At 32.1% G+C, this 67,877-nt stretch overlaps 4 protein-coding genes across 4 annotated transcripts; 3 read left to right on the forward strand and 1 right to left on the reverse strand.

Annotated features, from left to right (window-relative positions):
• The first annotated feature begins 27,048 nt into the window (after nt 1–27,048).
• CngA (Cyclic nucleotide-gated ion channel subunit A) lies at nt 27,049–37,554 on the forward strand. The gene is made up of 4 exons (XM_077446022.1): nt 27,049–27,205; nt 31,336–31,478; nt 31,546–31,668; nt 33,076–37,554. Exons 1-4 carry the CDS (start codon nt 27,115–27,117, stop codon nt 34,165–34,167), a joined length of 1,449 nt encoding a protein of 482 aa, XP_077302148.1. The 5' UTR covers nt 27,049–27,114; the 3' UTR covers nt 34,168–37,554.
• Nucleotides 37,555–38,757: 1,203 nt separating this feature from the next.
• On the reverse strand, nt 38,758–60,060 carry Plod (procollagen lysyl hydroxylase). The gene is made up of 13 exons (XM_077445743.1): nt 59,907–60,060; nt 52,254–52,488; nt 51,998–52,176; nt 51,756–51,923; nt 50,786–50,982; nt 50,446–50,696; nt 50,084–50,311; nt 40,509–40,650; nt 40,251–40,433; nt 40,057–40,161; nt 39,344–39,490; nt 39,142–39,256; nt 38,758–39,067 (listed from the first exon to the last, which is right to left on the reverse strand). The coding sequence occupies exons 1-13, from the start codon at nt 60,016–60,018 to the stop codon at nt 38,898–38,900; spliced, it is 2,232 nt and encodes a 743-aa protein (XP_077301869.1). The 5' UTR covers nt 60,019–60,060; the 3' UTR covers nt 38,758–38,897.
• LOC143922496 (immunoglobulin domain-containing protein oig-4) lies at nt 43,958–45,505 on the forward strand. Its single transcript, XM_077445746.1, has 5 exons — nt 43,958–44,056; nt 44,615–44,696; nt 45,140–45,207; nt 45,278–45,353; nt 45,423–45,505. Exons 1-5 carry the CDS (start codon nt 43,997–43,999, stop codon nt 45,503–45,505), a joined length of 369 nt encoding a protein of 122 aa, XP_077301872.1. The 5' UTR covers nt 43,958–43,996.
• Nucleotides 47,335–48,463, forward strand: nkt (noktochor). The gene is made up of 4 exons (XM_077445745.1): nt 47,335–47,439; nt 47,803–47,874; nt 48,079–48,228; nt 48,305–48,463. The coding sequence occupies exons 1-4, from the start codon at nt 47,335–47,337 to the stop codon at nt 48,461–48,463; spliced, it is 486 nt and encodes a 161-aa protein (XP_077301871.1).
• Nucleotides 60,061–67,877: the final 7,817 nt, after the last annotated feature.

Raw genomic sequence — 67,877 nt, forward strand, 5'->3', positions numbered from 1 at the left:
AATATCCCACTCATGCCATTTTAGTTTTTTTGGAAATGATAGAATTGGTAATGAAAGCATTAACAAAAATTTCATCATGGGAAGATCGAGATTCATCAATTAATGCGAATCATTTAATATGTGCCATGAAACAAATGGAATTCATTGTAGCACTTCATGTCTTAGCCAAAGTTTTTTCTATAAGTCTGCCACTGAGTAGAATTTTGAAAACGGTGCATATAGATTTATGCACTGCAATGGATGTGGCCATAAACGTCGAATCTATAATAAAAAACCTTAAACAAAATAATGAATGTGAATTTTCAATTATATTCCGTGACGTTAAGAGGGCTGTACACCCGAAACCTTAATTTTGTTGCCGTTCCTTTTTTCGATATATATATATATTGAGTGAATGCGACAATATATGTATATCAATATACATATATATTGAGTGAATGCGACAGTTGCGCTTCGACCAGATAATACGTATTTTAAATCGACAAAATCGAGGTTTCGTATTCTCCAATTTTCTCCTCCGAAACTGAACTAATTTTTAAAAAAATTTCATCATCGGTATAAGAAAGATATTTTCTATGCAACTGGGCACGTATTTTTTTTTAAATCGACCGAGAAATAAGCACTCTTTTCTTGGGTGTAAAAAAGAGGCGATTTCGTAGATGTTTGGCGGCTCCTAGCTCCTATAAAAAATAACTAATCAAAAAAATAAAAGCATGCCAATTAGGGTTTCTGACCCGGGTTGACCCGAGACAGACATTCCCGGGAATTCACGGAATTTTTGTTGTCCCGTGTCCCGGGAAGTTTTATCTCGAATCCCGGGAATTGGATTTAAAAAATTCTTTTAAACATACAACATTTTCACGACTGCACAAAGGGAAATAATAAATCAAATACACAAAGAATCGTAAAATATTCTCAAAAATTAAAATCGAAGAAAAAAGAAGACTAAAACTGATTTTTTTAACATAAAATTTAAATAATTCTAATTTTATACCGAACAAAACATTCTTTAAATGTATATATATTAAATGCGAATGTATATCCTACGGTGAAGTTTCACATAATAGTTATTATGGAGCGATTATATCCTTCTTGTATTGACGATTCCACAATGGAAGAAACTCTTTTAGATTTGGATGCAGACGAAGCAATTGTGTGTTTGACGATGAATGAATGAATGAGTTATCAAAGACGAATATACAAAATAACGTAAATAAAAATAACATCGAATTTAAAAAAGAAATTAAAATAAACATGCTGACAGGAGAAAAAACCGATAACTTAAAAAAATTGTTTTCATCCCTTTTAACAATAAAACCAACTTCGGCCGAAACTGAAAGGGTTTTTTCCATTGCTGGAAATTTTTGTACCAAATCTAGAATTATACTTTCGGATTCTCATTTAAATATTTTAGTATTCTTAAGAAGCTACTTTAAATAAGTTTACTTTCATAATTAAATTTTTTCGAGTTAATAGATATATTATGTATTGTTTTGTAAATAAATAAATATTTTTTTTTAATAAAAAATATATTAAATTGAAAAAAAAAGTTTTTTTGCGTGTGTCCCGGGATCCCGGGAATCCCGGGAACGACCCCGGGATCCGTCCCGTGTCCCGGGAATTGAAAAAGTCCGGAAAATCAGAAACCCTAATGCCAATGGTGGATATCCATATCATATTAAAAAATAATTTCTCTAGTGCCATAATTGAGGAAGGAAGAAGTGTAATACGTTTGTATGGACAAGGCGCTGGTGTCCAGCCCTCTTAAAGAAATATCGAAAAAGTTCAATATAGAAGAATCTAGTTTTGTTTCAAATCTGGAATCTAATCCATCGCACTATTTTCGTTTAAAAATTTTTGTACCATTTTTGGATAGTTTTTTATCACAAATCCATGACAGATTTTTAGGACATAAATATATATGTACTTGAAAATTTCCAACGTTTGCCTCCTGATGGAAATGGCTCTCAACCATCAAGTGATTTAAAAAATAATATAAAGGCTTTGGGGGAAATTTACAACCAAGATATATTTTGTGGGCCTTGCATTCTGACTGGAGAGTTGGAAATGTGGTGGCAATACATATATAAGTACTAGTGAAAATTCCACTAGACCAAAAAACGCACTAGCTGCAATTGCAATTTGCAATCCTTCAATATTCCCCAATATTTACATACTTCTAAAAATTCTAGCCACAATTGAACGGAGCTTTTCCACACTACGACGACTAAAAACATATTTAAGAAATACGATGTCGGAAAATCGACTAAATGGACTTGCTTTATTAAATATTCATAAGGATATAAATGTTAGTGCAGAAAAAAAAAAAGATATGTTTACAATAAAGACGCGAAGATTGTATCTGTGAATTTCGTACTTTTTTAAAGTTTTCATTATTTTTATTTTATTTGAATTTTTTTCATACCATATTTTTATTACGTATTTACTTTATTTTTATATGTTGTAATTTTATATTAATTAAATATAAATTATCTTGCCTTTCTTCCTGTCAAAATCCCCCCCTTGATAAAATCCTGGCTACGCCACTGGTTAGACCTATACAAGTAAATATATGTATGTACATAAATATATGCACATACATATGTTGTTTAAATCGATGCTCAGACTTATTTTTTTTACTTTTATTTGCGACTGAAGATTGCGACATATTTTTGTCTGCGTATATATGAGAGACACAACCCTGCGAGAAATTCGAATTGATCAAATACATTTTGTCGCCTCATATTGTGCAAAATTCTCGTTTCTCGAAAGTATTCTTTTAGAAATTAGCGTAGCTATAAAGTATTTAAATATATAAATTGGTGATGCTACCCGGCTTCGCTCGGTAAATGGAAATGTAGTCTAGTAGTGAGAATACCGTCGAACAATGAAAAAATCTTCATTTGATTTTTTATTAAATTTATTTGAATCGAAAAAAAAAAAAATTATTTAACATCCGACCAATCACAAACGTCTTTGACCAATCCAGCCAATCAGAAACGACTTTGATGATAGCCAATCAGAAACGAATGACAGACGTCGTTTTGGTTTTATATATAAGATACATATATCCTCTTTATACAAAAATGAGAAATTAATGAATTTTCTTTATATTTTTAGTTTCTCTAGAAATATTACTTACGAGCATCATAATTCGTCTATGCATTTTACGTACACATTTAATACACGAGAAAAAATACTCACTTACACCATGCGATGTACATATGTATGTATGTAGATACAAATCAGTCGAAATCTCGAGGTCAAATTTTCTCACCATCACACTTCATCTATTGATACTTCGTATACAGATATGTATGTAAATAAAGTATAAACACTATGTTTCAGGTCACGGATTACGGATACGTTCACAATATTTTACAATGACAATGTTGAATAATTGATGCGTAGGACAGCAATTCGGAAATTAAAAGTGCGATCGCGTGATTCGATCATTTTCGATCTTTTATTGTCGGTCGTTAAAGACGATGGACAAACTGTGGAGCACGGAACAGGCGAACCGCCTATAATTGGCCGTCTAGTTATCAGAACTCTAATGAAACCCCACACACAACATTTCTATCCAACGAATAATAATTCTGAAAAGTGAATACCTACACAATATCTTGCAATTAGTTTTTAATTTAATTTTAAAATAAATTATCTTATAGTGAAATTGAACTTATATATGTACATATGTAAGCATGTCCTTATATTATAGTTTATATAACCAGCAGCATGGACTAGTGGTTAGTATACCTTGCTATGGTCAGTATGGTTACAAGTTCGAGTCACAATGATTACTGCTCTAGCCAAACCTTGGTTTGTGACCAGGTCGGTCGTTTCCTATCAGAGTTTGCCAATTTTTATGATTTTCATTGAAACGATTCCTGCAAAATTGGCTTTCGCAAGGCAAAATTGGCAAGATTCGCCGGGTTTCTCTCCATAGATGTCTCTGTGGATGATTATTGTATAAAAATTCGTATGGTTGTATAAATATTTATTGATCGTATTGTATGCGATGTTTACAATCCACTTTGGGCGAAGGCTCCTGTATTTATAGGCGAAGGATATTGTATTTTTAAATTTCTTCAATAAGCCTCCTCCTTCTATAAATTAAATAAATAAATAAAAAATCCAGAATCATTGTTATTCCAAATCTTGGAGGGGCTTCACAAGTGGAATAAATAAGCTTTATTGATCTAAATCCGGCTCTGCCTTAATACTTTTATCAAAGATCGGCGTTGCATGGATGCTTTTCGCACAAAAAATGGTGCATTATTGTCAATTTAGAAAAACCATGCTTTTTTGCTCTCTTGCTTCAACCAACGCTGAACAATTAGAAAATAGATAAATTGGCCCATCTGTCAAAGAGGTTGTGCATCACCGATTTGTAGCCATTCGCCATCCACTACTAGACGAAAGCCTCTCCTCACCACTTCCGTTCACTTCTGTTGGACCAACTTTCATCCATCTCATCCGAAACATTTTTCTTATTTCTTCCACCCATCGCTATTGTGACCTTCCTTGAACCCTTTAACATTCATTTATCCTTCCATACATATTTCTAACTACATACATACATACATATATAACATTTCAATTTCTTCAATCTCTCCACTATATCAACTACCCTCGTCATACTTCTCACCCACCTATTCCGTTTCCTATTCCTCCTCGTGATGCCTAGCATACAGCTTTCCATCAAAGTATTTACATACATATGTATATAAAACGATGTCAAAATCTATTTTTAAGTTTTGTCATAACACCCACGCCGTACACATATACATACATATTGTTGATGACAACATATCTTAACCTTAATGTAAGAAGTGCCTATGTCATTTAATATAAAACAAATGAGATCTACATATGTTAAGTACATGTTAATGTCAATATGATACAAAATGCGACATATTTATATTTTATTAAATGCTTGGATATGATTCCCTTGAACTTCGGAGAAACTTCTCATTAAATCGTTTTGTTTTTCAGTTTCTACGTGGTAATACGTCATGCCCGTCTTTACTGGAACAGTTAGGACTTTATGCAGTGGCGGTCACCCTAATAGTTTCCATGGGTTCCTGGAAACCCGTTGTTAAAAATCAAAAGTTTCCGGAAACCCGTTATTCAATCTAAAAATTCATACAATTTTTGTCAAAAATTATACAAATCTTGAAAATTTAATGAACTTTCATGTAATAGTACCTTGGACGAAAAAAAATGTATAATACATATATGTATATGTATATATATTTTCAAAATAATTTTTTTGAAAAAAAATTTGGAAACCCGTTGTTGGGGTTTCACCCAAATTGGGGTGACACCACTGACTTTATGTCCTTAATAATCATATGCATGCTAGACATCATCATTTGATGGTTGTACCTACTGCCAGCTTTATCGGATGACTCATATTTCAAGAAATATCTGACTTATCAATTATATCGTTGCTGCTGTGTCCGATTGTGATATTTTCCACCTCAGTGAGCGTAGGTTGTCGGAGATTATTTTAACCTACAAAAATGTCTGGTAGCTTGCGCTCATCATTATTTTTATAATTGTATGTGATGTATGAGCGGAATTTTGATCTCCTCCCTTCCATTTGGGTCTCGCAGGGATGTTTTGTATTTACAGTTGGTTCTTACATGACATTCCTTACTATCTCTCCTTTTGTTAATGCCATTGTTTTTTTATTGACTTGACTTTGGCTTAGTGGTTGAGACTCGTTGAACACAGATATACCTATAAGAGGATATTTGTCACCACGGCAAAGTCTCGACGAATGAATTCATAGTTTCATTCGTCGAGTTATTCAAAGTTTAGGCTCTTTATCGATTTACTAGTGGTTTTACCCGGCTTCTCTCGGTATTTGTAATATAAACCGCTTAAACGTGACTAATCTAATAGTAAATATTTTATTGAATTTATTTGAATATTTTTATTTTATATAAATTTATTTGAACACTCGTTTGTTTTTTTATTAAATCGACTGTCACGAACAAACAAACGTATATACTAAGTCTTTTTCGAAATTATATGTATAGGAGAATCCGGCGACTGCGCCCCCGAGGACTTCGAATCCTTTGAATCAAAAAAAATCGAATCGGCGCCTATGAATCGAAAAAAAAAAAATCGAATGTGATGTCTACGAACCAACCAACCAAGGTTACATATATGCATAGTCTCTTTCGAAATTATATATTAGATTATGTTCGGCTAGCGTTATCCGACACACGTATAAATAAATAAATAGTGTCGTATAAATAAATAAATATTTTTCATTGACACTATGATATAGGCACTTCTGACATTGAGGTCGAGATACTTTTCAGGATTTGAGTTCATTTCCGAAGTTATTTACGAAGTCTTCCGACAGCGAAAGTTAATACGTTGGGTAAATATACATACATATGTAATATCTATGTATTTCATCATTTTAATCAAAAATTTCCCTTGCATTTAACAGTGCATGTGAATGTTTTCCAATAGTTGAGGGAACAAAAATGAAACTTTATATACATACATATGTACTAGTGGTTTTACCCGGCTTCGCTCGGTATTTGAAATATAAACCGCTTAAACATGACTAATCTAATAGAAAACATTTTATTAAATTTATTCGAATAGTTTTATTTTATATTAATTTATTTGAATACTCATTTGTTTTTTTTATTAAATGGACTTGAAATTGAGAAATGTTATAATAATAGAAGTGGCTTTAGGCGTTATATTGTTGTCAAGTGACGATTGTCCACAGACAATCCTAAATAATTTTAGCATCAGTCGTATATGATGCTTGGTGTTCGACGTATGTATGTCTGATAAAAACTTATCTGGGCAAGTGCATCGTTAAAAATTGCACGATGCATTCAAAAACACACAATAAACAAGATGGGATACATTTTTATAAGTAAATTGATCATTCAAGTAACATATTATTCAATTAAATGCCGAATGCCGACGTTTTCATGAAAACGTCGTCATTCTGCAATAGCATACGCATACGCGTACAATATTGCATAGTTACGGAAACGGTACGCGTGTTATTGAAACAAGAAATGTATTCGAAAGGGCGCTTATATTATTATAGTCTCTTTCGAAATTATATGTATATCAGAATCCAGCGCCCCCCCTCCCCGGCACCCTCCAGGGCCTCCGGGGACTTCGCCCCCTAGGCCTTCACCCCCGGGGCCTTCGAATCCTTTGAATCCATAAAAAAATAAATCGAATGTGTTGTTTACGAACCAACCAACCAATGTTACATACATATATACAAAGTCTCTTTCGAAATTATATATTAGATTATACACTAGTGGTTTTACCCGGCTTCGCTCGGTATTTGTAATATAAATAAACCGCTTAAATATGGCTTAAATATAATAGTAAACATTTGATTAAATTTATTTGTATAGTTTTATTTTATTTAAATTTATTTGAATACTAGCTGAACCCGGCATGCGTTGCAATGCCACAATAACGCACGCAATTCCCGCTCCCGTTCCCGTTCCCGTTCCCAGTCGCGTTCCCCTTCCCGTTCTCGTTCCCGTTCTCGTTCCCGTTTCCGTTCTCGTTCCCATTCCCATTTGTCGGAAAAACGCAGGCAGCGAACACATTTGAAATTATTCAATTATTTGTTTATTTTACCCTAAAAAACATTTGAAATTATTGCGTTGCAATGCCATTCATTCCAGTTTTTCCCGTTTCCGTTCCTGTTTTTACACGAATAAAGTAGATGGTTTTCCGATGCGTGAGCAGACCACATACTCCGGTTATTTTCATAAACTCCTTTGCAGTAAAAGAGTTTCCAGTCTTGCATCCCGTTGCTCGTCTGTTTCTTTCGTGCTTGAGGTGTATGTATATTGACCAGTCGCTTTTCGTTTGGGTGGCATAATTAATTGAATGTTTGAATTGATATTGTAAATATTCCTTTGTTTTTGTAAATGTAATTGTTCGTTGGTTTTCGTTGATCGTCTGTTTTTTCAGCGACTTTGGCGAATACGAATTTCTTTTCTTCAATTGGCAGGCGTCGCGTTTCAAATAATGGTTGTAGTTGGCGGACTTTTATATCGGGTTTCAAATAATGGTTGGAGAAAACAACGTCAAAAACGGTGTCTAATAATGTCCACATTCGCAGTCCGTGTTCAAAACGGTGTCCAATAACGCATGCATTCCCGTTCCCGTTTCTGTTTCTCGAAATGTTTCGATAAGTGAATGTTTCAGTTTCTAATTAATCTTCAAAATAAGGCTTCGCTCGGTATTTGTAATATAAACCGCTTAAACATGACTAATCTAATAGTAAAAAAAATAAAGAAATTTAAAAAATAAATAAATAATTTTTTATTTTTTAAAAACAATAATTTTATTTATTTTTTAAATTTTTTTTTTTTATTTATTGGTTGGTTGCCAACGTAAACATTTCCTTAACTACACTCTGGCGCTTCATACTTTCGCGTCGATAAAATGTAATTACGAATATTATTATTATTAAGAGGTTTTTTCCCTTTTTTACATACCTCCTTTTTCACATAAATCTTTCCGGACATGCATACAACAAATCCTGAAAGTTTCATCGTAATCGGCTATTCGGTTTAGGAGCCTATTCAAAACAGACAGACAGACAGACAGATATTGATTTTTATATGTATATAGATTTATTTGTTATTTTATTAAATTTAACATCACGCTTCTACGTACGAACCAAACAATATTTGTTTGTTTGATTCTACGAATCAAACAATTTATGTACATTTATACTAAAATTCTAGAATATTCCATGGTATTATACCGGAATATCAGTGGCGTGCGGTAAAAGTCTCTCTCCCCCCCGTCGTACATCCTCACTTATTTTACATATGTGTATAAGTACGGCGGAGTGGGTACTCAAAGGTAACGAGTGTTCCAAAACAACTTAATAATTTAATCATCTCCAATAGACTACTCACTCTTTGTTCTTATGTTTTGTATACGTCTCAAAATAATTCTGCTACTCTTCAAACCCACGCCTTAATTTGAAGCAATCTGAAATATAAATAAAAATTTTAAAAATTAATTACTAATAATGAAATAAAATTCAATGTAGGAAATATTTATTTACTTTTTTGTTTACATATGTATATACACACACATATATATATATATATATATATATATATATATATATATATATATATATATATATATATATACATATATATCTGTATGTGTATGTGTTGTATCCGTGTGCATTCGTCGCTTTGAACCGATCTGTAAAGGCGAGTGTTCATGTTCTATGAAATAAAATAAAATTAATAAACAAAACAATATATCAAGCAAATTTGTTAACTTGTTCTAGAATTTTTGAATGAACATTTTGAAACACGAAAATCATTTGCTTCCAATAGAAATATTCCCACGACATGTCATGTACATATATATATTTAAAGGATATTGACTAATATGTATCGTTATATGATGTATTCGAGTGGAGTGATTTGAAGGAAAAAGTAGGTATATGTATCAGTGGCGTGCGGTAAAACTATCTCTTTTCCCCCCGTCGTTCATCCTCACTCAATTTGCGCGAGCAGGATACAACAGTTGGTTGGTTTTATCTTTATTTATATATGTATGCTATTTTTTATTTATATATATATATGAGTAATTTATCTTTATTTATGTGTATTTATGTGTTTATGTGTATATGCATGTATAATGTTTGTATGTTTATGGATGTATGTAATGTATGTGTATGTGTATATGTATATGTATATGTGTATGTATGTATATGTATATATGAGTATTTTTATATTTATGAATGCATGTATGTGTATTTGTGTATACGTGTAAGAATTTGTGTATATATGGATGGTGTACATATATGTTTATATAATTGTCTTTGGCCAGGAAGGTGCATTGGGTTTACCTGTTAGGCCTTCTTGGTGTAAATTAAATAAAAAAATAAAAAATAAAATAAAATAAATAAATAACAGGAACAACGGTACAGGCTTTTCCTCCCGTATCCTGCGCGCGCACATTAAAACAAGGCTGTATGACAAAAAAAGAGGGATAATTTCACCGCATGCCACTGATATATATATTATATATACATAGTACCGTTTACCATGCACCCTTTTTTTTTTTTTTGATCTTTCGACCGATATTTGCTTTTTCGATGCCTTTTCACTTTCGGTGCCGTGAGGTAGACCCATTAGATGTACATATGTAAAATCGGGGAACAAAGTGAATCAGTCGCGAGGGTTTCCGAATGCAACCTCGTCCGTGGTCATTTTCTTTATATAATATAAGCATGTTATTCTATGCATATTTTTTTAATTGGCATTTCGTGTCTCGATGCAAAACGTGTTGGGGGTTGACGCGCGCGCAATTTCAATTGTGTTGCACAGCAGCCAGGGGAGAGGAGCGAAGGCCCCGGCAGTACGGCCGGAACCTTCGAGCGTGCTCTACACCTCACCTGTTGCTACTCCACAGTGCGCGCGACTTTTAAAATCCCTTTGTGACTTTTCCGGGGAAATCTGACCATCTCGTGCATTCTACGAAAGCATCGTTTATATTTCGACTCTTCAAAATTAAAAATATTCATTTTTCTGCGTAAAATTTGTGTAGAATTTCGTCTATCGTTGGTTCACTCTTTATCTATTTTACGGCGTATATTGTAAGTCTCATTTTTATTTCCCTAACAAAATAAAATAATTATGGAAGTATTTCAAATACAAATATTCAATAAGTATTAATTATTCGTTTATTGATTTCAATATGTTAATAATTGATATTTTTCCATACAATGTAATCTTCTTGTGAGTTATATAAGACATTATCAAAATAATTCAACACATATTTCACACCTAAATTTAATTTTCAAAAGAAGACTTATTTTTGAAATCATCAGTACATAAGTTAATCTGTTGAACAGAGTATACACTTTATACACTAAAATGTTTACAATTAAATTAAAATTCGTTACAATTAAAATGAAAAACTATGTACTTCAGTTGAGCTTTTTTGTATGGAAGCGCGAATATATTTTTTACTTTGTTGTATTCGAATGCTAGTTTATTTGAAATTTAACTGTATGTACATATGTATAGATACTGAATGGAAGCAGCTGGTTGACCGGACATCATAGTCACGATCCTCAGTGATGAGGAAACCGACAGCAATATATGTACATATAGATACATATATTGAACTAAATGTGGTCATTAATACATTTTTAAGGGCTAATGTTTTTGTATATTGAATATGTTTAATCGTTTTTCATAAAAATATTAAGGAATAGATCATAGCTTAAATGAGAATTGAAAGAAAGAATGATAAAGCGCGAATGTTTGATTTAAATGTTTTAAATATCTCGTAAAATTACATTATTCAAATTGTATTAAAACACAAATTCAGTCAAATACATACACGATATTAATTAAATAACCAGCGTATTGAAGAGATCAAAACGACACATTTTGTAGTTTTAATTTTTTTTCACCAGTATAATTGATTTTTAGCTTTATACATATGTATATGCTTAAAAATTTGTACTCTTTTTCGACACACTACGGTTTTTCAGGTTTTTTAAAGTGAATAAAATCAAAAGCTCTTTGTAATACATTTTTTCAATCCAATAATGAGAAAACGTATATGTAGATGTAATCTCTATTCATTTATTAGCTAGTACTTATCGAAGTGCATTCGTAATTAACATATTGTACTCGACTTTCCTCCCGGGAATTTTCATTGCGTCGACACCGCGTTTTTCATGTAGCTTCGGGGAAAGTTTTAAATAGGAAAAAATTAAAAAAGATTACGGCGAGGATGAACTGCAAAAACCAAACAAAAGAATAGGTTTTGAATTTTTCGCATCACAAAGCACGCTTCAAATACGAGCTCAAATATTCAAAGTGCACAATACCAACCAGACGAACTATGTACATACATACAACAATAATGACTATATACAACCATGTATATTTTGCTTAACCACGCTTTCATCATATAAATTTTACTGAAATTCAAATTCAGACAATGGAAATTTCGGTATAATACCATGTAATACCCTATATAATTTTAAATAAATAAATTTAAATAGAATTTTAGTATAAATGTACAAATATACATATATATATATATATATATATATATATATATATATATATATATATATATATATATATATATATATATATATATATATATATATATATATATGTACATTTATACTAAAATTCTATTTAAATTTATTTATTTAAAATTCTATAGGGTATTACATGGTATTATACCGAAATTTCCATTGTCTGAATTTGAATTTCAGTAAAATTTATATGATGAAAGCGTGGTTAAGCAAAATATACATGGTTGTATATAGTCATTATTGTTGTATGTATGTACATAGTTCGTCTGGTTGGTATTGTGCACTTTGAATATTTGAGCTCGTATTTGAAGCGTGCTTTGTGATGCGAAAAATTCAAAACCTATTCTTTTGTATGGTTTTTGCAGTTCATCCTCGCCGTAATCTTTTTTAATTTTTTCCTATTTAAAACTTTCCCCGAAGCTACATGAAAAACGCGGTGTCGACGCAATGAAAATTCCCGGGAGGAAAGTCGTATGTATGTATGTATGTATGTATGTACATATGTAGTATGTATGTACATATGTGTATGTATGTACGTAGAAATGTATGTATGTATGTATGTATGTATGTATGTACATATATATATATATATATATATATATATATATATATATATATATATATATATATATATATATATATATATATATATATATATATATATATTTATGTATGTATGTATGTATGTATGTACATATATCTTCAAATGTGGAAAACAGAAAAAAGAATATTCATATGGAATCTACTGTTTTCAATACAATATATGTATATGTTATAATATAATACAACTAGGTCGAATGTCGAAGAGTAGCTTTAAATTATTTAGATTACGTTTTCAAAAGCTCAATATGATAATAAAGTCTTAAGGGAATTCTAATCTGGTACATCAAATCAAATAAAATGTGATGTAGATTGAAAAAAAATCGTTTAAAAAGTATTCGAATACACAAATTTGAGATCGCTTATTATTCCAATCGGTTAACCGACCGATACATACAAATCGGGGTTTGAAATTTGCGGCAAAACTTCCGGATCCTCGCCTTATTGATTTATCTGAAAATAGCGAAAGAAAAACGACAAAGTCGCAAAGTGGACATCGAATGTCGCCGCGACGGGAATATAAATCGAGCGATTAGCCGTCAAAATCGAAATGTTAACGAGTGACATTGACGCGTAAATTAACACGTTTCTGGCCGAACGAATTGATCGCCTAATTGTCCGACATAATGCACAATAAAAAGTTTTACGATCGCTATTAACGACAAGCTGTCTTCTCGTTTGCGAATGTGTCGGATATAGGTATGCCATAGTTGCACATCGCTCGCCGGCCCGAACGCACGTCAATTGATAACAATCAATCAATATAATAAATAAAGAAAGACATACATACTGGTATACGTATAATAAATAAGTGGTTCCACAGTTCTCTGGTGCTGGATTCGACGAGGGCGTAATTTACCCTGAACTATGAAATTTGGGCGTTGACTTGTGTGTGTTCGAGAAATACGCTCTGTGAAAGTGTGGTGAACTTTATTGACAGAAAAAAAACCAAGGCAAAAACAAGTGCTTAACTGTTTGACTATGTCTCAGCGTGTGGAGATATCCGTCATTGAAAATGTACCGGTAAGTGTTCAATATATTATATTATTAAATTATTTACATACTTTACATGCATATATCCAGTGGCGGATCAAGTTAATGTGGGGTCCCAGGCCCTTTTTTAGCTTCAAAAGACTTTTTATGAAATTAAAAATCAATTAAAATTAGACACCTGAAGGCAGGTCCAACAATTGGCGATATTCAATGAGACATTTCCTTATTTCGTTTAAAAATTACACTGTTCGACAGGAAAAATGGTTCAGAGACGAGATATGACTTTTCTTATAGATCTATGCCCAGTAAACACGAATCTGGTAATAAAAAATGTTGATTGGCTAGAGATTCGGAGATATGTTGTTCGGTCGATGTCTCAAAATCTGTCGATTTCCTGTACAAAATGAATATTGGAATCAATATTATTCAATAGTTTCAAACTAAACAGAATCACAACAGACCTGTGGAATAGGCCTACTGGGGAAAAAACGTTAAAAAAACGCCCTAAGTACACTACCTATGAGGTGGCGTGGAAACGTGTACATATTATGACAATTACAACTTCTTGAATCGTTATACCTCAGAAACGGTGGCTCTTAGGAAAAAAACTATTGATACATTTTTAATAGATAATTTTATGATCTACAATTTTTGTCTCAGGTAATTTTATGATAAAACTTACCGTTTTGCTGAAAATCGCGAAAAACCCATATTTTTTACCTTTGACCTCAGGTAAATTTTTTTCCAGGTATCAGAACGATGAGAAGTTTTGACATGTCATTTATAATTATGTTTTGAACAATTTTACTCACTTTCAGCTTGTTGTGAATTTATGTACCTTCACGCTTATTTTTTGGTCTAATTTGACCGAACTAATAGTCGAGTATTTTATCTTTCATTTGTAGTACTTTCCAGCTTTCAAGTCTCTCTAAGACTTAGAGAGATTTGAAAGCTGAAAATTATATATCCATAACTTTAATTTTTGAATGAAAGCTTTTACTTTGTCTTTTTGAACAAGTGGGTGTATTTGTGATCCCTGCATTGATTTATTTAAACCGTTCAATTTTCGAAAAATTTCAACCAAATAGGCAAGTTTAACAATAAAATTATCGTTCGTCCACAAATGTGCCTCTTCATGTTGGTTTTATTCGAGAAAGGTTGCTATTTCTTCTTTGAGTTCAAACATCCTTTAGAATCATTTTTGCACGAGCTTGCCAGCGAACTTCACAATAATACAAAAGTGAGGTATAATTTGCTTCCAAGCACAAAGCTTTGCAAACAGCTTTGCTCTCAAAGGACTATTCTTAATGTAGATGCTGTTCAGTTGCTCGCTCATATTTTTTGACAATAGAGCTGCTCTGAGAATTATACAGTGTGTCCAGATAGCATGTGGTGCTTTCTTTTTGATCAATGCTTTAAGACCTGCTTTGTGTCCGGACTTAGAGTGAGCTCCGTCGGTACACAGTCCAATTATTATTTTATGTCGTTCACAATGCTTTTTATTTTATGTCGTTCACAATTATTTTATGTCGTTCACAAGCTTTCAAATCTCTCTAAGACTTAGAGAGATTTGAAAGCTGAAAATTATATATCCATAACTTTAATTTTTGAATGAAAGCTTTTACTTTGTCTTTTTGAACAAGTGGGTGTATTTGTGATCCCCTGCATTGATTTATTTAAACCGCTCAATTTTCGAAAAATTTCAACCAAATAGGCAAGTTTAACAATAAAATTATCGTTCGTCCACAAATGTGCCTCTTCATGTTGGTTTTATTCGAGAAAGGTTGCTATTTCTTCTTTGAGTTCAAACATCCTTTAGAATCGTTTTTGCACGAGCTTGCCAGCGAACTTCACAATAATACAAAAGTGAGGTATAATTTGCTTCCAAGCACAAAGCTTTGCAAACAGCTTTGCTCTCAAAGGACTATTCTTAATGTAGATGCTGTTCAGTTGCTCGCTCATATTTTTTGACAATAGAGCTGCTCTGAGAATTATACAGTGTGTCCAGATAGCATGTGGTGCTTTCTTTTTGATCAATGCTTTAAGACCTGCTCTGTGTCCGGACTTAGAGTGAGCTCCGTCGGTACACAGTCCAATTATTATTTTATGTCGTTCACAACGCAATTATTTCACTTTATGTCGTTTTCTTCAAAGAAGCTTACCGTAACTGTCTATTATATTAAAAATTTCAATGGATGTGGTCTTCCCAAGAATGTGTTTGCAAAATAATATATCTTCTAATACATTATTATCCGCGACATATCGAACATATGCAATTAAATGGGCATCTTTAGCTAAAACAGAGCGTTTGCAAAGGCGCAATTTTTAAAATCTTCTTCTCCGGATAATTTTTTATGGGAATTAAATGTATATATAAAAATGAAAGAAAAATAAAAATAAACATTCATGCATTGAATTTTTACTGTTAAGCTACGACATGAAGTTTTATTTATTTGTAGATATTATGGTATGAAAATTATTTTTTTATTAAAAAGTTTTGGCGCCTCCCCTGGCAATAGTCCGCGCCTCCCCTGCGAGGCGCGCCTCCCAGTTTGGAAACCGCTGCTCTAAGTAGTCGCCCAGTTCAAATCAAAAGTACGTATTTTCACTTGGGATTTTTTCCCAACAAAATGTTGAAAATAGTATTAACAAATACTATTTTCAACATTTTTTATTAGCAGATTCGTGTTCACTGGGCATAGATCTATAAGAAAAGTCATATCTCGTCTCTGAACCAAAAAGAAGTTTGTCATTTGTCTTATTTGTGTACTTTTACAGTATTATTTGTGTACTTCGTATTCATTGTATCCCAGGTAAGCTTACTAAACAACAAGAGAAGGGGTTTTGACCATTCAGAGAGAGAGAGAAAATATAGTTAGCATTACAAATCACAAGTTTGGTCGTACAGAAAGTAAAAAAATGTGAAATTATCTAGTGTATTGAAACTTTCTGTCCATGCGCTGTATATTGAAAAAAATGATTTCTTTTAATAATTTTTTTATTTATATACTTTTATCAATAAAATTAATAATAAAATAATTTTAAAAAATCTATTAAGAGATTTGGGTATAAACGCATATTTATAAAGTACAAAATAATCTCCTGAAAATACATTGAATGTTTTTTTTAAACTAAAAAATATAAAATTAGCATTAAATAAATGTTCAAAACTATAATGGTATTATTGCAATATCATTTTATTTCAATAACTATTATGTAATATAATAATGGATACCGTCTAGATTTTATTGACGCATATAAATGAATAACTTTGCCGATGTCGATTTTTTTTGTATTCGGCATCCTATTAATAGCAAATAGTACAACGTGGATAGTCCTGTTCAATTCTAGGTGGAGGGGGTGTCTGCCCACCCCATCCCCGCCAAATAACGCCCCTGCCCAGGTTTATTCAAAATTTGAGGCACACCACTTCAATAAAAAATTGCAATCATCGTTTTTTACCATGCTTTTCAGTATATGGTTTTTCATTAGGACTTTACAAAAATATATTTTTTTTATTTATTTACTGAGTACATTGAAACACTAACAGTTTTTGGAATAAAATCGGTACAATTTTAAAATACTTTGTAAAATAGGTATTAATTTCATTTATTCTTAGCTTACAAACGTATTGTGAACAATGATAATAATTTGTAATTGGTAAATTTTGGTAGCAAAGGCCTATTTCGGGGGTCCTAAGCACGTGCTTATTTTCAATGTATGATAAACCACCGTTGCAATATATTATATATCGTGATGCAAAAAAGTGCCTTTAAAAACCATTTAAAAAAATTCTCTTTTGTTTTTGAATTTTCTTCAATTTTCAATTTTTATTTTACGGATATAACCTTAGAGTTTTATTTAACCGTGAAACTGCACCCGATTGCAGATCTCATCAAATGTATTCAATCTATGTATTCTTCATTACGCTGAGGGGATTTGAGAGATATTATGACATTAAAACTGCATCATCAGTAACAACAAAAAAGTTTAAACAATTAGGATCAGTTAGAAATAGTAACCGTTCACAAATACTAAGAAAATAATGAAAAATTTCATGAAAACATCGTACTCCTGTGTAACCTATTTTCACGAGATTTTTATCAGCTTAACTCGGTTAGTTGAAATGAAATTCCTGCCCGTCAAAAATGTGTGATCTGATTTTGAACCACTGTGAAATTGAATAATAAGCTCTCATAGATTTTATCAATAATATGTTTGAAATGACTTTAGCCACACCTTGCACAGTACGAATATGCATTTATGATACCCAGTTCTATATGTATGTGTATGTATATATGTATGGACATGTCTGTAAGCGATGGTAGAATTAATTGGCGGTCAGTTTGGTCTCTGTGTAACTAGAGACGTCCAATTATTTCGGATAAATTGACATTTTGGCGCATATTCCATAGGTAGCATTAATTATAATATAACGGGAATAGATTCCATTACAGAACCATGCACGCGCAATAACGACTATGTGTCGTGTGTTGGATGCAGGTAATGGGAAATTTCAAAGGCTTGATTCATTTTGGTCTATGTACAGACCCATGACAGGTTGTTCTTACCTCTAATTTGCGAAACTTGTGACAAATTTGACAAACATGTCGGAAACACGTATTTATTTTAACACTGGTCAGTTTTCGCCCTGTTAACACGCTGCGTTAATTAACAATTATTGACTTAAAAATAGACTTAAGATTTAATTATTTTTAAATATAACTTGTAAATTAATATTATTGTGTGTAATTTATTGTGTTTTTACGTTCGCTTTAATATATTTTTTGATTTTTTAATCAAAAACTTTTTTTTTGAAATGGCTCCAAAAAAACCATTTCAGAAGATGTGAAAGTGGCCATTGCAACGCATATTAGTGAAAAGGCATATAGTTAGACAAATTGCAAAAAACTTTCATGTTTCTCACCCTACGGTAGCCCATGGAAACATGGAAAAATAATTCAAAAATCAAAAAAACAATACAGTCATGCATAGAGATCAATTAGGGCTGTTATAACAAATACGGGAGGGACAACTAAATATTAATTTAATTACAATTTTTTTTTGTAAATATTATTGATGAACATATTATGCGTGTATAATAAAAAGCTTTGTTTCATTTCCTGTTCTAAAATTTAAAATCGACAATAAACGAGTTTTACGTTAGTGGTAAGAACTTCCTGTCGTGGGTCTGTACATACAGTATCTACAATTATGTTGTGAATATTGAAGATGATATCAGATGGGTTTGCATATACACCCATCCCTCGCTCTGCGTAATAGATCTGTTCCTGAAAAAAGTTGAAGGACTTCGCAAAGCGAGGTGAGGTTGAGTATTTATTATATGTATGTAAGAAAATATGCATTTTGAGCTTAAATCCTACTATATATGAACATATAGGTATGTATATATGTAATATGAATTATGTATTGTCTTTGAGGACTTTGAACAAATCTGCTAATTGCTAATATCAAATATTAAATAACAAATACACATTGGGTTCATCGGCTCCCAAGTATTTTCAAATAAACATGTATGGCTCATTTTATTTCGGGATAAAGTTAACATTTTTTTTATTTTTTTTTTATTTTACATATATACCAGGAAGGCCTTAAGGGTAAATTCCAATGCGCCTTCCTGGCCAAATACAAATGCAGCATTTTTATTACAAGTCGTTGAATTGCGAGACACTGAAAAAACTCGCAAATTAACGAGTCATCTATGAATTGTACATAAATTTTATTGTACATCAATCAAACTTCAAATAGTGGTGACATAGTAGGTAGGAAGGATTTTTAGCCATTTTTTTTCCGGGAACCGTTTCAACAATGAAATCAGAGAAAATTGGCAAACTCTGATAGGAAACGATCAACCTGGAGTCACAAATCCAGGTCTGACCAACAGCATACTCTGAAAAATTAATTTTCATTCAGGGATTGAACTCGGCACCTCCTTGACGCTAAGCAGAAGCTTAACTTCCAAGCTATGCTGCTGGCTAAATAAAACATAACATTAACCACTTGAATGTTGACCAACGCCGATCGGCATTTCGCCAACAAGTTAATGAGCCGATAGGCGTTGTTTTTTGAGTATGTAAAAAATAAACAAGAATACTACCCGCTAAGCTTTTCCAGGTAGCATTGAAAAAAAATGCATTGAACATGAGCCGTGTAATCCGTGTCAATGTTTATAAAGACTGATTTACACCGGAATTTCTGAATTTATAACCAAAGCAGAATTTCTCGATGGAAATCCTTAACTGCCGAATATTTTAGATTGTGGCTTGGCATTTAGAATGTGAGCATTATATTTTAACAACAATGAAGAAGATGGAACTAGTTTTGGAAAAATACATTCATTAATAGACTTCTTCTGTTTATTTTATATTGTTGCAAGATATAGAGAGTCTAAACACACCTTTACAAAACTCGAAATCCTCGGCGGTAGTTATCTAGGGTTTATTTGGATTAGCTACAATTTTTATACCTGCTTTCTATTGGATTTCTAAATAATTCTAGTTAGAAATGTTTGCGAAATTTTTAGCGTGGCGGGCTTTCAACAGAAAAGACGTCAGCGCCAAAGGGTTAATGGTGATTTAGCAACGGGCCACATTATATTTTAAATAAGGGAAATATTTTATGAGTAAACATCTTTATTGCATCTGAAAGTTTGATTTATGGTAATGAACATTTATAAAACCAACGCAGGGCTTCAATGACAGGGCGCAGGGCGGACAGAGATTACTCGACAATTGGCGTAAACTTTACATACTTTTCAAATTACTCCAAAGGTGAAAATTAAAACATTTGTGCCGTCATATTTTAAAGTGGCATAAGTTCACGTTTCTTAATTTTGATAAATATTTCGAAAAGCATTAAATATAATGTTTTACGTTTAGCAATATTTCAAAATACTGGTGGCCTGTAATACGTTTATTCCGCTTTTACGAGATTCTCGACATATCGAATAAAAATAAGTGATAGCAATTTGTGAAGTAAGTGAAACGGAAGTCGTGTCTTTGGAACTGAAAATTGGACTTCCGCCACTTTCAAATATGTATAACAGTTCATATATAGAAAATGGTGTATTTAATTCGTTCAAAATTTAACCAAGTGTAAATATGTAGTACACATAAACTTGCATAACAATTGAGTGTTTGAATATATTTATATATCTGAAAGTGGGACAAATTACATGCGGGTATGTATAGTGAAAATATATACGTCCATATGTATGTATGTATGTACGTATGTATATATGTATATCATTTAAACAGGCTAAAATTTGTGGATCAATGATTGTGATTAACTATTTACTACATACATAACAAGTAGATTAGTCAGTTAGTAGCAAATAGATTTAATTATATATGATATAGTTTTTTATATACATATTACTAGTGATGCTCCCCGGCTTCACTCGGTTCCACGTTTGACGATCTCTTCCGTTTTAGCACGGATATAAAAAAAGTAACTTGAAACGGAAATGCAGTCTAGTAGTGAGAATACTGTCGAACCATGAAAAAAATTATTTGAATCGAAAAAAATTTAACCAATCACAAACGTCGTTGACCAATCCAGCCAATAGGAAACGACTTTGACGACAGCCAATCACAAACGAATTACAGACGCCCTTTCGGTTTTATATATATAAGATTATTATGAAAAGTTTCAAATATTGACTTAATTTAATATACTGATTAAATGTAGCTGCGTCAAAATTTTATATGAAAATACTTTATTATTGATCATAAGTATATGTATGTACAAGCAAATACAGAAACGACGAATTTTTTTTATTACATCAGAAAAGACAGGTACTCTTGACTGCTAAATTGTGAATCACCAGATTCGACGATAGGTGGCAATCTTAAAATATCACAGCTGTAGTTAATTCGTTAATTGAAATTGATTTGGTTAGATATGCAGTTAACGACTCGGTGACATGGAAATGTTTCAATCTAAATTAGATATTTACATACATATACACATACATTATCTACTCTAATGGCTTTCTATTTTAGGTAAATTATACACGTGCAAAATAATCATATTGTTTTCCTTATATATAACTTGAAAACAAGAGGATTTCATCTGTTGATTTTTTAAGATGCGTAATAAAGGCCCTTCAAATAAACTGTTTTTATTTATTACATACATATATATAAAGAGTGGGGCTGAAACAATTATACAAGTACAAAATGTGCACTTTAATTCAAAAGTAAATAGCTGAATAAAACCATACCATAACATTATGCAACATTTTTCAAAGATAACTTTGCTCAGATGAGCTCGACTCTTCGTCAACAAAATCGCTTCCCTCAGTATAATGTCGGAAAATCGTTGAATTTCCACACGGATATTATTCTTCAAATCCGGAATAGTTCGATAAACATATACCTACTTTTTCCTTCAAATCACTCCACTCGAATACATCATATAACGATACATATTAGTCAATATCCTTTAAATATATATGTATGTACATGACATGTCGTGGGAATATTTCTATTGGAAGCAAATGATTTCCGTGTTTCAAAATGTTCATTCAAAAATTCTAGAACAAGTTAACAAATTTGCTTGATATATTGTTTTGTTTATTAATTTTATTTTATTTCATAGAACATGAACACTCGCCTTTACAGATCGGTTCAAAGCGACGAATGCACACAGATACAACACATACACATACATATATATATATATATATATATATATATATATATATATATATATATATATATATATATATATATATATATATATATATGTATATATATATATATATATATATATATATATATATATATGTATATATATATATAGCTATATACGTATATACGAATACAATAACAAAACCTTCTATATAAATACTGATCGCTACTAATATCTCCGCTTGGCAGAGAATTTACCGCCATCTATTGAAAATTTATTTAATTAATTAATTAATTAATTAATTTTTCTATCGGTGTTTTATATTGTTTATACATATGTAGGTAGGTAGTTTTTACCATATTTTTCATATTAAACAATTAAATATAAATATTAAATTAAATACATTTATAAGGTATAAAAATTCGACCGCGTGGGAATCGAACACATGACCGACAACACATTTATTTTATTTTTTATTTATTTAATAACTTAGTATGCCATGATATATCATCGGGTACAACATTAGTTTACATATATTTATCCTGGTGCCATTACGGCTTTTGCCCCAATGGCCAATGACACCTATGGCCAAATTTATAAATATGTACAGCATATAAATTTATAATGCTAAATATAAACTTGAAATTATGTTCAAATAATGGTGACAAATATGGAATCCAATTTTGATGGAACCGTTTCAAAAATGAAATCAGATAATTTGGCAAACTGTGATAGGAAACGATTGACCTGGAGTCACATACATTTATTTATGGTCTGGTCAGCAACACCAGACCAGGGATTGAAACCATAACCCCTCAATTGGTAGCATTATTTATTAATTCATTTATACAGGTATACACCCATTTATTTTATTTTACACGACATCTATGGTAAAATATTGTACATACGTATTGTAAGTATTATAATACAAGGGCAATTACAAGCGTCGATTAACAATCATATAACCATCTATGGACAAACCTGCAGCATTTTATGCAAGATATTTCTGGCCAGGGAGGCGCATTGGGGTTACCTGTTAGGCCTTCCTGGTATAAATAAATATAAGATGCTGTAAACTAGGACAGGGTGGCCAATTTGTTGGAACCGTTTGAATGGAATCAGATAAATTGCCAAATTCTTGAAACAAGTGACAATGGAGTCATATATAGCCAGCAGCATAGCTCGGTAGTTATGCTTCTGCCTAACACCGAGAGGCGCCGGGTTCGATCCCATGAGCTGTCCTCGATTGAAAAGAATTTTTCTGAGTATATCTGTAGTGCTGCTGGATATTTGTGACTCCAGGTCGATCGTTTCCTATAAAATTTTCTACGATTTCATTTTTGAAACGGTTCCCGATTAAAAATTGGCTAAAAACCTTCCTACCTACTATGTCGCCACTATTTGAGTATGATTAATGTACAATAAAATTTATGTACAGTTCATAGATGTCTCGTTTTCAGTGTCACGTAATTCAGCGACCCGTATAATAAAAATGCTGTATTGTTTGTATTGGCCAGGAAGGCGCATTGTAAGGTCTTCCTGGTATGAAATGTAAAAATGAATAATCCAAGGTCTGGCCAGAAGCACAGCTAGGGATTGAACCCGTGACCTTTATGCTGGCTATGTAGTGATTTAATGCAACACATCTGATCACTCAGAACGAATACGTAAAGATGTCGGTTAATTTATTCAAATTTTCAAACTTTGTACTGTTTTTTTTTTCTTCATATTTTGTAATATTCAACTTTTTTTTTCATCGTGTTAAAAATTAATGCTATTTTTCGGAAGGTTTGAAAGTTTAGATACTATAGAGCTTGTAAACATGATGTTTTTCATGACCCACGGTACGACGCTATAATTTAATTAAATTGCCTTATTCAATTGAAGTTGCTTTTTGATTTTGTATAAAAATTTATTTTTTCGATTTATTTCAGAGACGCCGAGATTCACATCCGGCCCCGAGTGGTCGCATCTCCAGGTACCTTGTGCGTTTAATAGGAGATCGTCGCAAACGTCGCATCTCCGGAAGACGCCAGAACGATGGGGTGCGTCCTAGGGGCTATGGGGGCTCCAGTGCCCCCGGGGTCTCCAGCGTCCCCGGGGTCCCCAGCGCCCCCGGGGTCGCCAGACCCCCGTGGCGATGGGGTGACGGTCATCCCCAAAAGAGCGCAGCCTGCACCACCCATTCGAACACCAGCTACTGTTGCAGCGACCCTGCCGCCCAGCAGTTCATCAACTTCGTCGGCTTTAGAGTCTGCATGGAACCAGGAGACACCAAACACACAAGGGTAAATCACCAAACCCAAAGCTATTGCGAAAAGCGCTTCTTGTTCAATATAAATATACACGTAATCGCCAAGCGGCAAATATTGCGAACTATCTGTACAATTTGTTGAATTGGTCTAGCGATGTGTTTACTTTTGAAGTATGTATGCAACACAAAAGCAGTTTAATTTAATACTAGACGAATTTTGTCGGACGTTGATCGAATGAGTTAAAGTTGAAAATAAAAAAAATAAATCCCCAACATTCACAGACACATTTTTTCTACATCATGAAAACATGATTAGTGATCGATTCGAGTTCGAATCAGTCTAAATCTCGAGTTCGAATTTTCGCATGATCACAAAACTTCATCTATTATTACTACGTATATAGATAAAGAAAAAATTCAGATGAATTTATCTACATGTACATAAGTATAAAAAGCAAAATTTGATAAAGACGCACACATACTCGTTCAAACATACCGGTTGTGAAAGCATTTTCAATACAATACATTTGAGCGCTAGTGTAGGGAAACTCACACAAGACAAAAGTTTTACTTCGGATTGTCAGATTTTGTTCAAAAAAAATTTATTGCTTAATATCATAATACGTATTATATGGATAAAATATCAAGAAGATACTCGTATTAATAATTTAAAATTCGTTTTTAAAAAAATACTGCTTCCTAATTACGAATTTTAAACTAAGCTGATCAACGCCAAGTTTGTATATAAAGAAAACAAATATAAATTTTAGCTTGATATGATGATTAGAGTGAAAAAAATCGTATAGTCATAACATTTTTAACTCTTCTAAGAAGAAAAAATCCCACTTCCGGTTTAGGAAATTTGTTAATTTTTTTTTATTTATATGACATTGATACTAGGATTTTAATGAATTTGTTTCGTGAAAGGACTACGTATTTAAAGGGTCGAAAAAATAGTGGAAAAAAAAATAAACTGCCATTTCCGGGTGACGGGTTTTCACCAAATTTTATAAATTACTTGGTACTAAGCTAAAGCTCATAAATATGAAAATTCAGTTGACACAGAAACGTTTCTGAGAAAAACATAAAAAAACCTCGGTTCTCTAGAGTAAAAGTACTACTTCATCTATGTATATGTATCTATTTACAAAACTTCATATATTATTACTGCTTACATAGATAAAGTAAAAATTACATTATGGGAATAAACTCTCCAAGTTAGAGTAGTAGAAGCTAGCATTCTAAATAGAAAATCATAGATTTATACCAAGGCAGCCCAACATTTTGTCAATGCGATGTACGTATAGTTCGTCGCGATCTACCAATACTCTGCGTGGAAATAATAAATAAATAATCATATTCGATAAAACGTTTTAATTCGTATCGTAAAGATTTTATATTGCTTTAAAATCAGTATAATTAACTATCCAGCGAGTTTCAAAAGTAAAAAATATACTTTTTTTACACATTTTTTCCGTAATATTATGAACTAATTTTGCCAATTTTTCAATTTACTACGTTTATTAGTAGAAAATAGAAAATCAAAAGGAAAATACATCTGACAATTGATTCTAATACTCACTTTTGGCACAGCAATACTAGAATTTTAATTAGAGACTGCAAAAGTCAAAAATCTGTAAAAATTTCACATCTTTTTAAACGCTCATATCTCTTAAATAAGAGCAAGTCAACAAAAAATATTTTCATATGCGAATTTAGTGGGTCAAACTTATTAAAGATCGATTAATCTCCGCTCCGGGAATAAAACAACGTATTTTTTTTTGCTCAGTGTTATTTAGAAATGAAGCGAGGAGTTGAAGTTTTTTTAAATTAATTTTAAATAAAAGTTCTAAAATAAATAAATCTAATGGTTTTTAGAACAGCCATTAGTACCGTAGCCTTATTTCATTTCACTTTCACATAATACACTAAATACTAAACAGTGTATTGATGAATTGATCAAGTGGGCGTAAAGGTACATACATACAACCCCGCTTTTCATTTTTTTCCACTGGGAGATATCAATGACTAGCAACTTGTAACTTGTTCGATGACCTTTGTAAGTTTGACCTCGTCCCGGAATCGATTTTTTCTTAACCTTTCATTATTTCGTGGAAGGTCGCTTCGGGAATTTACCATTGTCAAAAGACACGAGTACTTAATTGAGACAGTCGTAGAAAAAGGAAAAAGTAATTGTTTGATCGCGTGCTGATGAGTACATACTTACATGCAAGGAGAGCACACATATTTCAGTCATGTTTATTAAAAACCATTGAAACTCTTTGGCGCTCGATATTGATACCATTTTTGTTTGGCGATTGCTTTTTGAGACTTGCGTCGATTATATAATGTGCACATATATGTATGTTTATGAATACAATTTGCGGAACGTTGTTGTCAAATGTTTTATTTTGTGCAGTGGTTGACCGTGGTGTCTTTGGCAGTCCTCTTCAATTTGCTCTTCGTGATAGGCAGGGCTGTCTTCTGGGAGATGAATCACGTAGCCCCTGGATTCTGGCTGGCGATGGACTACATTTGCGACATCATCTATCTGATGGACATGATCGTCCATGCTCACGAAGGTACAAACAACTTAACATATCAAATCTCGACAGGAAGCAGGTCTTTCAAAATATTATTAAACGATGGATCAGACGCTTTATTTTTAGCATGGTCAATTTAAAATGTGGTTTAGTTTTACATTTGACAAAATAATTTTCCGAAACATATTTCACAATGAAAGATCGCTAGCTGGGGTACAAATATCGTAGGCATTGATCCCTACAATTGACAAATCGTTTCGTCTGTTGGCTCAATTAGTAACCTGAAACTTTCACGCTGAAAATCTATATCCTAGTTAGTTAATAAAACGGGATCTGCTACAAATACATTTCCTGTTATTTTTAAACCCTTTTTTTTTTGCTCATTTATTGTGTTGAAAATACATCTTAAGTGTATTGTAATAGATACCAATCTCATTATTTTTCTTGGTAGTATTTATATAGGGAATATATAATTGAACTTTATTTGTAACAGTGTTCACTTGATAAGTCAAATAGCATGCACTTAAATTTCGAAAATTTTGACAGAGTATCATGAACTTTTAATTGAATAGTTTTCAGTTGACAATTTAATTTTTGAGATATTTTTGAAGAAGGGTTGTCGTCTCACCCTTTCCTTCAAATTGTGAAATATTTAGCTTCAAATAACTATACTATAACTAAAAATACAACAACTATGTATACAGGTTTTTCATTCCAAATTGACCCTTTTTCATTTCAAATTGGCCCTTTTCCATTTCAAATTGACCCTTTTTCATTTCAAATTCAACCTTTTTCATTCCAAATTGACCCCTTTTAAATGTCTACATATATGTATACTATGTATAACTATGGAGAAAATAACGTGTGATTTAGAAATTTTAAAGTGCAAATAAATAAATTCCAGCGATAATAATTTTTTTCATGCGCGATATATTTTTTGAATGTTGGAATAATTTATTTAAATGTATTTATGTATGTATGTATAATAATTTGTTTTTCGTGCGATACACATATTAGTTATGAGTGTATATTATTATTATGAAAGTGAAAATGTTCAAAATTAAAGTTCAATTAATTAGCACTCTATTTATATTATCTTACTCAAAAAAAGGATGGAATGCTGTATTCTTGGCATAACGAGGAGAGATAGAAAACGGAATACGTGGGTTAGAAGGATGACTAAGACGATTAATGTAATGGTGAGAGTAAAGAGATTGAAATGGCAATAGGCGGGTCACGTGGCTAGAAGAACAGACGGTATATGGATGAAAGAAGTGCTCGAATGGTACCCAAGAGAATATAAAGGATTGCAAGGAAGGTGGGAGATGGGTGGATGAAATAAAAAAAAAATGTGTGCGATGAGATGAATGAAAGTTGCTCAACATAGAAACGAATGGAGGCATGTTGGAGAGGCCTGCACCCAGCAGTAGATGGCAAATGGCTGTGACTGATGTTGATGATGATTTTAATGTTAACATTATTAAAGCTCATATTTACATATGCTCATATGTACAACATATACAATATACAAATCCATTGTAATGTGTTAAATCAATATAAATAACTTAGTTTTTGAAGGGTTTGTTGAGGGTTTTTTTTTTTGTCGAATCTCAATCAGTTGGGCGTAATGTTTTTTGAGCTTTCGGCTAATACTGATTCATTGGTGATTTTTAATACTATTAGGGCGAAAACACACTGAGTGGTATGGAACGTCATGTGTCCTTGGTTTCCCGCTGTGACCGTAGACAGTGGGTGCTCCCCAAAACCGAATTTGGGTGTATTTGCAATTTTGGGAAGTCGAACGTGTATGCATTTCCATATGCAATCGACAAGTTTCTCCTATATTTCTTCAAATATGGGATTTACCCTCATCGATCACTGCCAAGCAGGGGTTGATTTTTAGGACTGTGTACCATATATATGGGCTAGGGGTGCTGCGTTTTTTTCGCACGTTTAAAAGTATGCACAAAAACACGTACCACGTCCCACTCAGTGTATTTTCACCCTTATACTCGCTTTGCTATTTCCCTTCTGTGCTATTTTTTTTCTCATTGTGTGGGTGTTTTTTTATTATTTAATACTTAGAAGGGTGTGTATCAAAATACGGATTATAAATATTTCATATTGGAGAATATTCGAATTTAGAGCAAGGAGGTGTCAAAGGAGGAAGGACGAAAAACGCCCACTCTTCCCCCTGGACTGGTCTATCTCTTATGTACTACGTTTTACACCTCGATACAAGTGAACTTGATTGAATTGAATTTGATATTCTAAATTCGAACTTTCTGTATTTGTACAATTCGAAATATAGACACTCCACATTTGACCGGATCAGACCATACAACGTTTTGAATAGCTTGTTCGCAAACTTAAATTATCGAATTTCAAATTCAAAACTTTGATATGTACTTGTATACGGTCAGCCTAGGCAATCTAAACAAGCACTACATAGTACTATCCACAGTTGCTTCGAAGTATAAATAATAGTGAGGGTCAATTTAACTGTTTGGTTTGTCACCTTGCGTTTCTTGACCGCTGAAATGTAATTATGGCGGTTCGAGGTCAAGCCGGTGAATAAATTCAATGACACGTGTGTAACTTAAGCCGAATCGGTTTAATCGTCGATTCGGTGTCGTCCATTGAGGATGCCAGATTTCAAATGTAATTGCAGTATTCGTTTGATAACATCGAAAACTATTGATAACCATGCGACCAATTGTGTGCTATTTGCGTGTTCAAGGCGCAAGGTGTTTCATACTACATATTGTATGTACATATGTACCAGTGCCTACCAAACTTATTGCTACAAGGCCTCCCTTTTGAAAAAAATCTAATCTTAGTATATCCCCCCCTCCCTCCCTTTTTATTTCATAAAATAATACCAACACATTTTTCAATGATAAAAATGTATCCATAAAATATCGACAAAACTAGGAAATTCTTCTTCCGACTGTATTATCAGCAATCGGTTTCGCAAATGATTCGCCTAACATCATTTCAACCATATCAATAGCTGCTGACAAAACTAGTGTATCTTCTGTTGTATGTGGTTTTTTCACATTTTGCGATTCTGTAAGAAACTTTGAACGATACTAGCGATGCATTTAATGGAACAGAAACTATTTTCTTAAAAGTTTGCCTCTGTTTATTAAACTGATCTAACTTTCTTTAAAAAATACTATGGGTTTATCAACATATTTAGAATGCATCATTTCAAGGTGCCGTTTTAATTTACCTGGTCTCACTTTCACACAGAGCAATCATATTGGTATTTCCAAACCATCCCAATCCCATAAGAATCCCAATGATAAATAGGATGAATTGTATTTTCTTGTCTTGATATATGTACATACATATCTATTTCGTTGTTCCCTACCGCTTATATTCCCATAATCTTTACTCGTATTACCGTCAGTATCTTTATTATTAGTGGTTTTTCTCTTGTGACCGGTTAAAAATTACGCACGTATCAGGAAAAGTTTGTAATGTTATGTTTTGAAAGTCTATTTATAAGTGTATATTATTTTATTTTATTATGTTTTGTTGAAAAGTAACTTTTCGCGCCTCCCTTTGTATTAGTACGCGTCTCCCAGTTTGGAAATCGCTGACATACATATACTGTTCCATTAAGTTATTATTATTCATTAGTAGAGATCGGACCGGAAGCGTGTCGTTCATTGTTAATTGTTCGCTGTACTTTGCCCAATTTTATGAAGAACCTTCTTTTTTGCTCTCTAGCTTTGTAAATAGACCCAAAACGCCCTGATTTCTGGAAAAATCACGCTTCCTATCCGCCCTTTATTCATTAGTCTTCTGTGGTGGAGCTTCCATTTTCCAATAAAAATGGTTAACTATTGTCAATTACTATTGTCCTACAAAGCTAGAGAGCAAAAAAAAGGTTGTCAATAGAAATTGACAGTATTGAACCCATTTTTTTGAGCAAAATCATCCTGACCGCCTTTCTTTTGTTATCATAATACATAGTATACAATGTCTTATTTCAGCTAACTTGCTTTTCTTATCACTTTTAACAGCAGTGATCAGAAAAGTGCGCGATTTCTATTGTCATATTTAAGTAAATTTATACTAAGGAAATTGATAACTTTGTTTCAATGAGAAAAATGTCGGATTTTTGCTGTATACTGTAGAAATTAAGCTTTTTTTTTCAGGTTATTTGGAACAAGGTATGATGGTGTACGATGCGACGCAACGTAGAGGGCATTACATGTCTAGTGGCGATTGGTGGTACGATCTCTTTTCAATGTTGCCGACAGACATCGCTTATTTTTGGTGGGACAGAACGACTTGCCAGGTTTCTACTTAGTTCAGCTTTAAAGTAAAATATAAAATCCAAATCCATTATTGAAACGAACTTTCAGGTAGTAATGCCGTGTCCGGTAATTGTTAGACTCAACCGACTGCTGCGTATCCCGAGGATGATAGAATGGTTCGATAGAACTGAAACCGTATCTGGATATCCCAACGTCATCAGAATTTTCAAGGTAACAGTTAATTGTTGTTTTAATTATTTTAGATTAATTAAATTTTTGCTGCCAATGTGATAGCAAAAATCTTTGCCAGTCCATTCGTTATGTTTATTATTCACTGGTGGTTTTGAAACATGTTTTTCGGGGCAGTATACATTGTACTGTGTACATATAATAGCTTTAATTGAAATCATATGTAATTATATCAAGGACCCCCCCCCCCCTCCCCTCTCTATCTACTTATAAAACAAATGTAAATAAATTTTCCACTTAATAGAAATGTTCGAATATTCTAAATTCAAATAACACAAAGATCATGTTTAAACATTATGTAAATTGTGATTAGTGGCATTACAGAAAAAAAATAGATAAAGTAATACTTACATATGACGGGCTGAATAATAGCATATATGAAATGCTATTATTTTAGCACTTAAACCAGGTTTTTTTTTTAAATGTCACTTTTTGTGTTATTTGAATTTAGTACCAGTCTGGTTTTCAGCCCGTCATATTACGTAGATAGTAGATAGAAATAAACTAGGCGGATCCAACGGGGGTGCCATGGGTACTCCCCCCCCCTTGGAAAAATTTAATTTCATATATATATATGCTACAGTCGAAGTTTAATCTAAAATATAACCTCTCCATTTAACCTGGTACCAACTTACATGTCGTTGAACAGTATTTTCAGTTGTAATATATTTTGCGATTCGCCATATGAATTAACTTAGTGGGTTAGACGGAATATATTCCAACTAATCAAAATATATTACAACAGAAAGTACACTTCAACTACAACGGCAGTTGGTACCAAGTTAGTTGGAATATATTCTAACCAGTCAAAATATATTACAACTGGAAAATACACTTTAACTGTAACATATATGTATACATACTTTTTCCTTGATTTTTCACATTTAAATACATACGTCACAAAAGATTTTGATTTCAATAAATATATTTTAGTTCTATATATTTCAATTTTACATAACTACACGATTGTTTCTATCACGGCCCTTTCAGGTATATAGACAAAGTTTTAATTAAGATTAAAGTGTCCTTTCACGCTATTATCTAATGCAAAAAATAAATTCTTCTATTTATGGCTTTTTAATGGGTCTACCTCAGGGGCCCGAATGTGAAACGCCCGAAAACGCAAATATCGGAAGGCAAAGATCGAAAATCGAAAGATCTTAAGTCGAAAGATAAAAAAAGGGTGCATAGTAAACGGTACATACTCACTTAATTTGCGCGAGCAGGATACAACAGGAACAAGAGGAACAGGCTTTTCGTTTTTAAGATCTTTCGATTTTCGATCTTTGCCTTCCGATATTTGCGTTTTCGGGCGTTTCACATTCGGGCTCGTGACAGAGACCGATTATACATATATGGAATCAATAATGATAAAAACATATTTAATAGGTGGTGATGTCGCTGTCGGTTTTGATTCACTGGAATGCTTGTATGTACTTCGCCATCAGTTATGCCCTAGGCTTCGGCTCCGATAATTGGGTATACAACTTAAACGGGCCTAGAAATTCAACTTTGGCACATCAGTACATCTACAGTTTCTACTGGTCCACGTTGACACTGACGACTATTGGTGAAACTCCTCAGCCCGAAAACGATGCCGAGTACTTGTTCGTCGTGGCAGACTTCCTAGCTGGAGTGTTGATCTTCGCCACCATAGTTGGAAACATTGGATCGATGATATCGAACATGAACGTGGCCAGAGTCGACTTCCAAACCAGGATGGACGGAGTGAAACAGTACATGGCATTCAGGAAGGTAAGCGCTGAGCTAGAGGACCGCGTCATACGTTGGTTTGACTATATCTGGACCGAGTGTGGAGCTCTAGACGAGGAGCAAGTCCTGTCAATTTTACCCGACAAGCTAAAGGCTGAGATAGCCATTAGCGTACATCTGGAGACCTTGCAGAAGGTGCGAATATTCCAGGATTGCGAACCAGGCTTGTTAGAGGCTCTGGTCTTGAAGCTGCGCCTGAAAGTATTCAGCCCTGGAGATTACATATGCAGGAAAGGAGACGTGGGGAAAGAGATGTACATAGTGAAAAGGGGTAAATTATCGGTGGTTGCAGACGATGGAATTATGATTTTCGCCACGCTGGGAGCTGGGTCAGTGTTCGGCGAGGTGAGCGTATTGGATATTGCCGGAAATCGCACCGGAAATAGGAGGACCGCAAATGTCCGGTCGGTGGGATTTTCTGATCTGTTTTGTTTGGCCAAAAACGATTTGTGGGAAGCGTTGTCAGATTATCCAGAGGCGAGGGCCACGTTGACGGAGCGAGGCTGCCAGCTACTGAGAAAGGACGGCCTGCTGGATGAGGATATGTTCAAATCAGCACAGCGAAAGAAACAGTCTCCCGAGGAAATGATCGCACATATGATGAACGCCTTGGAACAGTTACGCGAGAGGGTGACTCTTCATCATGCCGAGCAGGCAAGTGAGCACGATGACATTATCAGGAGGGTCAACGCTATGGAACGCAGGTGACTATCATTCTATCTTATTGTGTATATTTATAACCAGGTATCGTTTACAGTCGCCCAAATTTAAAGTGGCTGTTTACTTAAAAACTCTACATCGATTTTTCTGCCGTGGAGCTATACTGCTGGCTATTATCATATTTTGTCAATGTGATCCCGAATTTGAATTGAATCATAAATAAAAACGATGAAAAGAGATTTGTCCAGTGGCGGCTCGTCTATATGGGCTGCGGGGCTGCAGCCCTCCCAGTATAGTATAAATTCATGCTATTTTTGCCGTCCACATGGGCTGCAGGGCTGCAGGCTTCCCAGTATAGTACACTATACTGATTAAATTTATTTGAATGTTTATTTGATTTTTTATTAAAGTTAACATCACGGATTCTACAATACAAAGTCTCTCTCGAAATTATATATTAGATATGCATGCTATTTTTGTTTGCATTTGATCACCAGTATGGTCAACGAGCTACTACAGCCACCCCCCCCCCCCCCCCCTATGAATTTTCACAATTTGAAAACTGCGAGATCTTGCATGCAGAAAACCTGCTTTAAAATGACAGCCTTTGAAGCAAATTCATAAAATTCAGTGGTATTGTAACGTTTGGAACAAGTGCGTTTGGGATATTGTAGCGTTCTGGACAAGTGCGTGTGTAAATAGCAGGCACAAGGGATTAGTCTGATTATGTACGTTAGGCCGGAGTGAAAAGCGTGAATTGTGGATTTTCATCAATGGATCTAGTGAAGGGCTGCCATAATTGTCAAGATACCTATCGGGACGTTCGGAAATTGAATGATAGAAGGTAGAATTGAAAAACTCATGTTTTCTACTACAGTAAACAAACTTGCAGTTTTATTTCAATATTCTTAGTTCGCGAACTATTTAGACTAAATTATGGGAGCGCTTTTTGTATTTTCATTTTGGGGGTGCTGGAATGGTACCGAACGTACGCAACGAAGATGGGTGGACAAAATTATAAAAATGTGTGAGGTGAGATGGATGGATGAGCAGATGTGTGGTGACGATTTTGGCGCCCCCAGATTTTGAAGCCCGGGACCATGACTCCCTTTGCACGGCTCTGTGTATTTGATTAATTAGTTGCAGGTCACCCGGTTAGTTGGTCCCACGGTAAAATGACCGTGAAAGGATCGCAGGGACGAGGATATGATTAGCTTACATAGGTGACTTGCATTGGTCCTTGGCCCCTTATCGCCCTTACACTTTTCATTCTCACCTTTACGTGATTTTCTTTAGTTTTTTCTGTCTAACTAACTTATGACCACACTTAGGCGTTGGCTCGGTGCTCGTTAAATAACAATAGACCTCTGCATTGCCGTACAGAGCAAAAGAGCAAAAAAAACACGGTTGACAATAGTGAACCATTTTTTGTATCTAAAGGATCGTCCGAGCACCGCCCTTTATTTATGACCAGACTTAGGGCGAAATCACACAGGGAAAAACGGCACGTCGTGTGCTTGGCTCCACACTGTGGGGGTTCTCCTACATTTCATCAAATACGGGATACACCGTTATCGATCATTGTCAAGCAAGGATAAAATTTTACCAAAAACACTCCAGGGGGTGACGGTATGTGCTGGGCGTGCCATGAATATGTGCAAGGCATGCCACATTTTTTTCGGATGTTTGAAAGTATCTTGAAAAAACAACGTGCCGCGTTCCTTTCTGTGTGATTCTGTGTGATCGCCCTTAGACGGCCAGGATGCTTTACCCACAAAAAACGGTTCATTATTGTCAATTACTGTTGTCTTAGAAAGCAAGAAAAGCAAAAAAAAGTTGACAATAGTAAACCATGTTTTGTGGATTAAAGCATCCTGGCCGCCTAAATTTGCTTATGACTGACTATCTGACTGCCAGATAGAAAACCAGGACAACTGACTCATGGATCTATAAACTGGGACATGTTCCGGTCTACCGGGATGTATGGCAGCCCTGACCTAGTGGAAAACTTTCGTAGTATTAAGGGAACTTTAATAAAAAAAAATCATTGATACTCGACAAAAAAATATTTTTTTGCTATTTCTAAACTATTCTCTTTTACAAGAATGGTTTAGATTTTTTGAATTCACGTTTTTCGATCCGAAATTCGCGTTTTTCGCTCCGGCCTAATATACATATGTATGTACGTGTCCGGATTTTTCCAGACATGCACGTGTCAGAGTAGCCTCATGGACCTGGTGGAGTTCGTGCGTAAACAATAAACACACACGATTAAGCCCACTGTACCTGTGCGTGTCCAGATAGTGGACATGCCGGATTACCCTCATCGACCTGTGCTCTGCAACCTGTCCCTTAAAAGAAGGTACACGCGGCAGATGAAAAACCCTCGAGCGAGTGGATGTTCCGTGTGGACCTCTTGAGTCGACTTTGGCCTTTGATTTGCAACAATATTAAACGTTATATGTAGTACATATACATATGTAGTATGTACATACAATTATTTCTAAGTGCAAACAAATGCAAGTCACCAACGTATATGGAAGTAAAGAAGTGTGGCAGTACCGAGGTCTGGCCGTAAAACCATCGGATGGCCAGTGCTTCACCATCAAGCATTCACTTCCTCCCCGGTTGCCGAAATAAACAGTTGTGCGTTACCAACACAGTCATCTCATTCGCCCTACCCCCATAGAAACATTCAAGTGAATAAATTGTTTTTAAATAAAAAAAATTCGGATGTGACCAACCCATGACACATTCACACATACCGGCAGCATTATGAAATACTAATAGCTAAGAATTGAGCGCAAATGTATGGAAACTTGCACAAGACAAAAGTTCTACTTCCGGTTGTTGGATTTTGTTCAATTTTTTTTACTTACAATTGCTATCAGTATTACACACATTGAATATCAAAAAAATTAAAATAATTTAAAAGGCCAAAATAAAATAATGAAATATTGTTTTTAAAAAAAATACTACTTCCGGTTTACGAATTCTGACCAAAATCTTATCAGCTCTAAGTTAGTACATAAAGAATACAAATATAAATTTTAACTTGATTCGTTCAGGGGTGTGGGCAGAATAGTGGGCACAACATTTTTGACCTTTCTAAAACGAAAAAATCCCACTTCCGGTTTATTAAATTTAGTGATTTTTTTTTATTTTCATTACATTGATACAAGAATTATACTTGAATTTTTTCGTGAAGAAAACACATGTTTAAGGGGTCGAAAAAAATAGTGGAAGAAAAATCGAACAAGAGTTAACTGCCTCTTCCGGTTGAGGGATGCTTACCAAATTTTATACATAACTTGATATTTTATACATAACTTGTAGATATGAAATTTCAGTTCAATAAACCAAAAGGTTTCTGAGAAAAACACTTTAATCATTTAAATCATTTAAATTAACAATAAAAATATGTACCAACTATATAAAAAAAAAAAAACAAAGCAGTGAAATTAATGTAACACAATAGAATTTTCATAGTGGAATTGATTAAAATATTATATATAGTAAACTAAGTATATATGTAGGTATAAACCATTTATTTGATGCATAATGAGCTCAATGTATCCACTTGGAAAACGTACGAAACTCTCCATCGATTGTTTCTGCAACCGCGATTTGTAATTACTCAGCATGATGCAATGATAATTTTCACCATGGAGGAAGTTCACAATGCACAGATCAGGGGGCACTTCTACAATGCGTAATTGAACAAAATGTGCGTTGTTTACGATTGCACCAGATTGTGTTTTGCATTGTAATTTTATTGGACGACATTTATTAATAGTTTCGACATGGAAAAACCTCGCTTCCGTCTTCACCGTGTTTCCCAAGTCAATTCTCAATTTCAGACAATGTGGAAATTGCATACACATTAAGAACATAGAAATTTAAAAAAAAAAAAGAAAATGATCTCCTTTTTAATTCAAAACATGACACATTAGTTAAAATTTAACGATAAATGTTAATACAAACGAATGTTTAAAAAAAGTGGTGCAAATTTAACGGATGATGCTGAGTATGTGGGCCGTTATATTTGAAAATGGTGAAAGTACAATTTTCAGTTCCAAAAACACTATTTCCAGAATCTGGCAAAAGCAGGATAAAGGTATTACAGGCCACCAGTATTCTTAAATATTGTTAAACGCAAAACATTGTATTTAATGTTTTGCGAATTATTTCTCGAAATGAATAAAAGTGAACTTAGTCCATTTTCAAATACAACAGCTCATATGTGTATTGTATGCATGTAGAATTCATAATTGAATTGATTTTAAGTCTTATTAATATATTTGTTTTATTTTTTTCAGAGTAGGCTTGCAAAAATATGCAAAAGAATATACTACCAAGGGTAGAAAGCATAATAAAATTGCGAAATTACAACCAGGAAACCCAAAACCGAATTACGACACGAAATCAGCAAGGAGCAATTACGATTCTGAATGACTGACATTTAATGCTAATAATAAATAATCAAAATTTCTAATTAAAATAATAAATAATCAAAATTTCTAATTAAAATAATAAATAATCAAAATTTCTAATTAAAATAATAAATAATCAAAATTTCTAATTAAAATAAAATATATGGTATTCAACGTTTAACTTGATGTGTTAATTAAAACAATTCATTCTTTAATTCCAATTTAATGTCTCCTATAGAAATAAACATGCTTAGCTTAGATCATAATTATAATTTACAAAAATTCATAGGAAATATTTTGCACGTAACAATAAAAACTGGTAAACACGTATAAAATAAAAAAAGATCACGGATCCACAAAAGACACCATAATATAGCGAACACCTTCGGTAACTAAGAGTCCTTCGTGGTAATGAGTCAGTCTACCTGGATGCATCAACAACCATCCTGAGCGAGTGTCACGTACGGAACAATTGTAACGAATGAAATGACATCCACCCCCTTGATAGTCAGCACCTGGAAAAAAATTACATCTCAAAAATACAATCAAATTCATACTAATAAACAATTGATAACTGAAATATTTTTACCGGGAGTATTTAACGCTAAATTAATGGTATACGTTGAACTGTCATGGTGTGGTCTAAGAGAAGGTTGTTCGTCGGGCTTGTAACGTACTACGAAATTCATCAGAGAACGTGGTGGCTAAAAGAATAAAGGTCACCTTATGTAAAAATTTTGTATCGGTGAAGATTCAAATGTTTTCGTTCATCGATCATCAATATTACTAACGTCGTGAATGTATCCAGTGAAGACGAGTTCTTGAAGTGGTCTAACATACTGCTGTAAAATGTATAACCAATGTCTTTCTAATCCAACTTGATTAGTATGAATATCTCTAGTAGGAACCGCTTCATATCCACCTTCTAAACGTTTATCCTATAAAAGAAATGTTTTGTAGAATTTATGATATGTTTTTTCCTCTATAGTATAAGTCTTTAATATGACAGTATTTAAATAATAAAAAATAGGATAAAGCAACGAAAAAAAAGTAAGATTTCAATGCGTCAGTAAAATAGAAATAACCGTAAAATACTTAAAATACTTAAAAACCGTAAAATACTTAAAAAGTGTTGTTTTTTTCTTTAGTTTAATGTTAATCAATATTAAACTTCATATATGTATGTCTGTAGAATTTAAAAGGTATGTAGGATTATACCAAAGAAAATAAAGCAATGACAAAAACAAAAATGTCTTTGTATTCAACAAGCATAATCTTAATATTATTTTATTGAATTTAATTGGGCAATAAAACATTATTGCATACTTTATCATTTTTCTCCCCTAATACAGATATGTTATGCGCTTAATTTTAATTTTCTGTCATGAAAAATATTTTACTGTCAAGTTAAAACTTCAAAATTTTACCATCACTTTACCCTTTCTTGTAGAGCTGATAAATACTACCCGTAAACAATATTAAAATTAACAATAAAAATACTTACATCATTAGCTCCATCGGACCACTTGCCAAAGGCCTCCATTATTTCAATATATTCCTTACAAAACCTAGTAGTGGTCATGGGAAACCAATATACATCTGGGCAAGGCTTAAAATCAAAGGAAGAATCATTAGAAACCATTTAAAATTCAACTAATTTGATCCGTTACAATCCTCACGGAATACACATCAAATTACTTGAGCAGGTTTTTTCTCGAGATTAAAATTCTCCGGATACTGGGCGTGGATGTAACGCTGCTCCCAGTCCCATTTATTTTCGAATATTTGATACACATCAGGATTGGTAAGTGTTACATCGTAAGTTTCAGGATCTATCAAATGTCCGTAATCTTTTTCATTCATGATATACATAAACACACCCTGAAGACAAATGAGCGATGAGTATATCGACAGGTTACATATACGTTAATGTGAGATGAAAATAAAAAATCGTACAAGTTCACGCAGACTCGAGCAAATCTTCATGTCTGGATCAGCATTATCTGCTTTGTAAGTCAATTCCGCCTCACTGAAACGGAGAACTTCAGCCGCATTCATCAAATAGCAAGAGTTTATAAACGGTACATTCCATACTCCTCTGAAACAAACATTATGGTTATTTTGCTTAAATGCTTATGATCTTTTTCAGTGCAAGTTATATCGTCGAATTTGCATTCAATGACCCGGTTGAGTTACCCAGTGTATACGGGACTAATAATATCACATTCACAATTGAACCCATGAAAAAGTATTAATTGAATATGTTGAAACTGTGTCAGCAAAAGGGAGACCACACGTCCAAAAATATTTATATCGAAAATGTAATAAAACTTAATATATGTACATACATCAATACACAATATATAATACTATTGAATAATATATATTTAGTCAATTTCGCCAATGCGATAATATAAATATATTTATGAATGAAACAACAAATTAATATTAAAAAATAAAATGGATATACACAAATATAATATTAAACATTGATAAAAGTACAATATTGAACGCAATTAACGCATATACATATACCATTATATGTGCTAAGGATACGAATATGTATAGGGCTGCCCAAAGCAGCTATATAAAATATTTACATCTGATATAATATATTCAATGCATTAAAATAAGGTCAGACGGACTATTTTCCGTTATGAAACGCATTTTTTGCATGTACATTACACACATACATACATGTAAGGAATATAAAATTTAATTACGAATTGGCTATTTTTCGTATAATGATCACATATCGTATAAGACCTAAAAATAAATATTTGACTGTTAACCAGGGTTGTGGAGTCGGAGTCGAAGCATTTGAAGCAGAGTTGGAGTCGTAAAAAATCAGCCGACTCCAATTTTATTGAAGTAAATCCACCAGTAAATTTAAATTTAATAATCCATTTATAAAAATCATGAATTTAAATTATATTATAAATAAAATCGTTGAATTAAACGTATTCAGATGTGTTGTGGCCAAATACGACTGTTTCATTCGTCTCATACATTTTTTTTATTCTGATTTTTCTCATTGGTTTATTTATGTATGAAATTAATACACATATGTATACATACTATTAATGTACTTACTTTTTATTTATACCTATTTAATTATCAATAATTCAATAAGTTGGGCTACATGTCAATTTTTAGTGATTTTTTTCAATTCCTATATTTTGTTAATATAATTTTTTATAATTTGATAATCACTATTATTTTTATTACTAATAATTTTTAGCGTTGGCAAGAAAGGTCGATCTTACCGAAATCGTTCAAGTTGGAGCAGAGTTGAATCATAAAATAAAGTAAGGGTCGGAGTCAGTAAATTTTGAACCGACTCCACAGCCCAGCTATTAACCCGTTCCCAAATAATGACCGCTATAGACGTCATGTTTATAATGACTATTTAAATTCAATATTTAAAAAAATACTTCAGGTGTCGATTAACATATTTGGTCACTTGAATAAGTACTACAATATATGTATGTTTGTATATTCATGGTCGAAAGTTCGGTTTGCAAATTGGCTAAAAATGTACCGCGAAAGTTAACATGAGCAATGGGTTAATAAAACACAAAGAAAATAAATCAATATTCTCAAAAGCAAATTAGTGAACTTTATTAGCTGAGCGCGTAGAACCAACCCAGAATTTTATTAAATTAGAAAAAATTCAAAACACGAAAGTACATATTCAGGGCTGCCGAGAGGAATCCCGAGCCCAGGGGGAAACAATTCCGGGCCCTATAACAAATTTCAAAAAATATCTTATAGATATATTTTAATCTGCGAAAAATCTATCAGAATTATTAGAAAAATACCTATATGTTGGTTATTTTTTAAAATGATTTGATAAGAAAGGTAACGATTAACAGATACGATTTTCGACATGGGGCCCCTAGAGTAGTCCGGGCACTGGAACTTTACCCCGGTCCCCCCCCCCTCTCAGCGGCCCTGTACATATGGATGCATTTTTTAATAAAAAGTGTTTGTTATGACATGGATTGGGAAGTTAAGAGAGATGGTAGACGACAGAAGACGAGCAACGATAGAGTTTTATACCAATTTTTAAAATATCAATAAACAAAACATTTATTACAATAATAACACTAATAACACCATGCGTAAAATACTATATTTTAATCAATAGCAAAAAAGTTTCAATTCTATCATACGTGGCTCAGTTATTTTTTTATTTCTAAATACATAGACAAGTAGTGTCAAAGTAAAAGAAAAATGAATATGAAAAAATTAAGAGCTTTCAATTTATAAATTGAATTGAAGTAGCTCTGAATGCTCACTGCTATGGTTAACACGTGTATTAATATAATATAGATAATATGTATGTATATAATACAGTTGCAATTTATTTTAATACAGTTTAACTAAAGCATACATACAATGCATTCAATGCTATGCAAACGGGAGGGTTCATGTACGACAGCAGACATTGACACGCAAAAATCAAAAGCAATTACTTTCACAATCTGCCACAATTGAAAGGTTAAATGAACCGACGAATGCGACTTTTTTTAAATTCGATCACGCATCCCAACCCTGCCGCGGCTCATCAAGTTTGACAAAATATACTCCATGTCACATTTGATTGTAAATAAAGGACAATTGGAATTGTAATTCAAAAACATTCCGACAGACAGCGGTCGGTTAGTGTGCTCACGTGAGCAACAAACAACAATGGCCTAAATTGAGAACTCAACATCTACATTTTAAAGGACACAGTATGTGTTGTGACCAAACAAAAGTAAGACCTATTTAACTGAAATAAAAACATACAAATTAAAATATTCACAATGTAGTAATTTCGTTAATAACACTGCAGATGAAACGCCGTGTTAAGGAAACATTAATTATACTGCTTCTCGGATGCACCGTCATGATCAGTGGCACTCCTGCCAAAATGGGTGCAGGTATTTATACACAAATATTCAATGCAAATATCATTTCATAAATTGCAAGCGCATCAATAATCATGCTATATATTCTATGCATATAAATAAAGCTGCCGCAAACGCAATTAACATATAATCCTATATACATATGACTGTTATTATGCATATATATTTCTCATATTTATTTTAGTTCGCATTTTTATATCAACTAATTCGACTCTAAATTGATCGCCAAATTTAATACTTTTTCATCAGATTGGTGAAAATTTAAAAATTTAAAGCAATTTTTTTTGTTGTTAATTTGTATGATTTGATGATCCAAGCGTAATCTATACTAAATATGCAAGGAATTTGACGATCGCTGTTGTAAAATGTGATATTTTCATGTGTGAATAAAATATTGCTGCGAAAAAATGTTATATATTATCATGTGTGTAAAAATTTATGTAACACTATTTTATTTAACAATGATAAAATATGATTGCAGGAAGAGGCGGAAAGCTTGGAAGTGGGCGAAGACATTATGGTGCTTCAATGCCCATCATTATACAACATAAAACACCATCAGCTACAAATTATTACGAACATAAAGATGTATGTAATGCGAATTTTATAAACATGTTTATGGGTATATATGTAAATGGCGGTGCTCAATGCATTGTCATATGTAAATAATTATCAATCAATTCAAAAAATATGATATATATATATTCACAATCTGGTAATCTTGAATACCGCCAATTTATATGTAATGTTAAAAATACAATTGTTATGAAGTGACAGGTTTTTAAAGTACATATAAGAATAAAATTGAGTGTTTGTTTGTTCTACAAATACATATATAATATTGTACCATGCTGAGTGGCACAAATCTTTGTAGATTTCTATGCACATTGACTGATTTTGGTGTTAAGTATTAATTTTAGTCTACAAATCGTCGTAAAGCATTCAGCTTTCAGATCCCACCCCTGTACATAGTACATATTTCAGTTCGAGATAATAATCTCATACTACAGAGTGTACGTTGACAAGTTTTTTATATGAAATATAATTCATTATTGTTGATCATTCGGCCATTCGGATACTAAGATAGATCTTATAATATAATATAGCAAATAAGAAACAGTATACAATACATTATATTGATTTCAGGGTGCTAAAATAGTTAAGTCTTCACATTTCGAATTAGATTATATGCTAGGCAGAAAAATTACATTCTTTTGCATGGCCACAGGTATGTTGTTGCACATTAAATTCATAATTTTAAATTAAAATACAGGATGGCACAGTTTGTTGACTAATTTCAGAATTCTTAAAATATATGTATGTATGTAGAAGATTTCATGCCCATTTTAGTTGTTATGTTTTACATAGTTACAATTGAAACATTGGAAATCAAGGTAAAACATTTGTATTTTAAACCTAGAAGTTATTCTATTTGGCAATGATCACACAATTTAGACATTCACTAAAATGTATTTAGAACTAACTTTTGTCTTCAGTAAGGTAAACTAATAATTGAGATCATTTCAATCTTATTTTACTCTTCGATACTATGAAAAAACTTTAATAAAGTGGCATCAAATACTCAAATTTATACCTTCTGAAATAAGTCAAAAAACTCTAGGCCACCCTGTATTTATTGTTATTTTATATATGGTTTGATTGAAATTCCAGGATTGCCGAGACCAGAGATAACGTGGTTCAAAGACGGTATAGAACTGTATCACCATAGATTTTTCCAGGTTATTTTCATGTATCCGATTGAGGCGGCGATAACTTTAGTTTTTAAAATATCTATAAATTTGTTTGCAGGTTCACGAATGGCCGTTAGGAAACGATACAATCAAATCTAAAATGGAAATAGATCCGACGACCCAAAAAGATGCAGGTTAAATTTGGTATACAAATAAATACAATATCTGAATGGAATAAAATAATATAATTCTACGTGTTGCAGGCTATTATGAGTGCCAAGCGGATAATCAATATGCTATCGACCGTCGAGGCTTCAGAACAGACTATGTAATGTTTAGTTATTAAAAACCGATGAAAATATTTTAATACGTCATAACTTGATGCCATTCCTTTGAACTGCCTTAATTTTCTTAATTTTAAACAAAACTATTACGCTTCTTTTATCTTGAATTATTTTTTTTATGTGGGATGTATCAGGGTTTTTTATTTTTAAGGAATAATGAGATACAACGAATATGTGTACGCTCGTTAATGTTTTATGAGTTCTCATTCTTCAACATGTTTGCTAACCTAACATAATCTTAACTGAATACAGATTTCTTTTTATTATTATATGATGAATAGTTAATTAGGTATACATATATGTAATAATTTATTATTTTATTGTAAATATTTTTTTTAATAAAGATGATTGCATGATTGAAAATGTTACATTATTTTTAAAAATAAATAAAATGACAAAAATCAAATCGTTCTTGTATGGGATTCATTGCCTATTAGTTTAAGTTAAAAATTAATATTGAATCAAATAATAAATTTAATCGTTGCAGAATATAATTTTCTATTAATTACGTTTTTTCCAATTTAAATATGTTGTTCTATTATATTTTTAACTATTCACTACACATTTAATTGTTGAAATATTTGAATAGTTTTAAATCAGATGACCAAAATTGTCACGTTCTATTGAAAAAAAATCTAAATACATAAATGATTTGACAAAGTAAATGTAATATTTGGAAATGGAAACCATTCTCATCAAAAATTTTCAACAAAAACTGCGGCAATCTCTTGAAAATGTATTTTAAACAGATTGGATTTCATTCTGTTTTTTTTTTGTGTTTGTTTTAATATCGCTTTGGTTCATCAAAATCTATAAAAATTTTAAAATTTGAGTTCTGACATGTTGGTAATTGATGAGGTTTAATATATGGATATTATAAAGAACAAATATTGCGCGTTAAATTTAGTTTTACATTTAATTAATTGCGTACAAATATTTCAACATTTAGTATAGTGAAATGCCTAACAAAAGGTACTATTTTACATTGAGTAACGTTTAACCTTTGAAAGCAAAAGTAAGGAATGAAGAAAGAGACCACGAAATTATAAGTATAATATCTAAATTTATCCAAGATGAATTCGAATATTTTCACTATAGCAATGCATCGACGTACCTGAGCAAATAGTTAAACGAATTTTCGCAATAAGAAGAGGTTAGTAAAATAGGTTCAACCCACAATAAAATTTGATATTTTTTTGTAAAATGTAAAAACGAACTTCTAAAATCTAATAACACTGTTGCGTTGTTCCCGAAATTTGTCAATTTCTATTGAAATTGCACAAAACAATAAAATTTTGGTGTGAAACCCATTAAAACGAGCATAAACTTCACTTCATAATCGTTTTCGATATTGACATACTAAAAACGTTGATTGTATATGGTATATATATATATATATATGAGTAGGCCGAATCACAACCAATAGAGTTGTGTTAGTTGTAATGTAAGTGCTATGTAAATACATATTGAGATGATATGAATAATGCGTTGTGAGCGCGGACCCTCCTCCCGGTGGAATAACTTAATGAATGGTCTAGTTAGTCAAAAGCCCCTATCACAAGCCGAGCGGGCAACGATGATACGGATGATTCCCATTTATTCGCCGGCACCAGCCTGAGCTTCAATAAAAACATATCTGAATAAGCAAGTATTACGTGCGTGTAATTTTTCAATAAAAATCTCTCACATTGGGCGCAAATCGGCTTGTATTGCTCGTGCGAAATCTGCACATTCGACTTAATAACATAATTGACATTTGCACACGTTTCGTATTAATTTTATTCCATTGTGGTGTGGTTCGTTTTTAGTACACGAGGATTTTTCCAGAAGAATGAAAGTTTCCGGAGCTATCTTAGTCGTCTGCGTGATGATGCTGCTTTTCAACTATCCTGTCGTCGGACGAAGAGGGCGAAAAATAAGCAAAACCAAATCCAGAGTAAATTTTACTTTCTTTTTATATCAAATTTAACTATTACGTACTAAAAAAAATATATATACATATATATTTTGAAAAATATATTTACAGTGTTACAATTACAATTTTTGATAATATCAATTTTATATTTTGATTTATATTGCTTTATTTTAATTTAAAAAAAAATGTATAAAATGGATGGATTTACATAATTAAATATACTACCAAAATGCTTTTAATACGCTTATTTAAAATGTACAGATTTGATTTAATTGTAAAATTTAAAATTAAGCATTTGTTTCATTGAATTAAGTTGAAAGATATGTGCTAAATTGTTGCGACACGAATCATATGTGATTTCAAAGCGTGAGATTTGAATTTCAGGTGCAAATTGGTTTGCCGATTACTGGAAAATATCGAGATGTGGATTCAGATCAATATTACAACAACAATAATGTATGTATAACAAAAACAGCGTATTATTGAACATTTATATATTGTATGTATGCTGCGAATTATATAAAGTTTTATGTACATGCATACATTTTTTTGGCGATGATTTGATTTTGCGTGCGATTTGATTATAATCATGTACATATGTGCGCTTGTGAATTGAATTTTAAATGCAAAAGTGGACCGATCGACCGATTTTGATTTCAGGGTGCTAAAATATTGCTCGCTTCCCACTTTGATTATGAATACGTTCTTGGACATAAAATAGCGTTCTTGTGTGTGGCCAGAGGATCTCCACGGCCTCACATCACGTGGTTTAAGGATGGCATTGAAATATTTTCCCACCTTTACCTCCACGTTCGTACACAATTAGAATTAAGATCATATTCGAATTGAATTCACACATTTTTTTAAATTTGGTTGTTTCTTTAAGGTGCACGAATGGCGCATGGGAAAAGACAAAGTCAAGTCCAAAATTGAAATAGATCCAGCGACACAGATGGACGCCGGTGTATATGAATGTACGGCTGACAATATGTATTCAATTGACAGACGTTCATTCAAAACAGATTTTTCTATTGCTTTCGATTAAAAAAATGTTATATTTTACATTCAAGTATTTGCTTCCAGAATATTCTAATATGTAAAATGCTTTTTTTCTTAATTGGAACACTTAACTTAATAAATAGTTGATATTTAACTGAAAAGTTTGTATTGATTCTTCACTTTCTTTGAAAAGGATTGACTAAATATATTTTATCAGAAAAATTGAAAACCATGCAATCTTCTGAAAAAAATCAATATACATATTTGTATACAAATAAATTAACTTCAATTGATTTCAATTGTTATTTTAGGTGTGTGTAAAAATTTGGCAATGTAAAATAAAATAATTCGATTCATTGAACTTATTTTTGCATATTCCAAAATAAGTATCAAAACGAAAATTTTTAAGTTATCGATTATATTTTTCCATACTAATAAAATATAATAAACCAAAATGATAAATTTACCAAGCCCTGTGTTCAAAATCAACCGTATTGAATAAGAATCTAACGACCTATGAAAGGTAAAATTTTTATAAAATCTGTCTATAGCCATAATGTACATATACATACATATATGTATTATCACAAATAATTTCAATTATATGTAATATAATAAATCTTCTAACATAAATACATATAATTTTGAACAATTCATTATATCCAAGCGTGAAAACTGTGATGCTAATTTAAAAATAATATCTTATATTAAATTAATCACACAATAAATGCAAATAAAACTTCTGAAATCAAAATTTTGTATAAAAATATTAATTTTTAAAATTCACCACTTCTCTCTCCTATATATACATGTACATATATAGATGTTAGAGTTTCATTTTAGTCAAAAAGTATTAAAACATATTAATTCATGTCAAAATATATCGTGAAATTCGATAATAATAAAATATGAAATATTATACATACATATATTGAAAACAGCTATCGATAAAGGATTTTTAAAATTATTGAGGTCATTATGCCTTAGCTTTTAAACGAACATAGAGTAGAATTTAAGTACAAATACGATTTCTGTTTAGCTAGAGTCATTTTCTATTGAAATTGTTGCATTGGAAACATTAAATGCTCATATTATTAATTAAAAATCCCTTTTTACGTGATTTTAAAATCCAAAAAAATTGTTTTATGTGATTTTACTATGATCGTTATTGTTATTAGACGTTTTTATTTAAATTGACAATGTTGTATGTGAACTAGGATTCCTGTAATCAATTTTTGACCCACTTACACTAAGCCAATTTACTTGAAATTTTGCAAACATAAATATTTATTGACTATACAATATTCTAATCGAAAATTCATTTATCGTTAAACAGAGCGATAGAAGCTAGATGTAAAATTAAAAATCAGTTGACTTAGTTTCCAAAACAATTAATCAACATTCACTAGTGTGTGTAAAGTCGTGTTTCCCGATAGTAAAGTTAAGAAAAAACAAGCATATAAGACCATGTACATAGGTTGAATAAAAATTTAGACGATATTTTTACCTCTACAAAATGTGAAGATTTAATATCCCAATTGATGATACTGAAGTATTAATAGTATTTTCAATTCTAAAAAAAATCTCACCCATTATTACAATACATTTGTACTGTCTATAAAACCTTTCACTCAATTTTGTTCATATGCATATGTTAATTACTTACCTCCTGACTAAATGAACGATCTCCATATAATCGATAGAGCGAGCGTAAAAGCCTTCCAATGTTAGAGCTCCCCAGAAATTGGACCATGCCTTTCCTGAACGAGTCACCATTGGAGCAACAAATGGTAAGTTGGCCTCTACCAGATCGCGCAACGTGTCTTTATTGTCCAAGTGGACGATAGAATCCACCACGAATAAATAATCACACTTCTGGACGGAGCAATGGTGACTGAAAAATAAAACGGCACACATGTAAATTGACAAAATCGCTCATTTATGTATTTAAATACAACACCAATCGTTGAAATTGTGGTTTTTACTTTATTCAATTTCAATGACTAGTATTACAAGTTTAAAATTTACATTGCAAGCATTCTAGCCGATCCTTCGTCGATCTTATCTTCTGGTGTAATTTGTTTAAAGCTCGCATACTCGGATGAACTCTCTGTGAATTTTTTAATATGAGACTTGTGGTACGGAACGTTATTTCTTACAAACAAATGTATTTTATCTTTTGGATAGTCAATGCTAGAAATTCTCAAGAAAAATTCTTCGATGAAAGGTGTAGCTTGCTCAACAAACACAGCCACGACCACCGTCGGAACGTTATGCATCTGAAAATTAAATCTTCAAATATTAATATCATTATATTATACATAATCTCAGTTAATATGCACATGCAAATGTTATAAATAAAACAAACATCTAGAAGTTTTCGTTTTTCTTCGCATTTCAAGCAACCGAGTTGTGGCGACCATGATTTGGCCAAATAGTTAGTCAAGGAATTGAAATAAATCTTTGAAGGTCCATTTCCATGTAAAATAAGTGGTTTCACATTATACACCATGTTTGAAATGTATGGATAAGTTATACTGTCGTTGATGTGTAGTTCGATTTCGTCTGAAATACAAAAATATAAATTCATAGTGAATTCTAAGTAATTATTAATAGCAAATTTTCAATTAAAATTTGACAATTTTAAGTATTTTTTGATTTCCATTATCACATTTTTGACACCCCATCCCATCATAGTATTATAGTTATAAAAATTAATTTCGGTAAAATGTCGCAGAACTTTCTTTTTCTTCATAAACACAATATATTTTGGTGGTTTTATGATGACATTTATTTTCTAGTTAATGTTTAATACTGACCCTTCCCTCTCCCCTTATCCCCTTCACCACAATTCATTACATTATATCACACTGATTCCCTTCAATTGGAGTATAATGTAATTTATGTATGTACATACGTATTATATTGTACAACTGCTATGAGAAAAATTATATAAACCAAAAATTAATAAAAGTTTATGATAATAAGTTAAAATAAATAAACTCGAAAAAAATTAACGCTTATAATATTAAGTTAATTACAAGTGTTGACTTTTATGTACATATGTAGTGATTAAAAATTATAAAAAAATATAATTGAGATATTGTAATTGTGATAGTAATTTTTTCAGATTAATTTAAGGTATTCATAAATATTATATACAGGCGTCTTTACCCGGCTTCGCTCGGTAAAAGTTATAGTTATAGTTATATACAAAGTCTCTTCCAAAATTATATATTAGATGTACATATAAATACGTGTGTACATAATTTATTATGTATTTTTTTTTATTCTTACAAAGACTATATGTATGTATGTTTATAAGTGATTTTACAAACCTACAGCACCATTGAGGTTTTGAAAGATTTGTGATTTATGATCTAACCGTATTTTCAAATTTTTTCGCAAATTCTCGTCTAGATATACTTTCGTATAATACAGTTGATCATCATCCTTATCCTTGACTGGTGTATGAGAAATGATTTCATAGATTTCTTTGAAATAACCTGAAAATTAATTATAATAATTAATAATGAAGTTCCAAAAATTATAAATATATAAAACATTAAACAATCCATACCAATAAATCCACCGGAATTCAAATATTTATTCCTGGCGCCTTCAATGTTGGGATATTTTGCAGCCAAAGCTTCATCGGGCCAACAAAACTGCTCGGCCGAGAATAAAACTCTGGTATTTTCGAAAGACAAAAATGTCTTGACGATTTCAGATGGATCTCCCAGAAATATTACATCGTAACTGCAATTTTTGACATTGATTAAACAACAAAAAAATATAATATAAAGATCGAATAGTTAATATGTCCATCCATTCACCTGTCAGTGAATATGACAATTTTATCATCCTTGGCTCCTTCATCTTTCATTTTCTCCAGTTGTTTTTTGATCAAATTTATTTTTTGGCCGCCACCGGCATAGTTCATGTTGCCGCCGGTCCATTTTACACCTTTTCCTAGCGTTGTGACAGGTATATCGTACACAGATGCTGATCTTATATACCTTTGGTAACCATCTGTGCTATTCGAAGCAACCGTCAAAAAGACAACGTCATCTGAAACAAGAACATATTCATTCTATTAATTAAGAGTTGGTAAATTTATTAAAAATCAAAATCAGCTGATTTATGATCGAACAATAACCCAGGAGTTTTAGTTCTATTGTTAAAAAGCAATCCAGCATTGTAAAACTTAATTTTCTCTGGTGAAAATGGATCAATGTTCCCATTAATAAAGTATGTATGGTTGGGTTAACGACCCCTGGAAGCATTCTATGTAGTGGCCCAATATGCTTTAAATGCAAAGCGAATGCATCTATTTTTAAACACTCTGGTTCCAGATGTAAAACTGCTTAGTGCATTTCGAACATGTGCATGGCTTTGTAAAAGTGGAAGGGGGTTGTTTACGCATGTTTATTTTGTCCTGCATTCAGCTGAGGCAGATTTTTAGAAAAACTAAGGAAATGAGATTTCAGTAATCATTGAAGTGCGACGGCGTAACGACTTCTTTACAATCACTCAAAGGTCAAGATAACGCAAAGAATTCACAAGAAAAAAAATAGACAGCTTCAGATAAAATGTAACTCGGCAACTGGGAAAAAATATTGTTCAATATTATTATTGCAAATTATATAAAAATGAACTCTGATAAAAAAAAATGTTTCGTTTTTACTTTCTCTATGAGTTCAAGCAACAAACCGTGTCGTTTCAAATTTTTTACTATTAAAAGTATTCTTCAACCAAGATTTTACGAAAGTTTTGAAAAACTCCACTTTCGAATTTCAACAAAGAATTTTGCACGTGTTATAAAAAAAAATTTGAGTCTTTGGCTTTCTTTGGATGTTAAATTACGACGCAATAAAATGTATGATTGAAGGCAGGATGATTACTAAAGCCCGGATAACCAGCGTGCCGTTCATTGCTCAAATGTTGTAAATGCATTGTTAAAGGTTTGCCGAACCTTTTTTACAAAGCATTTACAACAATTGAACAATGAACGGCGCGCTTTGGGTCCGTACTCTAATGATTACCAGTGTTCGAAAAAAGGTTTTTTTTTTCTGTACCTGCTATTTAATCGACTGCGAACTTGCAAATATCGAAAACAATTTTCAAGATTTGTATAATTTTTAGATTTCTAACAACGGGTTTCCGGAAACCCATGGAAACTATTCGGGTGACACCACTGGCTGCAGCCTCCCAGTATAGTACATATGCATGCCATTTTTGTCTGCATTTGGGCTGTAGTAGTACTACAACCCGATTAATCTCTGCAGCCCCCCCCCCCTTTGAATTCTCACGAGCCACCACTGCCATTGACTGATATGCATACATTGAAGATAACTTTTTACAAGTATTTATTTAACTTCACTTGTTAGCAGAAGCGGCTCGTGAAAATTCATAGTGGTGGGGCTGCAGAGATAAATCAGGCTGTATGTAGTAGCTCGTTAACCAAACCGGTGATCGAATAAAAACAAAAATAGCATGCATATGTACTATATTGGGAGGTCTGCAGCCCGCAGCCTATGTACTGGGGGGGGACTGCAGCCCCGCAGCCCATATGGACGAGCCGCCACTGCTTGTTAGTTAGCTTACGGTACAAAATTTGCGATTGTGATTTTTTTCAATTAATTATAAACTTTTGGTTTTAAATTATGTATTTTTATCTTGAGAAGGCTGTAAAACAATTAATGTTGTTTATAACAACAAATATCTCGAAGTGATTATTTTTCTATATATGCACCAAACATGAAAATGTAAGATGCAGTTTGCAAATCTGAACGATTACTCCAGGCTTAACGTAGTTGTTCAAAATAAAATAATGTTTCGTGAAAAATATCATCATTTAGAAAGGTTTCAAAAGCTGCGGCTGAATATCACAATATAAATACAAATGAACAATAGTTGTGCATATTGCATTCTGCGCTATCCTTTGACAATGCTACGCTTTCAAAAACAGAGATAAAGTAAAAAGCACAAAGTGAGTAATCGAAATCTACATTCATCCGGTAGTCGTATGTAGATAAAACGGGGACAATGCAAACGATATATATGTACATATGTACATACGTATTACAAATCTATCTGTCGGTAGTTAAAGAAATATTGAATTGGTATGCGATAGGATTGTAATTAAAGGTCAAGACGAAAATGGAGCGATGAACTGTTACAGAGAGGCCATTGTAGATCTGATAGGGTAAAAAAGATGGCCGCCGAAGAATGTTCTGGAATAATAATCAGATGCGATCGAACGATGCGTCGATCTGGAAAAGCAATCGCTTTTGGTGAGTGTACGCCAAAGGTTGGCGACGAATACGTATGCTTAGGCGACAAGTTTGATAGACGATTCTTTTTTTTATCAACGTTTAAGAGGGCTGTACTCCCGAAACCTTAATTTTGTTGCCGTTCCTTTCTTCGATATATATATATATATATATTGAGTGAATGCGACAATATATATCAATATACATATGTATTCAGTGAATGTGACAGTTGCGCTTCGACCAGATAGTACGTATTTTAAATCGACAAAATCGAGGTTTCGTATTCTCCAATTTTCTCCTCCGAAACTGGACCAATTTTTAAAGATATTTAAGATATATTCTATGCAACTGTGCGCGTATTTTATTTAAAATCGACCGTTAAATAAGGACGCTGTACATTTTTCGTGGGTTTAAAAAAGAGGCGCTTTTATAAATGTTTGGCGGCTCCTAGCTCCTATAAAAAATAACTAATCAAAAAAATAAAAGCACAGATGCATGCCAATGGTGGATATCCATAGCATATTAAAAAATAATTTCTCTAGTGCCATAATTGAGGAAGGGAGAAGTGTAATACGTTTGTATGGACAAGGCGTTGGTGTCCAGCCCTCTTAATGTAAAAAAAATATTATAAGAAATTGCTCTGAATATTGATGATTTTTGCACAATTCATCTATTTTTGTTTTCTATATGGTTTCAATGTGATTTGCAAAATTCTAAAATAGAATTTCGTTCTTAAGATGATCAAAATATTTTGATTTAGAGCAAATATCTAAAATTTTCAAACTGTGGACATTAATTAAAATTTTTTATTCTGATTGTTGTGTTTTCTTATAATGCGTGTCAAAAAACAGAATATTTAAATTTAAAATAAAGAGGTGTCTAAAGATGGGGGAAGAAAGAACTAAAAACAACCAATTTACCCACAGATTGATTTACCTCCCACTTTTTGCTTATTTCCTGATACAAGCTGACGCTGAATTTCCCACGTTTTGATATTCCAAATTCAAATATTCTGCATTTGAACAATTCGAAATATTTATATGTATATATTTTGACCGCATACCGTCTTGCTGTTTATAAAATAAAATGATTTTTACTAAATTTCCACGTAACAACTTTTTCTGAATATACACATATATGTTACGTCGAATTTATGAAATTTCTTATTACGTGAAATAGGCAAATAATACATAATTCGTGAAAAATGCAACCCATTGCTTAATTCATGACTTGGGTAAATTATCTGCCGAATGGGTAAATTTTTAACCTGCCAGCATAGCAGTTTAGATATATAGTATAGAATATTACTAAGCATAATAATTTTAATCACAAAACAAATCTAAAATATTGTTTTTGAACTAATAGAACGTACAATGTACATAATATCTTTAAAAATACTATACAAAAAAACGATGTATCAAACTATTTTATTATGCATGTTTCAAGATTTGGTGGAAGTACATAGTGATTTAGCAATAAGTTACGTATAATTTTACAAGCGGGAGCAGAGAGTGCAATTCATGCATTCCACGGATAATTTGCCTGCTTCATGAATTAAGCAACGGCTTGCGTTTTTCATGAATTAGGCAATTTTTGCGTATTTCACAAATTTGCAGTAAATTAACATACATTTGTATATGTAATAGGGATTGCAATTAAGTGTCAAATTTCATAAACCGGTAAAAGGTAAATGATTTTTCCTACTACCAGTATACCGATATTTACCCGTAAATTAAAAAAAAAGTTTTATTTTCGCGGATTTAGATAACCGTACATATGTAGTTACTTTTCCTAAAAACGTTAACCTAGATTGAATCATAAATAATTAAAAATAAATCTCAGGTGAATAATGGCATATACATAAATGCATTATAGTTAATTCGTAATAAGAAATACATTTTAATTTAATTTTTTTTTAACAAATCATATTTATTTATTTAAAGTTTGGACCGTTTGTTCATTACATTAATCGCGATGATGGATGTAAAAAGAAAATCTGTTTTGGGAACAAAAAGTTTAGGAAGCGACGTGTGTATATGTTAGTCAACATTTCTGGGAATTGATGCAAGTGTATGGTGTCTGGTTGTCTTATTGAACCAATTAAAATAAACACGCATACGAAAGTGTACATATGTATATACATACATACGTATGTAAGTATATAAAATACTAACGCTGGTCGTATCTATTTGTTTCAATCAACTCGTTTGAATAGTCAGTTCGAAAATGGTCATACATTACATTTAACTATGTTTGATGAGTATTAAATATGATTCTACTAGAAACAGCACACCATATACCATATATGTACACACGCACCAAGTTAGCAACAGCGAATGCAAAAAACTGTCGTCTATTATTATTAAATTTGATTTATGTTCAAAAACGATTCAGAAAGTCAAAATATAACTCATATCGATTTGATACATTAGACACAACTACGAATGAAATTACCCAGTGGATATGTTTTAGTTTGCTTTTTATCATATTTTTTTTTGTTGTTGATGATCTATCCCTTTTTTTTCGGCTATTTTTTATTACTTTTTTTAATGAGTTGAATAAAATTTGGTACATAACAATGTTATCTTGCACGTTTTAAGCTGTGCATCGAGGCCGATGATGCGAATCCCTATCTTCGAATCGAGCACAGAGAGGTCTCCGAGATCAAAGGTCCATAGTGTTTTCATTTGAGTTTTTAATGAAAACACTATGGACCTAAAGTAGATTAGGTACCCGATAGATAAAACTCGATTTTACTAGAACTTATTCCGGTATGCAAATAAAACTGTATAAAGTTAGTGTGAAGAAGATTCTTCTGTAAAAATTCCCCGACTTTGACAATTGACAAGCCGTTACAGCGATGATTTAATTGTATTGCATCATTCCTTACACAGGCGTCATTACTTATTATTGTAGATGTTCCCGTCTACGTGACGGAATTGATGTGGTCAATATGTGATTTTATTTGTGTTTTTATTTTAATTAATTAGGTTTTATATAAATAAAATATTTCATTTAGATAAACATGTAGAAATTATCATTCAAGGCTGAATTATGTATGTATTATAATAAGTTCGCCCTGGTCGCAGTTTACATATATGAAGTCACGAAATGTTAAGACTTTAGGTCGGTTCATGTCCAGTTTCAAGCAAGTCGACAAATACTTTAAGTGTGCAATTGAGCCGTACGAAATGTTAGTGTCCATCGCAATGTGGGTCGTTTCCTGGAGTTGGAATATTCTGGGCGATTACGGACCGTTTCCACAAAGTGTATATTCAATGTGGGTTCAAACGACAAAATTTATTACGGAGCACATCCTAATTGATAACAAAAGTCTGCTTAAGTTGATAACATTATTTTAAAAAAAAATATATATATATAGATATTATGTGTATTTACTTTGCAGTTTGTGACATTTTAATTATAATAACAACATCCACCGAGTAGGTCAATTAAATGAAAACTACTGTATTTGTAAATATGAATAACACTTGTTCGTTTGTCTGCAATGGAAAATTACAGTTTTCAATTTAGAACCGATAGACTACAAAATTTCCAGAAAAAGTTTTAATCTTTGATTTTTCTACAACTTTCACCTATTTATATATTTATTTTAAAAAACAGAAACAAACAGCTTTACAACGTATATAAAATTGACACCAAAAAAGTTTCTAAAAAATAATAACAATTTAAAAATAAGATAATATAAACAAAGAAAAATAATGGTAGATATGGGATATATGTGTGTATGTATGTTCATATGTATTACTAAGAAAAATGATTAAATAATAGAAATTTGATATTCGGCTATCTGAGCAATTAATCGAATTATAAATAAAATATATATAAAATAATTTGGTGTGCGTTCAATTTTAATTGCAGGACAGCTCATGACCTCTATAATAGAAAACGATTTCCTATTATTTTTGTTATTATTCTATGTTCTTAATTATTATACAAAATGGTGGAATTCGAAAACTACCTGAGCGCAAAGAAAAAGTTTGCGTTCATAAAGATATAAATAATAATAAATTAAAAAATAAATAAATATATATATATATATATATATATATATATATATATATATATATATATATATATATATATATATATATATATATATATATATATATACAGGATGCTATGAAGCCATAAAGAGTTTATAACTCATATCATTTAGAACATTTTGAGCTTATGTTTTATGTACGTTTGTTTTTTAATTTAATTTTTAAAGATTTTTAGTAAAAACACAAAAACCTCACAGTTAATTGCCAATACTGCCCAAGTTAAAAGTGGTTTGTTAATCAATTGTTATTACTTTATCTATGTACGTAGTAACAATAGGTGAAGTTTTGTAATCATGCAAAAATTCATAGGTCACCCCCGAAATTTTTAGAGTAATCTTTTCAACACGCCATTAGCTAATCATTGAAGAGTATCATTTAGACGTCTATAAGAATATATTCATAAATGAGATTAAGAAAATACCTTTCAGAGACTGGCGTTTGGAAAAACCAAACAAATACATTTTTATATAATAGATATTTCGTAATAATAACAATTCTAATTTTGTCTCACTACTTTGGGAAAATCTCTGTAAAAAGTCTGTACTTTCAATGTGACCGTCTCACTGAATAAACGAAATTGATATCCGTATACTTTTGACGTATGTCTCCTTTGTATTTGATCACTATTGAATATAGAGTAATCTTTTCAACACGCCATTAGCTAAGACATTGAAGAGTATGATTTACACGTCTATAACAATAGATAAATGAGATTAAGAAAATACCCGTCTAGACACTTTTTGGGAGAAAACGCAAACCATTATGTGAAATTAATCAGCTGATGAAAAGGGTAACATTCTGGCTCGTTACAGAGACCGATTTAAATGATGTCTTATTGCAATTTGCATTGCTCGTATTATTTTATTTTGAGAATATTAATCATAGAAATGCGAAAAAAATTATATCAATGAAAATAAATACTTCAGTGACTTTGAATTAGTTGAAAATCAATTATTTTAGAAATATTTATATTTTTACAGACTTTTTTATTACAACTTTTAGGAAAGTTAGTAAAATATCATTGATTACGATGTGTAACACAAAAGAGACTTTTGTTAGATATATATATATACATATGTATGTATGTATTTAAACAGATACAAGTTTGCAAAATAAAACGATTTTTTTTAAATGAGCAGTTACAAACCTTGCCGTGCAGAAGCAGAAGAAATTGATATGATAAAAAATGATGAGATAATAATGAATTTCATTGAAGAATTCATTATGTGCAGGAGTGACGGCGCGACACGACCTAACATACCGAAGCCGCAACAACACTGGTTGACAGCCGCAAGCTTTCGCACAGTGCTACCACACCGCATTCGAGACGCTGATCGAACAGCTTACGGTCTAAAGGGTTTATTCTACAGTCATGTATCTAATTGAATTTGAAATGGTTGTATCGTTTAAATACAAGTTTGGTCATTTTCTTTATTCTTTTCAAATCAACAAAAAAATATTTTTTCCAAATGATTGCTTTTAGAAGTTAATTGTGGTAAAAATCGAACTCAGCTAGGATACTTGTAAAATAAAAAAAAATGCTTTTATTCTTATTTTCTCGGAATATTTAATTATGTAGAAATGGAATAATAGAATATTAAATCATTAATATGATAATTTAAATTGAAAAGACATAACAGATTGATTCTAAAAATTGAATGTATCCGAAAAAACAAAATTATCGCGATTTAAACTTAATGAATATGGTCACATTTTAAGGTCTGTTCATACCTATTCAGCACGACCCGTATCCTGCAGGTGTCATGCAAGTGCGGATAGTATAGATATATTAGCTACAGAAGGCGCGTGCACAGTACTCACACAAATGCATTTTTCATATACAGGCTGTTGAAAGAAACACGCTAATATTTATATATTTTATTTCAACCGATCGTGTAATGTTTTTAAGATCTATGATAAATTCGCAAAGAAAGCGCTACACTTTGTTGTTTATTTGCTCACTTCAAATTTGTTTACTGTTGGGTGCCTAGACCATCAAAATATTTTTTCATTATTTTGCATAGAATTTTTCTTTAATTCGTTACTTCTTTGCTCGTTTTGGATAGTTTTCTGTTTCTATACAATGTCGTATCATAATGCTTCTACGCCACGTAATTATATTCTTTGGTACATTCTATATGGATGCGCATGCGCGAATGGAGTATGAATACGTCCATATAATGTACCAAAGAATACTATCCGTACTTGCATGACACCTGCAGGATACGGGCCGTGCTGGATAGGTATGAACAGACCTTTAATGGAACATTTTATAGCTTGTCATTGGCGCCGTCCACACACACAATATCTACATACGATATTTCCACACCCAGTTCCTAAATAGCAACCACAGGTTGCAATATGGGAACTGGATATGGAAATATCGGTAGTAGATATCGTGTGTGTGGACGGCGCTATTCAATAATATTAATGCATTGGGATCTGCCTACTTGAGGGGCCCCGTGTTGGAAATCATATAAAATGGTTCAGTCCCAATCAGGAATGTAGTGCTAAAAAAATAAGTAATGGAACGCTGAATTTACTAATTTTAACTTCTCCACCCACACACAAATTATTTTCTTTAAATTTTTATATTATCGAATAATGATTTTTTAATCTATTTGTCTATAAACAAAAATAAGTCCGGCTTTACACGGATAGGGTGGATTAGACTGGCAACGCGCCTACGCCGGGTAGCATCGAAACGAAAGCCACGCACGTCTGTTAGCATTGTGTATGTGTGTGTGCCAGTAGGTGTGGGGGCGTGGCTAGGAGTGCGCGAGAGTAAGCTATGCGCGCCTCTGCCGGCCGCTCCAAGCATTTCATTTGACATTTGTTTGACGTTTGTGTCGCGTTGTGATACGTAATGCGTAGAGACACGTATTTTGGGCACTTTGCTATTAATGCTTAATTGATGCTAAAATTCAGAATAGATGCTAAATTGGTAAAATATGCGAATATATGCTAAAATAACAAACAAAAGTGAAATTTGCATAAAATTTATAAAATAAATAGACAATTTAGAAGAATCTTCCTATGTTTTTGCCCATTTATTATGTGAAGAAATTGAGGGGATAAAACAGAGCTTGCAGTTTACCATAGACGGTGTTTTTTCTGTCGAAACCAAACAACTGCTTTTGTCTACTATTGTAAACAAAAGAAGACAGTTGGAGCTGTGTATCCAAAAGGCTGCTCAAAAAAGCGTCTTACAACTATACTCGCACTCAAGACTAAATGAGACAAATCTATTCCTCCGAACATTGAGTAGACTATTCAATCCATCTGTGGCAGGTTCAAAATCTGATATTAATGTTAAAGAAACAGTTTTGTTTTTTTAGAAACCTGCCATTGTTTTATGTATTAACAGAGGCTCAATGCTTGGGAGGATATCAGCACTTTTAAGACAATTAGTATAGAATATAAAAAGTGAATCCACGCCGGATATATTGCTATTATTGATGGCAACAAAAATTAAATATGAAGAGTTTGGTTGTGCCGCTATAAAATCGATTTGGTGTCCCGTCAATAGTGTGGATGCTTAAAAAGTATTTTAGTAAATACAATATAATTGTTACCGATCGTCGCACGAATCTCAAAAAAGAATCTGTAGAAATATGCTCCATTTTAAGCTTTAATCAATTTTAATTCGTATTATATTTTTATATTCATATTTTTTGTCTTTGTATTTTTATATTCATGTTTTTTCATTGTAATTTTAATTTCAAAACATTTTTGAATTTTTCTATTATTTCTCTTTAAATTGTATATATATATATGTACATATATAAATTTTATTAAAATTTATCGAAATTTTTTATTATTTGAAATTAAACTCTTCATAAAAATAGATGCTAAATTGAACATTTTTAATGCCCTAAAACGCTAAAATGCAAAATGAAAATGCTAAAATTGATTAAAATAGATGCCCAAAATACGGGTCTCTAGTAATGCGCGATGCCGAAGTATACACGCCATCCACTCCCACCCACCCACTGTCAATTACATACTTTTTCACTTTTTCAGAATGACGTACGAACGTAACGATAACATTTATTATGACTATGCGTGCGTAATCGAAGGTTAGTAGAAACATCGAGAAAGAAGACTAGCCAGATAAACATCTACGTTTTGACTCAAAAAGAACTCGAAATTAAGTCGATTAGACACATCGCTCCTTCATTTCGGATGTGACAACTCAGTTTTTAAACGTCTCATTTAGTCAAATACGTTAAAAAACTAACAAAGTGAAACTAATAAAGCTTGTAAAGCGGCTGTGATGCGACATAATAAGTAGTAGTAATGTTTATCATCAGTGGCGGATTATCGAACAGCAAATTTGTGGCCTCTAAATTTAAGGGGCCTCCAAATCGTTCTGAGACAATATATAATTCGGAAATTCCTATACATTTTGCCATAAAATATTGGAGTTTACGACTATTTTTTTATGTAAAGTACAAAGCTTTGCGATAATTGCTCTCATCGTCGTCGATTGTTTGGCCTTTCTAGATAAATTTCACTGCTAAAAAAGAATTCGTTAACTAATTACATTAAAAATGCCAGAATATCGGAACAACTTGAAGAACAGTCTTCTGAAAGAATTGAAGAGCAGCGCCTGAAAGGAACGAAGACCAACTCCTTGAAAGGACCGAAAAGCAGCACTGTAGAAGAACTGAAGAACTGGAGACGTAAAAAAATAAAAGTAGAGTATACAGAGAGAAACCGAACATATTATAGAAATATCTCTGAATCAAATTTTAATTGTGTAAAAGCAAAAAGTAATAATGAACCCTGACACAGGTTGATATTTTCAGAAATAATAAAAAGCAAATCCATTTATTGTTATGTATGTAAACCAGACCTGGGCAAAACTCGGCCCCCGGGCCGCATGCGACCCGCTGAGTATTTTGGTGCGGCCCATGAGCATACATAATTCCAATTAAATTCCTAAAAAGTTAACTTTTTTCTGATCTAAAATTTTTTTTTGATTTGTTAAATGTTTTATCGTTTCTGAGATACATTCTAAGATACAATTCGAATTTGGGTCAAACTATACTACAAACTTTAATGAGCAATTATCATCAATATTAGAATCTCGATAAAACATTTAACTCGATAGCTATCGACGAAAGTAATGATCGACAAGATACCACACAGTTATTCATTTTCATACGCGAATGTAACTCTAAATTTGAAATCATTGAAGAGCTTTTGTCATTGAAATCACTTAAAGATCAAACAACATGAGCTGATATTTTTGAAAAAATTGTTAATTGTTTAAAAAATATAATTTACAATGGAACAAATTGGTAAGCATAACAACTGACCGAGCACCAAGTTTAACCATTAAAGAAAATCCAGGATAAAATTTGCAAAAATTGTCCTGATTACAATTTAATTATAATTATAATAATGTACAAACATGTGTTAAAAGTTGAACATGTGACATCTTGTATTATTAAACTTGTAAATTTAATACGATTGAGTGGCTTGAAACACAGACAATTCATTGCTTTTCTTCAAGATATTGAATCTGGGTAAAAATATTTTATTTATCATAATCATATTCGATGGCTTAGCCTAGGAAAAATACTTCGGCGAGTATGGGATACAAAAGAAGAAATCGTTCTATTTTTAAAAATGAAAAATATTATCGACTTATCCGAATTAACTGATAATGACTGGCTGTGTGATTTTGCATTTACTTTGGACATCGGACACATTTAAATACTATCAACACAATTTTCCAAGGGGAAAATTTATACGTCCATGATATGGTGAAAAGTTTGAATGGATTTAAATTAAAACTACGACTTTTTCTTCGCCATTTATTTATTAAACGGGTAGACCACTTTTCAAACATGAAATTGCTTAAAATACCATAAAATAAATTTGAAGAATATGGTGAAATTATCAACGATTTAAGTAGTGAGTTTCCATGAAGATTTGGCGACTTCCGAAAAATTGAGATAGGCTTGGCAATTATACGAGATCAATTGCAATATACATATATTGATAGCGTCTCGACGGAGATATAAATCAAGATTATATATTTGCAGTGGGATGCTGATTTAAGGGAATTACACCGTCATGAAGAAATTTGAAAAATTTTACAACGCCCTTAATACGGAAAAATTCGACAAACTTAAAAAATGCTGGTGGTTTTTTAATCAACCTAACATACAAATGTATTTTTAGCAAACATTTTCAATTATGAATATCAATAAAAATTCTTTACAATCAAGCATCACAGATGAAAATTTACAAGCATTTTTAAGAATTTCAACTACAAAATTTTCTCCTGATAAAAAAAAACTGTTAAAGATGTAAAACAGTTTCATTCGTCAAATTAAATTATTTTTTTGTATGGAATGTAAAAAAAAATATATTTAAATTAGTTCAGGTGCGTTATATTATTTTGATTTTGTTCCAAATTTGTATGTTTTTTTTTATCATCGACTCAACGATGGAATATTATTTTAAGTAATATTTTGAATAACCAATATTTAAAAAGAATAAATAGTACGCGATGGGCGTCTAGAATACAGACTGTTTTTGCTTTATAATCAAAATACTAAAGAAGGTCTTATTAAAATCAGTACGTCCGTATTTGAAAAACCTATGGGAAAACTGAAGACAAAAAAATTGGCGTTTTATTTCGATTAATATGAGACTGCCTTACTAACTATTTTGCGGGATAAATTGTTACAGCGCATCAATGCTACAAATAAATCATTGCAAAAAATGCAGCACAATTTGTTGTTGGGAACAAGATTGATAAAATCCCTTTCAGAATTTATTCAAAACACGAGAAATTAATTCAGTGAAATCGAAAAAGATACTAACATTCTTACTGAAAATCATAAATATAAAGACACTAGTCGTAAAAAATTAAAATTGTAATTTGGAGAGATGTGCAATGAAGTTATGATATGATAGTTTACTTAAAGATTTTCAATTTTTTTTATTTTGAAATAAGTCAAATGTGTTTAAAGGAATAATTTCAAAATATAACAATGATATTGACACATCAAAAGCGAAAATATTAAGAATCCTGTCGATAATTATAAATTATTAATTGGAGGTTTAAAAACAAATTATTAATTGTTTCAACGTTTCCAAATGTTGAAACAATTTTAAGAATATTTCTAACGCTTTCTATAAGCAATGCAAATAGCGAACTTAAATTGTTTTTAAAACGAGTTAAAAACAATTTAAGGAATTCGTCAAATCAAAACAATTTAAATAATTTATCGATGATGTTTATTAAAAGTGATGTCGTGAATTTATTAGATTGTGATAACTAGTCACCGGAGCCTGAGGGGGCCGTGTATTGTTCAAAGGTTGTAAGTGCATTGTTAAAGGTTTGCCGAACAATGGATAGCACTGTGACTATCCTACCTCTAGTGATAACACTAACAACATAATATGTAGATAAATTTGCGGCATCAAAAGCTCAAAAAGTACTAAATTAAAATGTTTTCCTTTTTTTCTTGTTTGTAAATAGATAATTGTTTATATAATTGTACATATAACATATAATTTTTTGTTTGTACAAGTTTGTAAATATATTTTTATTATTTAATAAACAACTGTAAATACAAAATAACACACGTTTTTTTTATAATGTTCATACCTGCAATTCACAATTGAAAAAAAAAGTCACTTTATGATTAGTGGGGGGGGGGGGCTCTAAATTACGTTGCGCCAGTGGCCTCTGAATCCGCTGAAGATTACTATTTGTATTTTCATTGAATTCCACCTCAATGATATTATGTATTAATAATGTCATACTTGTTTCCCGAAGAAAACAAAATAGACTTCAGTCTTCACCATCATAAACATTACTACTACTTATTATGTCGCATCACAGCCGCTTTACAAGCTTTATTAGTTTCACTTTGTTAGTTTTTTAACGTATTTGACTAAATGAGACGTTTAAAACTTGAGTTATCACTTCCGAAATGAAGGTGCGATGTGTCTAATCGACTTAAGTTCGAGTTCTTTTTTAATCAAAACGTAGATTTTTATCTGGCTAGTCTTCTTTCTCGGTGTTTCTACTAACCTTCGATTATAATTTAATTTAAGGGCTTCAATTATACATAATTTAATTAATTTAATATTTTAAGACACTAATCGTATGACCCCCTGAACTTCTCAAGTCCATTATAATCCATCTATTTGTTCTACAGTTTTGTGTTTATAATAAACTTTTACTAAATATTATTAATTATTATCGATTGGCACTGTTTTCATTCTTATTTGCATAATATAGGCTTAATCTATTTAATACACATTTTTAACAACTTTGTTTGATAACACTGTTCGACAGGAAAAATGGTTCAGAGACGAGATATGACTTTTCTTATAGATCTATGCCCAGTAAACACGAATCTGGTAATAAAAAATGTTGATTGGCTCGAGATTCGGAGATATGTATATGTATGTACGTATGTGTTTTTCAAATCGCGCGATTTTTCTATATCTTGGTGTTGTTCGGTTGATGTCTCAAAATCTATCAATTTCCTGTTCAAAATGAATATTGGAATCTATAGTCGGGTATTTTATCTTTCATTTGTAATAATTTTCGGCTTTCAAAACAAAAAGTAGTCGTTAAGTTGAAATCAAAATATTCCAATATAAGTAAATTTGGGCATGCGCGATGCGCTGTCACTTTGGGCATTCATTTTTATTCAATTCAAATACATATTTAAATTGAAAAAAAAAATGAAACATCTACGAGTAAATCATCCGTACTTATTAATGGATCGCATTATTTTTTCAAAAACTTTTTTTTATTTTTTTCAAATTTATTTTTATTAATACAATAAATCAAAAAAACTTTTTTTCGAACCATCGTAAGTCGAGGACTACCTGTAAAATAATTATTTTTTTATATCGGCCGCTCAAATGGCGGCTTTCGTTGATCCAAATTACGATCTTTTACCGAGTGCACAAGTTTGTGCACGCAGACCCCTAGTATTTTCCACAATTTCTAACAAACTAACGGAACGCGTTCCGACTTGCCGGAGCATTACTGCGGCCCGCTCCAGCCCCACTACAACACTGGTCTTAATGCATTAATATTATTGAATAGCAAGCTATAACATGTTGTTCCATT

This window comes from Arctopsyche grandis, chromosome 2 (assembly GCF_051622035.1).
Source record: "Arctopsyche grandis isolate Sample6627 chromosome 2, ASM5162203v2, whole genome shotgun sequence".
Classification (NCBI taxonomy): domain Eukaryota; kingdom Metazoa; phylum Arthropoda; class Insecta; order Trichoptera; family Hydropsychidae; genus Arctopsyche; species Arctopsyche grandis.

What these genes read in the sequence shown, in the direction of transcription:
- CngA (XM_077446022.1), top strand. Translation starts at nt 27,115, where the DNA reads ATGAATCACGTAGCCCCTGGATTCTGGCTGGCGATGGACTACATTTGC. An exon ending in GATCGTCCATGCTCACGAAG is followed by an intron (nt 27,206 to 31,335) that starts GTACAAACAACT and finishes TTTTTTTTTCAG; the next exon opens with GTTATTTGGAACAAGGTATG. An exon ending in ACGTCATCAGAATTTTCAAG is followed by an intron (nt 31,669 to 33,075) that starts GTAACAGTTAAT and finishes CATATTTAATAG; the next exon opens with GTGGTGATGTCGCTGTCGGT.
- LOC143922496 (XM_077445746.1), top strand. Translation starts at nt 43,997, where the DNA reads ATGCCCATCATTATACAACATAAAACACCATCAGCTACAAATTATTAC. An exon ending in ATTCTTTTGCATGGCCACAG is followed by an intron (nt 44,697 to 45,139) that starts GTATGTTGTTGC and finishes TTGAAATTCCAG; the next exon opens with GATTGCCGAGACCAGAGATA. An exon ending in ATCACCATAGATTTTTCCAG is followed by an intron (nt 45,208 to 45,277) that starts GTTATTTTCATG and finishes ATTTGTTTGCAG; the next exon opens with GTTCACGAATGGCCGTTAGG.
- nkt (XM_077445745.1), top strand. Translation starts at nt 47,335, where the DNA reads ATGAAAGTTTCCGGAGCTATCTTAGTCGTCTGCGTGATGATGCTGCTT. An exon ending in AATATTACAACAACAATAAT is followed by an intron (nt 47,875 to 48,078) that starts GTATGTATAACA and finishes TTTTGATTTCAG; the next exon opens with GGTGCTAAAATATTGCTCGC. An exon ending in TTTCCCACCTTTACCTCCAC is followed by an intron (nt 48,229 to 48,304) that starts GTTCGTACACAA and finishes TGTTTCTTTAAG; the next exon opens with GTGCACGAATGGCGCATGGG.
- Plod (XM_077445743.1), bottom strand. Translation starts at nt 60,018, where the DNA reads ATGTTAGGTCGTGTCGCGCCGTCACTCCTGCACATAATGAATTCTTCA. An exon ending in AAAAACGAAAACTTCTAGAT is followed by an intron (nt 50,697 to 50,785) that starts GTTTGTTTTATT and finishes TTTAATTTTCAG; the next exon opens with ATGCATAACGTTCCGACGGT. An exon ending in TCGAGAAAAAACCTGCTCAA is followed by an intron (nt 40,162 to 40,250) that starts GTAATTTGATGT and finishes TTTGATTTTAAG; the next exon opens with CCTTGCCCAGATGTATATTG.